The sequence below is a fragment of the Hemitrygon akajei genome, chromosome 4 (genome assembly GCF_048418815.1).
Source record: "Hemitrygon akajei chromosome 4, sHemAka1.3, whole genome shotgun sequence".
Classification (NCBI taxonomy): domain Eukaryota; kingdom Metazoa; phylum Chordata; class Chondrichthyes; order Myliobatiformes; family Dasyatidae; genus Hemitrygon; species Hemitrygon akajei.
The window spans coordinates 8,509,875-8,581,963 of NC_133127.1; the positions used below are offsets into that span (position 1 = coordinate 8,509,875).

Below are 72,089 nucleotides of genomic sequence, written 5' to 3' on the forward strand. Positions count from 1 at the left end.
GTGGGTGTGTGACAGACAGACAGACTTTATTGATCCTGAGGGAAATTGGGTTTCGTTACAGCCGCGCCAACTAAGAATAGTGAAGAAATATAGCAATATAAAACCATATATAATTAAATAATAATAAGTTAATCATGCCCGGTGGAAATAAGTCCAGGACCAGCCTATTGGCTCAGGGTGTCTGACACTCTGAGGGAAGAGTTGTAAAGTTTGATGGCCACAGGCAGGAATGACTTCCTATGACGCTCAGTGTTGCATCTCGGTGGAATGAGTCTTTGGCTGAATGTACTCCTGTGCCTAACCAGTACATTATGGAGTGGATGGGAGACATTGTCCAAGATGGCCTGCAACTTGGACAGCATCCTCTTTTCAGACACCACCATCAGAGATTCCAGTTTCACCCCACAACATTACTGGCCTTACAAATGAGTTTGTTGATTCTATTGGTGTCTGCTACCCTCAGCCTGCTGCCCCAGCACACAACAGCAAACATGATAGCACTGGCCACCACAGCCTCGTAGAACATCCTTAGCATCATCTGGCAGATGTTAAAAGGACCTCAGTCTCTTCAGGAAATAGAGACGGCTCTGACCCTTCTTGTAGACAGCCTCAGTGGTCTTTGACCAGTCCAGTTTATTGTCAATTCGTATCCCCAGGTATTTGTAATCCTCCACCATGTCCACACTGACCCCTTGGATGGAAACATGGGTCACCGGTGCCTTAGCCCTCCTCAGGTCCACCACCAGCTCCTTAGTCTTTTTCACTTTAAGCTGCAGATGATTCTGCTCACACCATATGACAAAGTTTCCCACTGTAGCCCTGTTCTCAGCCTCATCTCCCTTGCTGATGCATCCAACTATGGCAGAGTCATCAGAAAACTTCTGAAGATGGCAAGACTCTGTGCAGTAGTTGAAGTCCGAGGTGTAGATGGTGAAGAGAAAGGGAGACAGGACAGTCCCTTGTAGAGCCCCAGTGTTGCTGACCACTCTGTCTGACACACAGTGTTGTAAGCGCACGTACTGTGGTCTGCCAGTCAGGTAATCAATAATCCATCACACCAAGGAAGCATCCACCTGCATCACTGTCAGCTTCTCACCCAGCAGAGCAGGGCGGATGTTGTTGAATGCACTGGAGAAGTCAAAAAACATGACACAGTGCTCGCCGGCTTGTCCAGGTAGACGATGGCATCCTCAACTCCTAGTTGGGGCTGGTAGGTGAACTGGAGGGGGTCTAAGTGTGGCCTAACCATAGGCTGTAGCTGCTCTAGAACAAGTCTCTCCAGGGTCTTCATGATGTGGGAGGTCAATGCCACCGGTCTGTAGTCATTGGAGCCACTGGGGCGCGGCGTCTTCGGTACAGGAACGAGGCAGGACGTCTTCCACAGCACAGGAACCCTCTGGAGACTCAGGCTCAGGTTGAAGACAGTGAAGTACTCCACATAGCTGGGGGGCTCAGGCTTTGAGCACCCTGGGGATGACACCAGACACTTCCGGGACTGCTGGTAGTGACAGATACATTATGGACATTGAAGAAATTCTTAGAAATGCAAATGCATGATAGAAAAAGTAGAGGGGTAAATGAGAGGGAAAGGTTAGATTGATCTCAGAGTAGGTTAAAAGGTCGGTACTGTTACATATGCGTGGAGCAGAATGACAAGAGAGTTGTATGATTAAACATTTTTATTGAGTCATGTTGGCCATGGTACACACTGAAGAACTTTGTGAGGGAGTGATGAACTGGCCCCACTGAGATGAAAATCATGCACGCTTGAAATTCCACGCGAGAGGGGCCTTTTGTGCATAGGAGGCCCAGTTGATTAACTGTGTGATCAATTGGCCACATACAGCATTGTTCTGAGATGGTTCAGGCACAACATGGTGGCCAAAGGGCTTGTACTGTTGTGTACCATATCATCGATCGTCGCCTGCTTTAGACTCTCCTCTGGTCTACTGGTGGCTTCAGGAGAAACCTTCCAACCCAGTCTGGGCTAGATGTAGAACTAGGCCATTCAGCCCACCAAGTCTGCTATCCCATTCCATCATGGCTGATTTATTTTCCCTCTCAACCTCATTCTCCTGCCTTCTCCCAGTAATCAAGAACATCACTCTCTGCTTTAAATATACTCAGTGACTTGGCCTTCACTGTCGCCTGTGGTATTGAGTTCCAGATTCACCACCCTCTAGCTACAGAAATTCCTCATCTCAATGCTAAACAGGCACCCCTCCCCTCTGGTCCTAGACTCCCCCCAAAAGGAAATATCCTCTCCACACTCAATCTATCTAGGCCTTTCAATATGCAAGTCTTGGATCACCCCCTACCCCCATTCTTGTAAACTTCAGTGATAGGAAGAGTATGGGGGTAAGAGAGAGAGAGTGCATGTGCAGGGGGGGGGGAGGAGGGTGGGAGGTGTGCGTGTGGGGGCAGGGAGGAGAGAGGGAGAGAACCCTTTATCGAGTGAACTAGGTGCACATCACTAGTTTGGGACAATGATTGATATCGTCTGCTGCTTTATCACTAACCTAGTGATGGTCCAACTAATCAACGCTATGTCTGTCGTAAGAAAAGTGTTTATATAGAGTCTCTTTCTCTCCACTTTATGTAACATAAAAATACTCAATTTTCCCTTGGTGTCCTCTCGAGCCTCATTGTCTCCTGTGGGTGTGGGACTTTCAGAACCTCGGCAGCTCCAAAGATAATCTTCTCCAAGGATTGTGGAGAGGCTTGTGAGTTCATCAGGTTCTGACAGCAATGCCATCTGCTAGGGTCAGGGAGAGAGTGCCAGACAAAGAGCGATCCAACCAGGACCTCAGCAGTGGTGCTGGCAGATGATGACACAGCAGAATGGCGTGAAGAGTCACTTGCATTCCGTGCCACCGGACGCTGACCCTGACCCTGGTCCGTCAAGGACTGGGCATCAGCCTCTCCCTGTTAGGCAATGTCACACAGGCATTCTTCATGAAGAGAATCCACCCCAACATCCCGATCAGCCTCTACAGCTACCTGAGGACACACCACAGACAACCCCTTCGGACATCATACTTGACCCGAGTGATCACACTACAAGGGTAAAGTCACACAAAACAACCTTGCCCTAGAGTCCCCACCCTGCACCTTTTCCTACAGCCCGGTCTGCTGCCCCAAGCCGTTTCCATCTCACTCTATACCTTCTCCCTGACAAGCACCCTTTTTACGGGGAGGGAGTCGTGTGGGAACAGACACCCGAGTCAGTAGTGAACTCCCTGCTGGGCAGTAACATCCTGTGTGTAAACCAGCGCACGGGTTGGCTCCATACTTGGTGATGATCATCGCTCAGTGGAAGGAGGGGCCAGCTGGCCACCAATGGCCACAGGCCACTGCCCTTCAGCACAGGGTCCAGTACCTCTGGGACTCCCGGTGGGAGACAACCCTTCAGACAGCTACGAGCTCCCCTGAAACATTGAAGTACCTTCTGCACAACACAGATGCTATGATATTGTGCACTCTTTTGTTCATACAGACACACTCACAGTCCACCTGGGGCACCACCACAGCAATAGTGGATAGTGCAACACTATTACAGCCCAGGACACTGGAGTTTAGAGTCAAACCCCGACAGTAAGGAGTTTGTATGTTCTCCCTGTAATGGTATGAGTTTCCTCCAGGTGCACCGGTTTCCCCCCACAGTCCAAAGACATACCGGTTGCTAGGTTAATTGGTCATTGTAAATTTGTCCTGTGATTAGACTAGATGGGTTGTTGGAGGATGTGATGTGTTGAGCTGGAAGGGCTTGTTCCACGCTCTATCTCCAAATAAATAAATCACATATCGACCTCTTGCATGTGCGCGCGCACACACGATCACACATTCCTCTCTTCAACAAACACATGCACATTGTGGGTTGAAACGATTTTTAAACATAATTTTTGAGCAGTTTGATAATGAATGGAAGTTCTGCCAAAAGCCAGTACCTTTCCCACAGTAGACCCAGTCTGATCCTCCACGGCTGAAGGAGACAGACCTCACTGTAACCCCAGCACCCTCCCTCCTTCCCTTCCTGCAAGTGTGAACCCCAGGCCATCCCTTCCCAGTGGGTCCTCCCAACACTGGGTGCAGCCCATTGGCACAGACTGCAGCAAGACCTGCCTGCTTCATCCACTGCCAGGAGCAGATACCCAGGGTGGGCACAGCCCCCTCCTCAACCTGGCCTACCCAAACCAGCAAAGTCCAGAGACCAGAGAGCAGACCGGTAAGTTGGCCGGTGTGAGGCGGAGCAAGTACATTGTACAGAGACTGGTTGATGTGTGATGAATAGTTGGGTGTGGTTATTGCATTACTGATACAAAGCTTGCTCATCCACTCTCTTTGCTGGACTCCTGCTGCTGGTGCATGTTTAAACGTCTGTCATCTCGTCCTCCAGCTCAGCGCCCTCCGCCTCACCCTCCACCTCTTCCTCCTCCTCCTCTTCTGATGTCAAGTCCGGGTCACCTGCCTGAGCCACGCACTTCGGACAGGAGCAGACGAACAGATAGTTCTCCCTTTGAGAGATAACATGGATTTTAGACACAGAGTGAAGCTCCCTCTACACCATCCCATCACACACCCCCGACCCGGGGTCAGATTTAGAGTGAAGCTCCCTCTACACTGTCCCATCACACACCCTCAGGGTCAGACACAGAGTGAATCTCCCTCCACACTGTCCCATCACACACTCCCGGGGTCAGACACAGAGTGAAGCTCCCTCTACACTGTCCCATCACACACTCCCGGGGTCAGACACAGAGTGAAGCTCCCTCCCCACTGTCCCATCACACACTCCCGGGGTCAGACACAGAGTGAATCTCCCTCCACACTGTCCCATCACACACTCCCGGGGTCAGACACAGAGTGAAGCTCCCTCTACGCTGTCCCATCACACACTCCCAGGATTTAATAAGAACTTGAGCAGCAACTTTTCCTTTATACATACAGAGGGTGGTAGCTGTATGGAGCCCGCTGACAGAGGAAGTGGTGGAGGCAGGTACACTAGATATATTGGCCAGGTTTGTGACTGACATGACAAAGGGTCAAGATAAGGGAAAAACTGAATTAGTGTGAAGATATAAACAAAAGAGATTCTACAGATAATCAGAGAACACTACAGCACAGAAACAGGCCCTTCAGCCCATCTAGTCCATTCTGTCCATTCCCACTGACCTGCACCCAGACCACAGCCCTCCATTCCTCTGGCACTTTGTTCCACATTCTCACCACCCTCCAAGTGACAAAGTTTCCTTAAGTATTTCACTTTTCACCTTTAACCTATGACCTCTGGTTCTAGTCTCACCCAACCTCAGTGGAAATAGCCTGCTTACATTCAGCCTATTATCTTCGTCATCAGGTGCTGTGGGCGATTATGGTCTATTTATACCCTCATAATTTTGTATTCCTTTATCAAATCTCCAATCATTTTTCAATGCTTTAGAAAATAAAGTCCAAACCTATTCAACCTTTCCATAAAACTCTGGTTCTCAAGTCCCGACAACATACTTGTAAATTTCCTCTCTACTTTTTCAAACTTACTGAGATCTGTCCTATAGGTCGGTGTCTAGAACTGCACACAATACTCCAAATTAGTCCTCACCAGCACTTACACACCTTCAACATAACATCCCATCTCCTGTATTGATGATGGATGCGGGAAATATTCAGCAACGCACAAAATGCTGCAGGAACTCAGCAGGAAAAGTGTCAACATTTTGGGCCAAGATGCTTCATGAGGACTGGATAGAAGGGGGCAGAAGCCAGGATAAGGTGTGAAAGAGGGAAAACGATACAAGCTGACAGGTGACAGCTGAGATCAGGTGAGGGGGAAGGTGGGTGGGGGTGGTGAAATGAAAAGCTGGGAGGTGATTGGTGGAAGAGGTGAAGGGCTGAAGGAGAAGGAATCTGATAGGAGGGACTGTGGGAGAAAGGGAAAGAGGAGGGGAACCAGAGGGAGGTGATGGGCAGGTGAGAGAGGAACCAGAGGAAAAAAAGAGAAGGGGGGGGTAAAATTATTAGAGATTAGAGAAATTGATGTTAATGCTGTCAGGTTGGAGGCGACCCAGAATATGAGGTGACCTCCAACCCAAGAGGGGAAGTGTGGCTCCCTGTGCCGGGGGAGGTGAGGGGGAGGCGAGGGAACCTGCGTCGGGGGCAAGGGGGAGGTGAGGGTAACTCTACCTGAGGATTTTGTTCCGTGAGTGTCTACCTCGCTCGCGCTGGCAGCAGTCCAGGTACGTGATGCAGATCTCCTGTAGAAACATGAAAGTTATCAAAATTCAGGTGGATCTGCATGGTCACAAGAGATTCTGCAGATACCAGAAATCTGCAGAATAGGATAGTATGGTAACGTAGTGGCTTGCATAATGCGTCACTGTGCCAGCAATCACGGTTCAATACCTGCCTCTGTCTGTAAAGAGTTTATACATTCTGCCCCTGAAAGATTCCTCCAGGTGCTCTGGTTTCCCTCCATATTTCAAAGATGTACAATTACTTGCAATGAACTGTTGGCATGCTACAATAGTAAGGTGGCATACAGGGAAGAAGTCATCTCTCTGAGAATGGTGTCAAGAAAACAATCTCTCCCTCAACATCGCAAAAATAAAGGAGCTGGTTGTGGACTACAGGAGGAATGGGGACGGGTTAACCCCTATTGACATCAATGGATCTGGGGTTGAGAGAGCTTTAAGTTCCTCAGCATCCACATCACCGAGGACCTCATATGGTCTGTACACACCAGTGTGTGTGAAAAAAGGGCCCAAAGGATCATTGGGGACCTCAGTCACCCCAACCACAACCTATTCCAGATGCTACCATCTGAGAAATGGTACCGCAGCGTAAAAGCCAGGACCAACAGGTTCATCCACCAGACCATCAGACTGATTAACTCACACTGAGCTGAGTGTATTTCTATGTCGCATTGACTGTTCTATTTATTATAACTTATTATCAATTACTATGATTGCACATTTAGATAGAGATATAATGTAAAGATTTTTACTTCTCATATATGTGAAGGATTTAAGAAATAAAAGTCGATTCAGTTCAATCCTAGGACTGTGTTGGTCATTGATTCAAATGTTGCATTTCACTGAATATTTCAATATATATGTGACAAATAAAAATAATCTCTAAATTAACCCACTGATCTTGTTGAAGAGCGACACACACAAAATGCTGGAGGAACTCAGCAGGTCAGGCAGATCTATGGAGGGGAATAAACAGTCAATGTTTTGGGTTCAAATGTACTGAGTTCCTCCAGCATTTTGTGTGTGTTGCTCTGCATTTCCAGCATCTGCTTACTAATACTTGTGGAAGGGCGAGTTGATTTGGAGGGCGAGGTGTCTGCCTGCTGGTGTTATACTCAGGTGTTGAGACGAATGGACACGGTGACAGGACCTCACCTCCCCAGCCGCAATATCCTGTAGTGCCGTCAGGTGAAGGAGGAAATTGTTTTCTGGGAAAGACGTTTCAGCATTGGGGATACAGCTGTGGTTACCTGTAGCAGAGGTCAAAGGTTACACACATGTTCACACCACCTCACCCCACCCTTCACTGGCCCCTGCACCCCACCCCTCAGCTGACCGGATGTGATTCCATCGGCACTGTACTCCAGCAACAAATTGACCAATCCAGTGACTTTAGAACAATACCACATTAGAGTAACAAACACTTGGCGACCAGCATTGTGCCTCAATGTCACGTAGTGAGATAACTGACAGCATCCCCACTAACATTGCTAGCTCCCTCACACTGTCCCTCAGTGACCCCTCTCTCCCAGCACCCTGAATCACTGACGGTATCCCCACTGACGTTAATCCAGCTCCCTCACACTGTCCCTGTGACCCCTCTCCCCCAGCACCGTCACTGACGGTATCCCCACTGATGTTAATTCAGCTCCCCCACATTGTCCCTCAGTGACCCCTCTCCCTCACCACCCTGAATCACTGACGGTATCCCCACTGATATTAATTCGGCTCCCTCACACTGTCCCTCAGTGACCCCTCTTTCCCAGCACCCTGTATCACTGATGGTATCCCCACTGACGTTAATTCAGCTCCCCCACACCAAACCTCAGTGACCCCTCTCTCCCAGCACCCTGTATCACTGACGGTATCCCCACTGACATTAATTCAGCTCCCCCACACTGTCCCTCAGTAACCTCTCCCCCAGCACCCTGAATCACTGACGGTATCCCCACTGACGTTAATCCAGCTCCCTCATACCAAACCTCAGTGACCCCTCTCCCCCAGCACCCTGAATCACTGACGGTATCCCCACTGATATTAATTCAGCTCCCTCACACTGTCCCTCAGTAACCTCTCCCCCAGCACCCTGTATCACTGACAGTATCCCCACTGACGTTAATTCAGCTCCCCCACACTGTCCCTCAGTAACCTCTCCCCCAGCACCCTGTATCACTGACGGTATCCCCACTGACGTTAATTCAGCTCCCCCACACTGTCCCTCAGTAACCTCTCCCCCAGCACCCTGTATCACTGACAGTATCCCCACTGACGTTAATCCAGCTCCCTCATACCAAACCTCAGTGACCCCTCTCCCCCAGCACCCTGTATCACTGACGGTATCCCCACTGATATTAATCCAGCTCCCTCACACAGTTCTTCAGTCATATGGGACAAATTCATTGCCCTATGGGGAGAATGGTAAGCTTGCTTTGACAGCGAGGGTGATATTATCTGTGGTAGAATCTACACATCACCTTAGTTACTTACAGCAGCTTTGCAGAAGGTACAGTCCAGATCCCTCACAGTTCAGAAACTCTCCACTCTCTGTGGGAACACCAAACCATCAGTGCATCAGTTTACACACCACTCCAGCATATCACTCACCTTCTTCCACCGGAGACACAAGAACCGCATGGTTACCTTTAAACTTCCCAGAGATTCAGTCATGGAGTAATCACAACACAGAAACAGGACCCTTGGCCATAAAACCATAGGAGCAGAATTATGCCATTCAGCCCATCTAGTCTGATCTACCATCCAATCATTGCTGATTTATTAACCCTCTCAACCCCAATGTCCTGCCTTCTCCCTGTAACCTTTGACACCCCGATTAATCAGGAATCTACCAACCTCTGCCTTAAGTAAACCCAATGACTTGGCCTCCATAGTATCTGTGGCAATGAATTCCACAGATTCACTAGTCTCTGGTTGAAAAAACATTCTCATCTCTGTTCTAAATGGACATCCCTTAATTCTGAGACTGGCCCCCCTGGTCTTACACTCCACATCCAGTTTATCCAGATCTTTCAGTGTTCGATAGGTTGCAATGAGACCTTCCCTCATTCTTCCGAGCAGCCATCAGGCCCACAGTGAGTACAGGCCCACAGCCATCAAATGCTCCTCGTGGGCTCAAGCCGCATCTCCAGGTTCTTGGCCTCCAGTCCACAAGGCCACACACTCTGCTCAAAACCTCACAAAACTCCCTCAGAGAGAGCAAAGTGCCAGGTCACTCAATCGGCCCAAAAACACACTATCAGAATATAAACCCCAGGTTCCAATAGAACAGGATCATATTTGCATGAAGAAGTAAAAATCGTTTTGTGAACTGTTTGAAGGACGTCACCTCTGGTTGTGTTGTTCACTGGCGCCATCTTCTTCATTGCTCATCATTCTTAGATAAGGGGTCCAAAACCGTTCACAATATTCCAAGCGCAATCTGGCCAACACGTTACAAAGTCTCAGCATTACATACTTGCTTTTTATTTTCTAGTCCTCTTGAAATGAATGCTAACATTGCATTTCCCTTCCTTACCACTGACTCAAACTGCAAGTTAACCTTTAGGGAATCCTTCACAAGGGCTCCCAAGCCCTTTTGCAGCCCTGATTTAGAAAATAGCCTTTATTTCTTCGACCTAAGCGTATGACCATGCTCTTCCCTACATTATATTCCATCTCCCACTACTTTGCCCATTCTCCTAATCTGTCAAAGTCTTTCTGCAGACGCCCTGCTTTGTCAACACTACCCGACCTATCTTTGTAACGTCCACAAACTTTGCAACAAACCCTCATCTAAATAATTGACATATAACGTAAAAAGAATCAGTGCCAACACAGACCCTTGTGGAACACCACTAGCCACTGGCAGCCAACCAGAAAAGGGCCCCTTTCTTTCCAGTCTTTGCCTCCTGCCAGTCAACTAATCTACTATCAATGCTCCACACACAAAAAGCTGGTGGAACGCAGCAGGCCAGGCAGCATCTATAGGAAGAAGTACAGTCGACGTTTCGGGCCGAGACCCTTCGTCAGGACTATCAATGCTAGTATCTTTCCTGTAATACCATGGGTTCTTATCGTGGTAAGCAGCATCATGTGTGGCAATTTGTCAAGGACCTTCTGAAAATCCAAGTAAACAACATTCACTGACTCTCCTTTGTCTATCCTGCCTGCTATTTCCTCAAAGAATTCTAACGGATTTGTCAGGCAACATTTCCTCTTTAGAAAACCATGCTGACTTTGGCCTATTTTATCATGTGCCTCCAAGTACCCTAAAATCTCATTCTTAATAATCGACTCCAACATCTTCCCAACCACTAAGGTCAAACCAACTGGCCAATAATTTCTGTTCTTCTGCCTCTCTCCCTTCTTGAAGAGTGAAGTGACATCTGCAATTTTCTGGTCTTCTGAAACCATTCCAGAATCTACTGTTTCTTGAAAGCTCACTTCTAATGCCGCACAATTTTTATGGCTATGTCTTTCAGAACCCTGGGGTGTACGCCATTTGGTCCAGATAGCTTATCTACCTTCAGGCTTTTCAGCTTCCCAAGCACCTTCTCCTTACTAAGAACAACTACACTCACTTCTGCCCTGACACACTCAAATTTCAGGCATAGTGTTGGTGTCTTCCACAATGAAGATGGATACAAAATACTTAAGTTCATCTGCCATTTCTTTCTCCCCCATTACTACCTCTCCAGTGGTCTGCTATCCACTCTCACCACTCTTTTACTCTTTCTATATCTGAAAATTATTTGGCACCTTCTTTTATATTATTGGCTAACTCACCTCCATATTTCAGCTTTTCTCTCTTATGGCTCTTTTAGTTGGCTTCTGTTAATTTTTTTTTAAAGCTTCTGAATCCTCTAACTTCCCATTCATTTTTGTCTATTATATGCCCTCTCTTTTGCTCTTAAGTTGTCATTGACTTCCCTTGTCAATCATGGTTGCCTCACCCTCCCTTTAGAATACTACTTCTTCTTTGGGATGCATTTATCCAGTGCCTTCCAAATTTCCCCCCAGAAACACCAGGCATTGCTGCTCTGCCATCATCCCTGATAGTGTCCCCTTCCAATTAACTTTAGCCAGCTCCTTGTCATGGCTCTGTCAATTCCCATTACTCCACTGTAATACTGATAGTTGTTTTTATTTTCTCCCCTATCAAACTGCAGGGTGAATTCTATCATATTATGATTTCTGCCTCCTAAGGGTTCCTTTATCTTAAGCTTCCTAATCAAACCTGGATCTGAGGGGGACCAATGTTCTTGCAGGCAGATTTACTAGAGATGTTGGGAGTGGTTTAAACTAATATGGCAGGGGGATGGGAACCAGTATGACAGAGCTGAGGATGAGCCAGCAGGTTTACAATAGATGATGGGTGTAACATGAATGTAAGGAAGGACAAGCCAGTGATTGGGTACAAATGCAGACAGAGCAAAGGGTTAATTTGTACCACAGAGGCAAAATTCAAAAGGGCGAAGAGTGCAGGACTTAAGGTGCTGTATTTAAATGTGCATAGAATTTGGAATAAGGTGGATGTACTCGTAGCACAACTAGAGATTGGTTGGTATGACATCGTGGGCATCACTTGGTCGTGGATGAACGAAGGCCAAAGTTGGGAGCTTAACATCAAATGATATACTTTGTATCGAAAGAACAGGCAGGAAGGCGTAGGTGGTGGTGTGGCATTGTTGGTAAGAGATGGAATTACATCTTTAGAAAGAGGTGACATATGATCAGAGAATGTTGAATCTTTGTGGGTGGAGTTAAGAAATTGCAAAGGAATCATATATAGGCCGCCAAATAGTAGCCAAGATGTGGGGTTAAAATTGCAAACAGAGCTGGAAAAGGCATGAAATAAGGGTAATGACACAATTGTAATAGGGACTTCAATATGCAAGGCGATTGGGAAAATCAGGTTGGTGTTGGATCACAGAAAGGGAACTTGTTCAATGCTTACAAGATGGCTTTTTAGAGCAGCTTGTGCTTGAGCCTACTCGAGGAAAGGCCATCTTAGATTGGCTGTTCTGTAATAACCCAGATTTTATTAGGCAGTTTATTGTATTAATATTGTAATTTGAGAGAGAGAAGCATAGCTCACACGTATCAGTATTGCAATGGAATAAAGGGAATTACAGAGGCATGAGAGAGGAGCTTGCCCAGGTGGATTGATGAGGGGAAGACAGCAGAGCAGAGATGGCTGAAGTTTCTGGGAATAGTTCACAAGGCGCAGGATAGATACGTCCCACAGAGGAAGTCGTCAAATGGCAGGGGTAGGCAACCATGGTTGACAAGGGAATTTAGAGACTGTATAAAAGCCAAGGAAAGGGCATATAAGGTAGCAAAGGTGAGTGGGAAGTCGGACGATTGGGAAGCTTTTAAAATCCAACAAAAGGCAACTAAAAAAGCTATAAGAAGAGAAAAGATGAAATATGAAGGCAGACTAGACAATAATATAAAGCAGGATACCAAAGGTATTTTCAGATATATAAAGAGTAAAAGGGAGGTAAGAGTTGATATTGAACCACTGGAAAATGATGCTAGTGAGGAAGTAATGGGAGATAAAGAAATGGCAGATGAACTTGATGGGTACTTTGCATCAGTTTTCACCATGGAAGACACTCGAAGTGTGTCTTCTCTCCAATTAGATAATACTCACTGCCTCCTGCCTGTCAGCCATTCCGATATCCACGCCAGTATCTTTCCTTTAATGCCAAAGGATTTTATTTTGTTAAGCAGCCTCATGTGTGGCACCTTATCAAACGCCTTCTGAAAATCCAAGTGAATGACACCCACTGCCTCTCCTTTGTCCATCCTGCTTGTTACTTCCTCAAAGAACTCTAACAGATTTGTCAGGCAAGATTTCCCTTTACAGAAATCATGCTGACTTTGACTTATTTTATCATTAGTCTCCAAGTACCTCGAAACCTCAACCTTATAAGAATCCAACACTTTTCCAGCCACTGAGGTTTGGCTAACTGGCCTATAATTTCCTTTCTTTTCCCTCCCTCCCTTCTTCAAGAGTGGAGTGACTTTTCTAATCCTCCAGTCCTCCGGGACCATGCCAGAATCAAGTGATTCTTGAAAGTTCATCACTAACGCATCCGTTATCTCTTCAGCAACCTGGATGTAGTCCAGCTGACTTATCCACCTTAAGACCGCTGAGTTTGCCGAGCACTTTTTCCTTTGTAATAGCAATAATAGCCGTAATATTTCACATAATTTTAAATGCTTCTATAATGTCAGTCCTCAATCTCAGATTCCAAGGAATAAGGACCTAACCTGGCCAACCTCTCCCTGTAACTCAGGCTGGCAACGTCCTTGTAAATATTTTCTGCGGTCTTTCCAGTTGAACCACGGCTTTAATTTAAGATGAATTAAATTAATAAACCTTAAGTAAAAGTTGCTTCACATGCAGCGTGAGGCTGTATGAGTAAACAACTGCAATGTAATGTCCAAGTTCCTGTACTCAGTTCCCTGATTGATGAAAACCAACGTACTAAACACATTCTTCTCCACCCTCTCTACCTGGTGAGTACCTATATACTTCTATGCCTAGGTACCTTAGCTACCTAAGCCCATCACCCCTCTGTGGCAAGAAAGTATGTGCCGGCATTGGAGAGGGTCCAGAGGAGGTTCATAAGAATAATCTTGGTAATGATAGGCTTAACACAAGGAGCGTTCGATGGCTCTGGGCCTGTACTTGCTGAAGTTTAGAAGAATTGTGGGGAGATCTCATTGAAACCTATCAAACATTGAAAGACCTAGAGAGACGTGCAGTGGATGTTTCCAATATTGGGGAAGTCTAAGACCAGAAACTAAATTCCACAGCCTCGAAGTATAACAGGGTTCCCAACCTTTGTAATGCCATGGACCCCTACCATTAACCGAGTGGTCCTTAGACAAGTTGGGAACCCCTGGAATAGAACAGCACCCCTTCAGAAGGCAGATGTGGAGGAATTTCTTTAGCCAGTGGGTGGTGAATCTGTGGAATTCATTGTCACAGACACTGTGGAGACCAAGTCATTGGGTATGTTTAAAGCAGAGGTTGATAGGTTCTTCACTAGAACATAGAATAGTACAGCACAGTACAGGCCCTTCGGCCCACAATGTTGTGCTGACCCTTAAACCCTGCCTCCCATATAACCCCTCACCTTAAATTCCTCCATATACCTGTCTAATAGTCTCTTAAATTTCACTAGTGTATCTGCCTCCACCACTGACTCAGGCAGTGCATTCCACACACCAACAACTCTCTGAGTGAAAAACCTTCCTCTAATATCCCCCTTGAACTTCCCACCCCTTACCTTAAAGCCATGTCCTCTTTTACTGAGCAGTGGTGTCCTGGGAAAGAGCCGCTGGCTGTCCACTCTACCTATTCCTCTTAATTAGACTCCTCTTACTAGTCAGGGCATCAAGGGTCATATGGAGAAGGCAGGAGAATGGAGATGAGAGAGAAAATAAATCAGACGTGATGGAATGGCAGACAAGACTCAAATGGGCTGAATGGCCTAATTCTGGTCCTATGTCTTATGGCTTAACAAAGCTGGAGGTTATACAGAAGCAGGCTCCTACCTCTCTCGATATCTTTGTACAGCTGGTCGATGAAGCCATCCAGCTCTTCTCGAAGCAGTGCAGGAAGCTCGAGGGCGTCACAACCGTGGACCCACTGACTCAGTGAACTGTCGGAACAAGAGCAGGAACAACCCACTCAGCAAACAAGTTCACCATTCAGCCCTTTGAGACAGTAACAGGAGTTTGTTGGCAGCAACAAACGGCTGTCCACACCTGTCATTTGTTTATTTATTTTAAATATAGTGCAGAACAGACCCTTTGAGCTGCATGGCCAGCAACACCGAATTTAACCTCAGCCTCGTCATGGGACAATTTACAATTAACCTACCGACCAGTATGTTTTTGGACTGTGGGAGGAGACCACAGCACCGGAGGTAATAAGAGATTCTGCAGATGCTGGAAATCCAGAGCAACACACACAAAATGCTGGAGGAACTCAGCAGGTTAGGTGGCACTTAAGGAAATGAATACGGGGAGAATGGGGTTGAGACAAAAAATAAATCAATTTAAAATGGTGGAGCAGACTCGATGCAACAATGATCCTAATTCTGCTCCTATGTCTTACGGACTGTAGACCCCTGCCCTTGTGGTTCTGGTGAGTTTGAGAGATGGCTATCTCTGTCGTCCGGCTGGAATTCACCCACATTGACGACCGATGGCTTATTTCCTCTTGATGCTTGACATCAATACAGAGAATTATGGACAGAGGGTGTGTTCTGTGCAGGAGACAAGAAGCTAAGAAGGTCTGTGAGGGTGGGAAGTGGGGTAAGAGAAATTGTTGATATTGGCAGGAGTCAATCAGCCTGGCCTGGAGCTGTACCAGGAACACAACTAAAAAGAAACAACTTACAACTTGCAATACTCATTGTTCATACAACGGAGAAACATTCCTTTCTGAGAAAGCCCGCTAGTATCTAAATTCCAGAAATCCCTCTTTTCTAGGATTTTAATCATTAAATTTGATTTTTGTGAGAGTGCAGCTCTGACATAAACCATTTATTAGGTCCATAGTTCATTAAATGTGGCAGCACAGGTAGATAGGGTCGCAAAGCTTTTTGGCACATTCGCCCTCATAATTCGAATTATTGAGTACAGGGGATGCGATGTTATGGTTAAGTTGTACAAGACATTGGAGAGTTCTCATTTGGAGTATTGTGTGCAGTTTTGGTCACCTACCTACAGGAAAGACGTAAACAAGGTTGACAGAGTACAGAGAAAATTTACAAGGACGTTGCCGGGTCTGGAAGACCTGAGTTATAAGGAAAGATTAAATAGGTTAGGGCTTCATTTCTCGGAACATAGAAAATTGTGGTGAGATTTGATAGAGGTGTACAAAATTATGAGGGATATAGATTGCATAAATGCAAATAAGCCTTTTCCACTGAGATTGGGTGGAACTCCAACTAGAGGTCATGGGTTAGGGGTGAAAGGTGATAAGTTTAAGGGGAATACGAGGGGAAACTTCTTCACTCAGGGAGTCATGAGAGTGTGGAATGAGCTGTCAGCACAAGTGGTGCACATGAGCTCGATTTCAAAGTTTAGGAGAAGTTTGCCTAGGTACACGGGTGGTAGGGGTACGGAGGGCTATGGACCTGGTGCAGGTCGATGGGAGTAGGCAGTTTAAATGGTTCGCCATGGAGTAGATGGGCTGAAGGACCTTTTTCTGAGTCTATGTCAGACAGTATTTACGGAAATTAATAAACAGTCAACATTTTGGGCCTAGACCCTTCTTCAGGACTAGAAAGGAAGGGGGAAGATGCTAGAATAAAAAGGTGGGGGGGGGGGAGGGGAATGAGGATAACTAAAAGGTGATGGGTGAAGCCATGTTGTTGGGAAAGGTAAAGGGCTGGAGAAGAAGGAATCTGATAGCAGAGGTGAGTGGACCATAGGAGAAACGGAAGGAGGGGCAACAGGGGAAGGCGAGGGGAATAAGTATGAGGTCAGAGTTACTGAATCAGCAAGACACCACCTTGTCTGAGAGAAGCCAGTAGCTTGAAATAGAACACACACAAAATGCTGGAGAAACGTGGCAGGTCAAGCAGCATCAATGGAATTAAGTAAACAGCCAACGTTTTGGGTCAAGACCACCATTCCAATGAAGCTTTAAGTACTGGGAGGATGGAAGGGAGTATCACTGGGAGAAGGAAGCATGTGGAGAGAGTGCGGAAAAGCTACCTGGATCGATTGGTTGGTTTATTGCTGTCACAAGTAGTTGTAGAGCACCACAGCACAGAAACAGGCCCTTTGGCCCATCTAGACCATGCCGAACTATTACTCTGCCTAGTCCCATCCACTTATACCATAGCCCTCCATACCCCTTCTCTTAAATGTTGGAATCAAACCTATGGTCTGTGTTAACAGCTGACCCCTAGTTCCCAATTCTCCAACAAGAGGAAGGATGAGGAGTTTCTGGGCTCTCCCCAACACCAGTGGTTACTGGGTCACAGCTCACCTGGTGCCAATCCCTTGTCCATTAGTTCCAACCAAAGCAAACAATGAGCGGAAACCATCCGGGGAAAACCACTGCAGGAGAGCGAGAGAGCTTGTGAGAGTGAGGCTCGCAGAGGGAGGGAGAAAGACATACAAAAGTTCAAAGTTAATTTATTATCAAAGTGCATATACATTGAGTACTCATACTTGAAATGTGTGGGGCTGGAAATGTTTTGGATTTGTTTTTGGAGGTTATGGGGAGGAGGAGGAGGAGGAGGGGTGTGGGCAGAGGGAGCTTCGTGAAAGGGGGAGGTACGGAATGAGGAGGAATGGGAAGAAAAGCGGGGAGTGGGACTAAGGGAGGGTTTGAACAAGGTGAGGGGAGGACAGGAGAAGGGATGGGGTGGTAAAGCATGAAATCACGATGAAGAACATAGCTGGAAGGTGTCGTTTCTATCTGGAACCTCACTAACCCAGTTCAGTCTTTAGTTTAGCCCTCGGTCAGAGAGTTTACCTGGCTGATGCTGTCCTCGTATAGCGCATCGGTGAAGAGCTGCCGTAGCGTTTCCAACTGACCCTGGTTGAAAGCAGCAAGATATTAGACCACATGAGGGAAGAATTTATTTTTATCAGAGATACATCACGGTATCAGGCCCTCCCGGCCCAAAGAGCCTGCACCACACAATTACACCCACATGACCAATTAACCCGTACATTTTTGGAATGGAATGTGGGAGGAAACTGGAGCATCCGGAGGAAATGGGGAAAACAGACCAGCTCCTTACAGACGGTGATGGGAACTGAACCCTGATCACCAATTTCTGTCGCTATAAAGTGTTGTGCTAACCACTACGTTACTGGGCCACTGCTCATTTAGACTTGACCGAGTTAAATTTCATCTGCCACCTTTTTGCTCACATTCCTAGTTCATCTAGATTCTAGACAAAACTCTTCACCCACCTCACAAGAACCCTGTTGTCATCTTTACCTTTCCCACCCACCCACCTGGTTTCACCTATCACCTTCCTGCAAATCCTCCTTTCTCTGCCCCCATTTTTTTAGTCTGGTGTCTTCCCCCTTCCTTCCTAGTCCTGGAGGAGGATCTTAGCCTGAAATAGTGACTGCCCGTTCATTTTCATGGACTCTGATGAGTTCCTGCAGCATTTCGTGTGTGTAACCTTGTCATCTGCACATTCACTAATCATGTCACCTACACCTTGCCCAAAGCATTAAAATAGATGAGAAACAGTGGACCCAGAACTGACCCCTAGGACCCACCTCTGGTCACAGGACTCTGATCTGAAAGACAATTCTCAACTACAGTTGTCCTGCTACAGGAAAGCTGGCATTCAGCTGGAAAGAGCACAGAGGAGGTTTATGAGAATGTGGCCAGAGCAGTTGAAGGAGTGAGTTATGGAGAGTGTCTGAGCTACAGTTTAGCAGAACAGGTTGGGGTGGGACCTTACAGAGGTGTATAAGGTCATGAGGGAGGCACACTGATATGGTGAGTGAGCAGTCTTGTTCCCCAGGGCTAGGGAATTAAGAACTAGGATTATGGTGAGAGGGGAGAGATTTATTAGGAACCTGAGGGGCTACGTTTTCATCCCGAGGATGATTGATATATGGCAGGGAGTGATATATGTCTGGGGAAGTGGTTAGGCAGGAACATTAACAACATACGTGGGCAGGTAGCTGGACAGGAAAGGTTTAGAGGTATTTGGGCCAAACAGAAGCAAATAGGACTGTCTGAGCGAAGGGCGCTGAGTAGGCTACGATCAATTATGGAAAACTCTGAACATCCTCTACATAGCACCATCCAGAGACAGAGAAGCAGTTTCAGCGACAGGTTACTATCGATGCAATGCTCCTCAGACAGGATGAAGAGGTCAATACTCCCCAATGCCATTAGGCTTTACAATTCTACCGCCAGGACTTAAGAACTTTTTTTTTTAAAAGCTATTATTAATGCTTTTTGAGATAGTGATTTAGATGCATATTATATTTTTTTACTGAGTTAAGTATTGTATGTAATTAGTTTTGCTACAACAAGTGTATGGGACATTGGAAAAAAGTTGAATTTCCCCATGGGGATGAATAAAGTATCTATCTATCTATCTATCTATCTATCTAGATGCAAATCCTGGTCAGCATGCACCAGCTTGGCTGAGGGGCCTGTATCTGTGCTGTATGACTCTAAATCCTGTTCATTAGAATCATTTCCAGTAACTTTCCCACCACTGTAGCTCCCTGGTTTGTCCATGCAGCCCATCTTAAATAAAGGCACAACAGCAGCCATCCTCCGCCTTCCGATAACTCACCTATGAATAACAAAGGTACAAGACTCTGCCACAACTCCAACTATCTCCTGTCTTTCTTCCAAGATCCTAGGACATGTCTAGTCAGGATCACACCTTCAAATATATAAACCTCTTCATCCAGATTTCTCTCAAAGTTGCCTCACAAGTTGTTAGGGTGGTTAAGAAGGCTTATGGTGTGTTGGCCTTCATGAGTTGGGGGTCGGGGTGGGATTGAGTTCAAAAGGGAATGTTGTAATTCTATAAAACCCTGGTTAGACCACCCTTGGTACTGTGTTCATTTCTGGTCCCTCATTATAGGAAGGGAGTGGAAGCTTAAGAGATGGTAGAGAGGAGATTCACCAGGATGTTGCCTGGATTAGAGAGCAAGTCTTATGAGGACAGGACTACTGAGCTAGGGCTTTTGTCTTGGGAGGATGAGAGGTGTCTTGATAGAGATGTACAAGATGATAAGAGGAATAGATTGAGTGGACAGCCAGAGACTTTTTCCCTAGGGTAGAAATGGCTAACGAGGGGGCAAAATTTTAAGGTGATTGGAGAAAAACATTTGGGGGGTGGGGGTGGAGTGTCAGAGGCAAGTGTGTTTTTAAAAACACAGAGAGTGGCGAGTGTGTGGAACACACTGTCGCGGTGGTGATAGAGGCAGATACATCAGGGACATTTAAGAAACACTCGTTGATATGGCTCAGGATATCAGCAATCCCTCCCCCGAATTCACTGGCTTCCATGTCCATCTCCACAGTAAATACAAAGAGTGGTATTAATGTAGTGAATGTGGCAACATCGGTGAAGTACACACCTTGAACTTGTCTCCAATCAGTTTATGAACTATCTCCTCCTCCTCATTGGCTGTTCGACTGCAGAACTGAGAGAAGAGCCTTATCCAGCGACTTTTGTCTTTTGCCTTTAGGGAGAAAGTGACATAGGTATATGTTGAGTTACACCTGCCCTGATATCGCTCAACCACCAACCCCACCCCATGTCCCCATCCATAGTCAGAGTCATAGAACAGGAACAGGAAATGGGCCTTTGGCCACTGGGTTCAGCTTCAGCAACGGCGTGATAAAGTAGGATTAGCATTAGTGACTAATAAAGTAGACTCTCACATGGTGGATTGGATAGTGGACTACTTGACAGATAGACCTCAGTATGTGCGGTTGGGAGACTGTAGGTCTGACACGGTGGTAAGCAGCACAGGGGCGCCGCAGGGAACCGTACTCTCTCCGGTCCTGTTCACCCTGTACACATCAGACTTCCAATATAACTCGGAGTCCTGCCATGTGCAAAAGTTCGCTGATGACACGGCCATAGTGGGGTGTGTCAGGAATGGACAGGAGGAGGAGTATAGGAAACTGATACAGGACTTTGTGATATGGTGCAACTCAAACTACCTGCGTCTCAATATCACCAAGACCAAGGAGATGGTGGTGGACTTTAGGAGATCTAGGCCTCATATGGAGCCAGTGATCATTAATGGAGAATGTGTGGAGCAGGTTAAGACCTACAAGTATCTGGGAGTACAGTTAGACGAGAAGCTAGACTGGACTGCCAACACAGATGCCTTGTGCAGGAAGGCACAGAGTCGACTGTACTTCCTAAGAAGGTTGGAGTCATTCAATGTCTGTAGTGAGATGCTGAAGATATTCTATAGGTCAGTTGTGGAGAGTGCCCTCTTCTTTGTGGTGGCGTGTTGGGGAGGAAGCATTAAGAAGAGGGACGCCTCACGTCTTAATAAGCTGGTAAGGAAGGCGGGCTCTGTCGTGGGCAAAGTACTGGAGAGTTTAACATCGGTAGCTGAGCGAAGGGCGCTGAGTAGGCTACGGTCAATTATGGAAAACTCTGAACATCCTCTACATAGCACCATCCCGAGACAGAGAAGCAGTTTCAGCGACAGGTTACTATCGATGCAATGCTCCTCAGACAGGATGAAGAGGTCAATACTCCCCAATGCCATTAGGCTTTACAATTCTACCGCCAGGACTTAAGAAGCTATTATTAAAAGCTATTATTAATGCTTTTTGAGATAGTGATTTAGATGCATATCATATTTTTTTACTGAGTTAAGTATTGTATGTAATTAGTTTTGCTACAACAAGTGTATGGGACATTGGAAAAAAAGTTGAATTTCCCCATGGGGATGAATAAAGTATCTATCTATCTATCTATCTAATCTTTAATCTTTTACATCATAAAAACAAGAGAATCTGCAGATACTGGAAATCCAGAGCTACACACACAAAATGCTGCAAGAACTCAACAGGTCAGGCAGCATCTATGGAGAGGAATAATCAGTCAATCGCTACAGGGCTGAGTCCTGTCGAAGGGTCTCGATCCAAAACATTGACTGTTTATTCCTCTCCACAGATGCTGCCTAACCTGCTGAGTTGCTCCTGCAGTTTCTATGTGTTGCCCTTACAATCTTTTAAATCTCTTTCTAGAATGGTGAGATTCTCTTTTAAATCTTCATTCTAGAATGGTCAGAAAGTTCTCTAAAATCTATTTGCACCATAATATCCCTGTAGCTGTAACACTACATTTTGAATTCTGTTTTCTTTATGGTAGTGCAGTAGTTAGCATAACGCTGTACAGCGCCAGTTCAATTCCCGCCACGGTCTGTAAGGAATTTGTACGTTCTCCCCATGACCACTTGGGTTTCCTCCCACATCCTAAAGGTTAGAAGGCTAACTTGTTCGCTTGTTATGTGCCATGTCGTATGACGTAGGTGATCATGGTCTTACCATGACCATGATTGTTCTTGGCAAATGTTTCTGCAGAAGTGGTTTGCCATTGCCTTCTGGGCAGTGTCTTTACAAGATGGGCGACCCCAGCCATTATCAATACTCTGCAGAAATTGTCTGCCTGATGTCAGTGGTGGCAGAGCTTCCTGTAGAAGTAGTAGAGGCCAGTTCAGTTGTGTCATTTAAGGTAAAATTGGATAGGTATATGGACAGGAAAGGAGTGGAGGGTTATGGGCTGAGTGCGGGTAGGTGAGATTAAGAGTTCGGCACGGACTAGGAGGGCCGAGATGGCCTGTTTCCGTGCTGTGATTGTTATATGGTTATAACCAGGGCTTGTGATCTGCACCAGTTGCTCATACGACCATTCACCACCTGCCCCCATGGCTTCACGTGACCCTGATCGGGGGGGCGGGGAAGGTGGGGCTCCCACTGCTAAACAAATGCTCTTCATGGCGTGCATTTCAAACAGCCTCTGACAACCCGGTCCAACTCCTGGCCTTCACTTGTGGCATAGTTCTTATGCCCAGTGGAGCTGTTCTCACTGACAGAAGGGGCAAAGGCAGACCACTGGCACCTTATAACCAGTTGCTCTGGGCAGATGGGGCTTGTTAACCACGGATCTAGGAGAGGGAAAACTCCGATTTCAAGCCTCTGCTGCCTTGCGGCTATACCCACTCATGGGAAAGGCTTTGGTAGTAAATCCTGAGGAAGAACCCGGAGTCGGAGTTCCGAAGGCGGCTGACTGCTGTACCCAGCACTGGCACGGCAACTCCTGCGATGCTGCTGGCACCAAACTGTACCGACTTTCGTCGTTCCTTTGGACCTGTCATCAGCACGGGGGGGGGGGGGTCCCACTGCATGGGCAACAGACAGATCTCCATATCAATTCTGCCCTGGAGAAGCCACTTCTGGTGACTACCAGAGGCACAGTACCCATGGTCGACCACGACCGACGGAGGCCACACACACTTTAGTGTTGCATCTATACATAAAAAATAAACTAAATGAGCAAAGTCAGATGAGCTACCAGTCACCTACCACTTGCTGATTTTCCCCATGTTTGAATAACTTTGGTGGAAATAATTCACACCGCATATTGCATCTGACTGGAACCCACCAAATACAGCCTGTGCCCGAATCACCATCTCTGGTCCAAAGTCCAGGAGTCTCTATTTACCTGTTTCACTATGGCCACCATTCTGGCCAGTAGCATAATACTAGCCGTCTCTGGAGGGTAATGCATGCTCCTGAAACAGAGGGAGAATATTCACCATTAAACCTCACTCATTGACATGCAGATATCGACTCAGTGGCCACTTTATTAGGTACAGGAGTGGAACCCAGTGTGGTCTTCTGTTGCTGTTGCCCGTCCACTTTACGGTTTGAAACGTTGTGTGTTCAGAGAATCCTTTCTGCATATCACTGTCGTAACATGTGGCTACTGTCACCTTTCTATTGGCTCAAAAGAGTCTGGCCAGTCCCCTCTGACCTCCCTCATTAACAAGGCGTTTTCACCCACAGCACTACCGCTGATTGGATTTGTTTTTGTTTTTCTGCATCATTTTCTGTAAACTCTCGAGATTGTTGTGCATGAAAATCAACCCAACCCATTGGCACCAACAGCTTCACTAGGAGTCTGAAGAGATTGAAAATCCCAGGAGATCAGCAGCTTCTGAGATACTCAAACCACCCCGTCTGGCACCAGCAATCATTCCGCGGTCAAAGTCTCTTAGATCACGTTTCTTCCTCAGTCTGATGTTTAGTCTGAACAACTAAACCTCTTGACCATGCCTGCATGTTTTCATGCGTTTAATTGCTGCCACATGATTGGCTGATTAGATACCTGCATTAATGAGGTGTACTAAATAAAGTGGCCACTGAATGCACATACACACACACACACACACACACACACACACACACACACACACACACACACACACACACACACACACACACACACACACACACACACACACACACACACACACACACACACACACACTCTCTCTCTCTCTCTCTCTCTCTCCTGAAAAGTGGGATCAGAAAACAAGAGCAACGGAACCCACTCGGAACACTGAGTAAGTGCCACTTGGAGCACTGTAGATGACACCTTACAACTTCAGAAGGCCCATGGAGTGTTCGTTAGGTGTTTCTGGACATCCCGTTTGTTTATGAGCCATCCTGTGCATTAGGTTTGTCTTGTCGCTGATCACTCTAACAAACTTCTGCAGATGTACTGCAAAAACGAAGGATGTAATGCTGAGGCTTTATAAAGCATTGGTCAGACTGCAGTTGGAACATTGTGAGCAGTTTTGGGTCCCTCATCTAAGATGTGCTGACACTGGAGATGGCCCAGAGGAGGTTCATGAGAATGATCCTGGGGATGAAAGGGTTGACATATGAGAAGCGTTTGATGGCTCTGTGCCTGAACTTGCTGGAGTTCAGAAGAATGGGGAGGGGAAATCTCATGGAAACCTATTGAAAATTGAAAGGCCTAGAAGGAGTAGACGTGGAGATGAAGAGATGGATGTTTTCTATAGCGGGTGAGTTTAGGACCTCATAATACAGGGATGTCCATTTAGAACAGAGATGAGGAGGAATTTCTTCAGCCAGAGGGTAGTGAATATGTGGAATTTATTGCTATAGATGGCTGTAGCGGCCAAGTCATTGGACCATGTCTAAAACAGAGGTTGATAGGTTTGTAATAGGTAAAGCTGTAAGGGTTACAGGGAGAAGGGAGGAGAATGGGATTGAAAGGGAGAATAAATCAGTCATAATCAAATGGCAGCACAGACATGATGGGTTGAATGGCTTAATTCTGCTCCCTTGTCTTATGGTGTTATCCTGACTGACTGTATCATGATCTGGACCGGCAGTCTGAATAAACAGGAACGCAAGAAGTTTCAGAGAGTAGTGCATCCACCACGGTCACATCCCTCCCCACCATCGGGTAGCATCATTAAATAAAATTATTAACACAAGAGTTTCTGCAGAAGCTGGAAATCCAAAGCGACACACACAAAATGCTGGAGGAATTCAGCAGGTCAGGCAGCATCTATTGGTGGGAATAAACAGTTGACGTTTTGGGCCGAGACCCTTCATCAGGATTGGAAGAATTAGAAGCCAGAATTAGAAGCTGGGGGGTGGAGGAAGGAGAGGAGGAGTACAAGCCGGCAAATTGAATCAGGATCAGACGTACATTAGGTTTAGCTTGTGAACAAGGACGTAACACTGTCACTAACCTCCATCCTTCCTCTAGCTTGTTCAGAGGGTGCTGTGGGTCATCCTTCGAGGGACCAAGGCACAGAGGCTGATGATACTGCCGCAGTGCAGCCTGCTTACAGTCGGCACTACAGTAAAGTACCTGGGGAGCAAGATCAACAGCGAGTCAGCAATGAAACAGGACATCCTGCTCAGTGAGGCAGCCCGCATTCCTCCAGACAGCACCCCACCGAGAGAGCAACACACACAACGCTCGGGGGAGGTAGTTGGTCAGAGGTACTGCCTGAGCAGCTGAGTTTCTCCAGCATTTTGTGTAGTTGCTGCAGAATCTCTGGTGTTTGTGATTTGACAGACTAGGACTCTGTTTCCTAGAGTGTAGCTGACTGAGGGACAATCATATTGAAGGATACAATCACGAGGAGCAGAACTGGGGGGAATCCACTCAGTCTTTATCTAGAATTCGGGAATGAAGAATCAGATAGCAGGTTTCAGGAGGTTTCAGGAGAGAGAAAGATTTAATAGAAAATCATAACACAAGAGACTCCGCAGATGCTGGACATCCAGAGCAACACACACAAAATGCTGGGGGATCTCAGCAGGTCAGGCAGCATCTATGGAGGGGAGTAAACAGTCGACTTTTCGGGCTGAGACTGACTCAGTCTGAAACGTCAACTGTTTATTCCTCTCCACAGATACTAAGCCCCACTACAGGAGGTGACTACAGAGACAGCTGATGCATTGACTGACACCTTCCAAACCTCAACACGTTCTACAAGACCATAAGATAGGGATCAGAATCATGCTATTTGGCTAATCAAGTCTGCTCCATTAGATCATATAGGACACTAGAGTAGAAGTAAGTTGTTTGGTCTATCAACTCTGCTCAGCTATTCCATCACGACTGATTTATTATCCCTCTCCACCCCATTCTCCTGACTTCTCCCCATAACCTTTGACACCCTGACTAAAATGATAATGTACAGTAATACATTTTGGTAAAAGGAAGAATTGTGTGGACCATTATCTAAATGGGAAGAAGTTCAAATATCAGAGGTGCAGAGGGAGTTAGGAGTCCTTGTACAAGACTCCCAGAAGGATAATTTACAGGTTGAATCTGTGGTAAAGGAGGCAAATGCAATGTTGGCATTTATTTCAAAGAGAATAGAATAAAATAGAATGGAGGTGTTGTGGGTAGTGTGGAGGGCTGTCAGAGGTTACAGTGGGACAATGATTGGATGCAAAACTGGGCTGAGAAGTGGCAGATGGAGTTCAACCCAGATAAGTGTGAGGTGGGTCATTTTGGTAGGTCAAATATAATGGCAGAATATAGTATTCATGGTAAGACTCTTGGCAGTGTGGAGGATCAGAGGGATATTGGGGTCCAAGTCCATAGGACGCACAAAGCTGCTGCACAGGTTGACTCTGTGGTTAAGAAGGCGTACGGTGTATTGGCCTTCATCAATCGTGGAATTGAATTTAGGAGCCGAGAGATAATGTTGCAGCTATATAGGACCCTGGTCAGACCCCTCTTGGAGTACTGTGCTCAGTTCTGGTCACCTCACTACAAGAAGGATGTGGAAACCATAGAAAGGGTGCAGAGGCGATTTACAAGGATGTTGTCTGGATTGGGGAGCATGTCTTATGAGAATAGGTTGAGTGAACTCGGCCTTTTCTCCTTGGAGCAACGGAGGATGAGAGGTGACCTGATAGAGGTGTATAAGATGATGAGAGGCATTGATCGTGTGGATAGTCAGAGGCTTTTTCCCAGGGCTGAAATGGTTGCCACAAGAGGACACAGGTTTAAGGTGCTGGGGAGTAGGTACAGAGGAGATGTCAGGGGTAAGTTTATTACTCAGAGAGTGGTGAGTGCGTGGAATGGTCTGAAGGGGTTGACATATAAGGAGCGTTTGGCAGCTTTGGGCCTGTACTCACTGGAATTGAGAAAAATGTTATGGGATCTCATTGAAATCTACTGAATGTTGAAAGGACTAGATAGGGTGGATGTGCAGAGGATCCAGAATGAGAGGGCACAGCCTCAAAATTAAGGGGCAACCTTTTAGAACAGAGGTAAGGAGGAATTTTCTTAACCAGTGAGTAGTGACTCTATGGACTGTGGTGGATGCCACATCCATGGGTATATTTAAGGTGGATCATTTCCTGATTGGTCAAGGCATTAAATGATATGGCAAGAAGTCAGGTGTTTGGGGTTGAGTGGGATTCAGGATCAGCCATGATGGAATGATGGAGCAGACTCGATGGGCTGAATGGCCTAATTCTGCTCCTATGTTTTATGGTCTTAACTTATCAACTTCCCCTTGAAATATATCCAATGATTTGGCCAATACAGCTGTCTGTGACAATGAATTCCAGATTTAACCACCTCTGGCTAAAGAAAGTCCTTCTCATTTCTGTTCTATGGGAAAGATCCTCTCCACATCCACTCTATCCAGGCCTTTCAATATTCAATAGGTTTCAGTGAAATTCCCCCTCATTCTTCTACCTCTAGCAAGTACAGGCCCATTAAACGCTCCTCATACGTTAACCCCTTCATTGCTGTGAACCTCCTCTGAATTCTCCATAACAGTTCTTACAGATCAGAGGGCAGCATACACATCTCTGCTACTTTGGAGAGATAGGACACAGGATAAAATAAACCAGCTGGCTGGACATCAAAAATATACAAATACAACAATCTATTAATACATACTAAATGGTAAAAAAAAGTACTTGGAAGTAGGATACACTGCTGAGTCTTATAAGACGACGGTCAGACTGCATGTGGAACACTGTGAGCAATTTTGGGTCTGTGTATAAGAACGGATATGCTGGCACTGGAGAGAATCCAGAGAAGGTTCATGAGAATGATCACAGGAATGAAAGGGTTAACATATGAGCAGTGTTTGATGGCTCCATGCCTGTACTTGCTAGGCTTCAGAAGGATGAGGGGGGATGAAAGACCTAGAACGAGTGAACGTGGAGAGGATGTTTCCTATGGTGGATGAGTGAAGGACCAGAGGCCACAGCCTCAGACTAGAAGGACATGCCTTTAGAACAGAGAGGAGGAAGAATTCCTTTAGGCAGGGGGTAGTGAATTGCCACACATGGCTGTGGAGGTGAAGTTTTTGGGTACATTTAAGACAGTGCTTAATATGCTCTTAATTGGTAAGGGGATTAATAGTTCTGGGAAGAAGTTGGGAGAATGGGGTTGACAAAAAGTCAGTCATAATTGAACGGTGAGGCAAACAGAAGGAGCCGAATGGCCCAATCCTGTTCCTGCATCTTACGGTGTTGGGCAGAGTCAACATAAACACGAAATGTCGTTTGACAAATCTATTTCCTTCAGGTCGTAACTAGTGTAACGTACTAGACCAATTATATGACACAATGAGTATTTTACATAACAACCACCTCACAGTCAACATCAGTAACCAAGGAATTGATTGTGGACTTCAGGAAGGGGAAGTGAGGGAACACACACCAGTCCTCAGTGAGGGATCAGCAGTGGAAAGGGTGAGCAGTTTCAAGATCCTGGATGTCAGAGGATCTACCCTTGGCTCAGCATATTAATGCAATCACAGAAAAGGCACAACAGCAGCTATACTCTTGAGGCATTTTGGTTTTTTTTGTTTTTCGCACCATTCTCTGTAATGTCTCTAGACTATTGTGCATGAAAATCAACCCAGCCCTTCGGCACCAACAGTTTCATTAGGAGTTTGAGGAGATTTGGTATGTCACCAAAGACACTAGGAAATTTCTACAGATGTATTCTGAGAATATTCTGACTGATGGCCCCAACACTTGGGCTCAGAAAAAGCTTTAGAAGGCTGTGGACTCAACCAGCTCCGTCATGGGCATACCCTCCCCACCATCGAAGACACTTTCAAGTTTCCAAGAAGCAGTGCTTCAGCAAAGTGGCATGCATCACCGAGTACCGTCACCATCCTCTTCTGATCACTACCATCAGTGAGGAGGCACAGGAGCCTAAAGACCCACACTCAATCATTCAGGAACATCTGATTTCTGAATGGTCCATGAACACTACCATGTTATTCCTTTTGCACTCTTTAGTTTGGTAATTGTATGCTTCTGCACTGCTGATGCTAAACAACACATTTCCTATCACATACACTCAGTGGCCACTTTATTAGACACACCCGTACACATGCTTATGAATGTAAACAACTCATCAGCTAATTCAGGCAGCAACTCAATGCATTAAAGCATGCAGACATGGTGAAGAGGATCAGTTGTTCAGACCGAACATCAGAATGGGGAAGAAATGTGATCCAAGTGACTTTGACCGTGGAATAATTATTGGTGCCTGACGGGGTGGTTTGACTGTCACAGAAACTGTTAATCTCCCGGGATTTTCACACACAATCGTCTCTGGAGTTTACAGAAAATGGTGCACTAATCAAAAACTATTTAGCGAGCATTAGCCCTGTGGGTGAAAATGTCTTGTTAATGAGAGGTCAAAGGAGAATGGCCAGACTGGTTCAAGCCTACAGGAAGGTGACAGTAACTTAAATAACCATGTTTTATGACAATGGTGTGCTGAAGAGCATTTCTGAACACACATGTCGAACCTTGAACTGGGTGGTGTACAACAACAAAAGACCACAAACATACACTCAGTAGCTACTTTATTATGTTCAGCGGCCACTGAGTACAAGTCCACAATAACAAACCCGATTCAAGTTTGCAGATGATACGAAGAGTGGTGGAGGGGCAGGTAGTGTTGAGGAAACAGGTAGGATGCAGAAGGACAGACAGATTAGGAGAAGGGGCAAGAAAGTGGCAAATGAAATACAATGTTGGAAAATGAATGGCCATGCACTTTGGTGGTAGAAATAAATGTGCAGACTATTTTCTAAACGGGGAGAGAATCCAAAACTCTGCGATACAAAGGGACTTTTGGGTCCTCATGCAGAACACCCTAAAGCTTAACTTGCAGGTTGAGTCAGTGGTGAGGAAGGCAAATGCCAAGTTAGCAATCATTTCAAGAGGTCTAGAATACAAGAGCAGGGATGTGATGCTGAGGCTTTATAAGGCACTGGTGAGACCTCACCTTGAGTATGTGAACAGCTTTGGGCTCCTCATCTTAGAAAAGATGTGCTGGCAATGGAGAGGATCCAGAGGAGGTTCACAAGGAATGAAAGGGTTATCATACCAGGAACATTTGATAACTCTGGGTCTGTACTCGCTAGAATTCAGAAGGATGGGGGGGGGGGGGGGGGGGTCTCATCAAAACCTTTTGAATGTTGAAAGGCCCAGACAGAGTAGATGTGGAAAGGATGTTTCCCATGGTGGGGGAGTCTAGACAATATGGCACAACTTCAGGATACAGCGGCGCCCTTTCAAAACAGAGATTCGGAGAAATTTCTTTAGCCAGAGTGGTGAATTTGTTGCCACATGCAACTGTGGAGGCTGGGTCATTGGGTGTGTTTAAGGGAGAGATTGATAGGTTCTTGATTAGACATGGCATCAAAGGTTACGGGGAGAAGGCCAGGAAGGCCTTCGACAAGATGCTGCACATGAGGCTGCTTAGCAAGTTAAGAGCCCATGGAATTACAGGGAAGTTACCAGCATGGGTGGAGCATTGGCTGGTCGGCAGAAAACAGAGTGGGAATAAAGGGATCCTATTCTGGCTGGCTGCCAGTTACCAGTGGAGTTCCACAGGGGTCGGCATTGGGACCTCTGCTTTTTACGGTGTATGTCAATGATTTGACTACGGGATTAATGGATTTGTGGCTAAATTTGCCAATGATACAAAAATAGGTGAAGGAGCGGGTGATGTTGAGGAAACAGAGAGACTTAGATAGTTTAAGGAAATGAGCAAAGAAATGGCAAATGAAATACAATGTTGGAAAGTGTATGGTCATGCACTTTGGTGGAAGAAATAAACGGGTAGACTATTATTTAGATAGGGAGAGAATTCAAAATGCAGAGGTGCAAAGGGACTTGGGAGTCCTTGTGCAAGATACCTCCACGTTGAGTCGGTTGTGAAGAAGGCGAATGCAATGTTGGCATTCATTTCTAGAGATACAGAATATAAGAGCAGGGATGTGATGTTGAGGCTCTATAGGGCACTCGTGAGACCACACTTGGAATATTGTGTGCAGTTTTGGGCTCCTTATTTTATAAAGGATTTACTGACATTGGAGAGAGTTCAGAGAAGATTCACAAGAATGATTCCAGGAATGAAAGGGTTACCGTACGAGGAACATCTGGCAGCTCTTGGGCTGTATTCCCTGGAGTTAAGGAGAATGAGGGGGGATCTCATAGAAACATTCCGAATGTTAAAAGGCCTGAACAGATTAAATATGGCAAAGTTATTTCCCATGATAGGGGATTCTAGGACAAGAGGGCACGACTTCAGGATCGAAGGACATCCTTTCAGAACTGAGATGCAGAGAAATTACTTTAGTCAGAGGGTGGTAAATCTGTAAAATTTGTTGCCACGAGTGGCTGTGGAGGCCAAGTCATTGGGTGCATTTAAGGCAGAGATAGATAGGTTCTTGATTGGACATGGCATCAAAGGGTATGGGGTGAAAGCAGGGGAGTGGGGATGACTGGAAGAATTGGATCAGTCCATGATTGAATGGCAGAGCAGATTCGATGGGTTAGATGGCCTACTTCTGCTCCTATATCTTATGGTTCTGATTCTGAGCCTTACCAGGCACATGGGACAAGTGTCAAAGAGCTCCTTCTGGACGGTGCACTGCTCTGGGTGGGGAAGAATCAGGCTGGGATTTCCTGACAATCTTCGACTGTTCTCCTCGGCCGTCTCCAGAGACCTCATACAGTGATCACAGGCTGCAGAGAAATTCAAACAGATGAAGATGTAGTGAAGCTCCCTCTACACTGTCCCATCACACACTCACAGGGTCAGACACAGAGTGTAACTCCCTCTACACTGTCCAATCACACACTCCCAGGGTCAGACACAGAGTGAAGCTCTCTTCACACTGTCCCATCACACACTCCTAGGGTCAGACACAGAGTGAAGCTCCCTCTACACTGTCCCATCACACACTCCCGGGATCAGACACAGAGTGAAGCTCCCTCTACACTGTCCCATCACACACTCCCGGGGTGAGACACAGAGTGAAGCTCCCTCCACACTGTCCCATCACACACTCCCGGGGTCAGACACAGAGTGAAACTCCCTCCACACTGTCCCATCACACACTCCCGGGGTCAGACACAGAGTGAAGCTGTTCTGAATGAGATGGGGGAAATCAAGGAAAAACTGCTGCATAAAGTTTGTGAGACACTTTGGAGGGGATTCGAAGGGTCTCTTGGAAATTTTAGTGAGTGGCTGTTTTAGTCTGGAGACTTCGGAGTTTATCTGCCAGTTTGGACTGGGTTTGTTGGTGGCTGCTAATTGTGTAGCTCCCAGCTGCGGCCGTTGGCAACTCGCCAGGAAGCTATTTCGCTCCGAAAACAGGGAGACAAACGCCATTGTTCCCCCACTAAGATCGGGACAACGCCCCTCCTCCTTTGTTGTTGTGATTCTCGTTCGGTGTAGGAGCCGGAGCATTTTTTGAGATGTCTCAAACTCTCACGGCCTGTGAGTTCTTCAGGACTGACAGGGCCTTTCCTGGTATTGGAATTTCTGGTGCCGAGCCAGCAAGGTACTGTCAAGTACAAACTTTTCTGTCCAGTTACTCTACTTGCTCCAGGACTTTATAAACAGGTACTGCTGTATATTTCTCGATTTGGACATAGTGCCAGCATGCTGTACCTGTCTCCAGGGAGTCGCAGGCCTCCAGGGAGATGTGCAAAGGCGGTTGCCTCTCCAGCCTCGGACAATGCCGATTCAGTTGGTAGAAGATGAACGTGGGGTGCAATATGCAATGCGTCCTGGAATAACTCTGGAACAACGTGTGGAGGCCACGGAGGACTTGGTTGGGGAAGGTGGTACTTTGGCCACTGAGAAGGAGTTCTGTCTGGGGAATGATGAGTTAGTTCACCGGGCTCTCAGTAGGCTGTTCACAGTGGAAGACATCTTTTTACAAATGGAGCTGGTGACAGCTCCCATGCAACGAATCATCCTCGGTCACATCGAGCTTTTCATTCCCAACAAGGTCCAGCTTCCCAATCTAACCCGCTTGGGACAAGTAAGGTTAGAGATAACTGCCATAAGACACAGATTTAAGAGAGGCACCCTCTGTACCGTAATCTCTTTCTGGCATCAGGTACTCATGCAGCTGGAAATGGAGGACGACGCTGAGGGCCGGTTTACTGTCTGGCTCGAGGGGGCAGACTATCAGGTGTATTGGAGCTCTGAGCGCCCATGGTGCTACGCACGCAGGGAGGTGGGGCACTTTTGGAGGGACTGTCCCAACACCCGAAACCCTAGGGAGTTCACATTTGGCACCAGTCTCTTGCCCGTGTTCCGATTCCTGCACCTGCCACTACCCCTACTCCTGTCCTCATTCCTGCACCTGTTTCAGCCCCTGCTCCTGCCCGTGGTTCGAGTGGGAGATCTTGAAGCTACGTGCTGGGAGATTCCAGCTGGGGATGAGGTGGAGCCTGCATGGGGCAAGAAAGTGAAGAAGAAATCCAAAGATGTTGGCGCCCGAGAATGCAGAGCTCACGCACACTTTCTCCAAAGTGGAGCAGGAGGGTCGGGGAAGTGCGCAGGTACCTCACTACCTGGAGGATGGAAGCAGAGAATGCTGCCGCATCGGTGAATCCTGTGTGCCCCTACGGCTTGAAGAGAAAAAAGGGATCTTCCCCAAAGAGGGCAGGGAATGTAGATGCGGGGGAGTCCCCAGAAGGAGTGGGAATCCGGGTGGAGGTTGGTTCTAAACCTGAATCCCCAAATGTGGCCACCAGTCCTGTGGTAGGTGGAGTGTTTGTGTAGAAAGGTGGTGCTGGCCCTGTTTGCACAACTGAGACAGCCCTAGAGCCCTACATCCAGGACTTAGTAGCTAGTGCCTCGCTGGAGGCAAGTGTATCAAATAATGTCGGCAGAGCAGAGCCCTGCCTCTCTCACTCTCAGCATCAGGCTGCCAATGGACCCCTAGAACCAGAGTTGCTGGGGTCCGCCTCATACCTGTCTCCTGGGGAGGGTGATGTACTCTGCATGGCCTGCAGGGAGTCCCTGGGGATTATCCCTCCATTGTTGTAACTGTGGATAAGGTTGATACGACAGTGGAGCAGGAAGGTATGAGTGAGGTACCTGCTGCGCAGTGTGGGTTACAAGTACAGCCATCCATTAGAACACACAGGGAGGAAGATGGGGGATATACTTGTAGCGAGGGGATGGAGGGAGACTCCTTTGATAGTGAGACAATGGACATCCTCGCCCCTCCTGAGAAATTCCCATTGATACCTGTGGAGGAAATTAGAGATTTCCTTCTCACCTCTGAGGGTGCAAAGCATCAGCCTAAACAAGCCTCCCTTCGCTGGTCTAGCATGCCAAGGCTGGTTAAGTCCTTGCGTGTCATCCTCAGACGGAAGGGGAATGCTGTGTCTGGGAACGATGAGGGGGACAGCTGAAACCCTTCCTGGATGACCTGGTGAGGGACATCAGACTGGGAAGCAGCCTCACTCCTTTGGGAGACGGTGGCCAACGCCACCACTTCAGCCCGGAAAGCAAAGAACATCCTTGCTTTTTCAGGAAAGTGCGGTTGAGGGCGCCTCTGCTCCCATTGGGAAAGTTACTGGTGCTGAGGCCTAGTGTACTCCTGACATGAAGCTCACCGTAGCTAGTCTAAATGTAAATGGTAGCAGGGGTTCTCTTTGCAGATTTAACAATCTCTCAGTCCTCAGAGATGGGAGATATGCGGCGCGTTTCCTTCAGGAGACCCATACCATTCCGAGGGACGAGACCGCTTCGCTCCTGGAGTGGCAGGGAGGGGAATACATGAGCCACCTCAGCTCCAACTCTAGTGGGGTGGTGATCCTGTTGGCCCCAACCTTCCAGCTGAAAATCGTAAGAGGCCAAGACGTTGTGCCCGGCTGTGCACCTGGATGGTGTACCTCTGCATTTTATCGACGTGTATGCTCCGAGGCGCGGGGTGACGCAGACGCGCCTGTTCTGTCAGTTGTCCACTCTGCTGAGTTCCATCGATCCTGGGGACTGCATCATCCTGGTGGGAGACTTCAACTGTACCCTCGAGGTGGAGGACCGCTTGGGCCTCCAACGTGACCCAGCATCGGCAAAAAAGTTAAAGGAGTTCGTTGGGTCCTTTGACCTGGTGGACTCCTGGCGGAATCTTCACCCCATCTCTAGCACCTTCTCAAGAAGTCCTGAGGGGCAGGTTCCCGCATGGACTGCCTGTATATCTCTTGGGCTTACATCTCCCATGTGTCAGCATCCTCCATACAGCCAGTGTCATGCTCGGACTACCACCTTGTGTGGATGGAGGTCACTCCTCTGCACCCTCGGGTGGGATCCGGGTATTGGCACTTTAACCACTGGCTGCTGGAGGACAGCCGATTCTGGGATTCGTTTCAAGCATTCTGGGACACCTGGAGAGAAAGACAGGGAGATTTCTGCTCCCTCTGGCTATACTAGGACGTGGGCAAAGCCCAATCCAGTTTTTATGTCGGGAGTACACTGGGGGGACGACAAAGAGGTGGGGCTCTGAGATTGAGCAGCTTGACCTAGAGTCTCATCTAGATCTGACCGCTGGGGATCAACAGCTATGGCAGGAATGCCAGGAGAAGGAGGACGCACGAGGGAATCTGCAGCTCCAGCAGTCGTGAGGTGCATACGTGCCAACCCCTGCCCTACCTCAACGGATATTGGTGCGGCTCAGGTGTGTGGAACAATTCCGGCTGGTCTCACCTCTGCACCGCTGGAACTGCGTGTCGGGCCCAGCCCCGCAATATTATCCAAGAGCCGAGCACACACAACTTGAGCCGTCTCTCCTCGACACCCACAATCCCATTCAGGGATGCAGGTGGGAGGTACCTCTATGGGCTCCTGCTCCACACCCTTCCCTTCCTAGCCCTTGTCCACTGTCCCAACATGCCATGCAGGGCTGTCTTTCCACCTGGAGGTGAGGGAGGTCCCCAATGGAAGTCCCTTTACGAGGGGGTTCTTCCCATGCACCTTGGAATAAATTATTTAGTTTCTACACGGATCTCCCAGACGCATGCCACTTCTGTGGGCTGAAGGAGACCATGCACCATGTACATGGAGAGTGTGAGGCTGCAGCCCCTTTTTGCGTGTCTGCGTGGGCTGCTTCTCGCCTTCTGGTTGGACTTCAGCCCTACCCTATTTATATATGGTCATCCATTAAGGAGGGGGACAGTGAGGGATGAGGAGGTCCTTGTCAACTTGCTCTTGAGGCTGGCAAAATCAGCCATCTGTGGGTCTGGGAAACGGGTGGCGGAGAGATCTGCCCAAGCAGACTGCCTGGCAATGTTTAAGAGGCATGTTCATGCCCAGGTAAAGTAGCATGTGCTGTCCACGGTGACCATAGAGGCATTCTGGGACCACTGGGCTCCTCAGGGGTTTAGTGCCATCATTGACAACGATGGAAACATTTTAGTTTAATGTGCATTGTCTATTTGTTGTTAGTCACTGGTTTGTATATATTGTAGCACTGAATTTGTAATAAAGATATTTTATTTTAAAAAAAGTCAGACATAAGAGTGAAGCTTCCTCTACACTGTCCCATCACACGCTCCCAGGGACAGACACAGAGTGAAGCTCCCTCTACACTGTCCCATCACACACACCCAGGGTCAGACAGAGTGAAGCTCTCTCCACACTGTCCCATCACACACTCCCAGGGTCAGACACAGAGTGAAGCTCCCTCTACACTGTCCCATCACACACTCCCAGGGTCAGACAGAGTGAAGCTCTCTCCACAAATCAAGGATTATACTCAGGCAGCCTATAAGTTGTTGCCATGCTTTTGGCAATAACATTGCATTTGCAAAATTTACTAACCCTAACCCATAAGTCTTTGGAACGTAGGAGGAAATTCACACGTTTATGGGGAAAAGCCCTTACTGACAGTGGTGGGAATTGAACCCTCGTCATTTCTACGCGACTATAACTCCCAAGATTGTCAGCTCAAGAGACAACCAAGGTATCAGCCAGTCCAGACTTGTTTCCTTACCTTTGTATTTGTACAAGGCATTCCAGAGAAACTGGGCGGAAACCAAGGGCTGCTCCACAAAGATTGTCTCCCCTTTCCTGATAACCTTAGTGGCAAAGAGTCCCTTTCCCTTAGACACAAGAAAGTGCAAAAATGGATCAGTCTTATCAAAAACATAAACTGAGTACCTGTAAAAGCCTGATCAACATGCCCAGTAGACCCCTGATGCACAACAATGCAGGTTAAATGTGTGGAACTAGTACAGTCAGTAACACAATAACCTCTGCTAGGATGCTTTACATCATGCACCTCAATTAAATTCAGCACATTTTTTCTTTGAGTAATTTGTCAAAGATGCCCTCCCCCAACCACCCTCCCCATTCACAACCTTCTCTAGTTACTTTCCCAGCCACATACTCTCCTCAGTTTTCATTCTCCACATACATTCCCGTGTTTCCCTGACTTTATCTGTAACCACCAACTGTCTCTTCTCACCTACAGCACCCCCACCTTTCCTGACACCCCATTCTCTTTCTCACCTTTGACCCACCCAAATACATGCTAACACTCACTCCTGACCCTATCTTCCTCCTCCTGACCCCTTCCCTCTCCCATCTGACTTTCTTCCTTACCTCCCTCTCCTCCTTTAACCAGTCCTTCCACACCTCTCTCTCTCTCTCCCTTTGACTCTACTCACCCTTTCACTCTCTAATATCTCTGAATGCCCGCTCTTCTCCTTGAATCACTACTTGTCTTTTTAACCTTACTGCCCTTCTTCCCCAGAAACCACTGACTTACCCTGCATTCCTCCTCCTCTTTCAGCCCCTTTCTCCTACCTCCTCCACCACTTCCCCGAAACCACAACTTCCCTCCTGGTTCCACAAACGCCCAGTCTCCCCAAGACCCCCTACTCTCATCCCCCACCCTCTCTCCCCCATCTCTACATTCACCTTCATTTCCACTTAACCATCCCGTCACCTAACTCTTCCCTCTCTCCCAATCTCGCCTCACTTTTTCCTGTCTCCGCCCATTGACCTCGACCATAACGTTTTTCTCCCCTCTCCTCTTCCCCACTAAAATTCTCCCACCCTTTCCCATCTCCCTGGATCCCTCCTCCCAATCACTTTACCTCACCCCCTCCCCTCCTCCTTCACCCCAACAACTTCACCCAGCCCCCGACTCCTCACCGTCCCTCTCTTCGTCTCCCTGACCCCTCGCCTACCTTCCCTTCCTCCTTCCCTCCCTCGACTCCTCACCTTCGCCCCCACCTCCCGAACCTCCAGCCGGGACTCCGCCGCTTTGGGATCGGTGCACAACGAGAACACCTCGCTCATGGGAGCCGCCATCTTCCTCTCCTCTCCACTCCGACCCCTGACCCATGCCCGTCGTGGCCAATCAGCGCGCAGCCACGTGACACAAGGGCTCAGCGCGACAGTGTCACCTGTCCAGCACCCTCCGTGCGACGCGAACAGCAATCTGGCATCCGCCTGTACTGTTTAGGTGCTGTCATAATTATTACTTCTGATTCTGCATAGATTGTTTTGGTGGTGGTTTATTTTGAGGTGGCGTGTTTGCTGCTAGTGTACGATCGGGCAGAGTAGCACAAGGGAGGCGTGGAGAGGCATGAAGAACATCACTGGCTTCAGGCGGCCTTGCTGTAGAGCCTGGAAATGCTGCCGTGAATGGGCTAATGAATTAAACCAATTCTTTAATAGGTTTGACAATTGCCCTCCTTTTCACACATCCTCAGCACACCAATCCAGGTGCCCAGGCACCCAATGGCCCCTCCCTCTACCCCTCCCCCTCCAGTTCAACACATGGAGGGACAACGCAGGCTACTACCCTTCCTTGCCCTGCACCTACCACTCACACCTCCACATACCAACTGCTATCGTTCCGATCTTCACTGCCCCCAGCCCCATCTTCCACCAAGTCCCCAGTCATCACGGACTCACCTTCATCACTGAGCAGGTGAGAGGGGCTCTGGGGAAACTCAGACACAGCAGAGCATCGGGACCGGATGGTGTGAACCCCAGGGCCCTGAAGGAGTGTGCTGAGCAGCTGTGTGGAGTTCTCCAGCGCACTTTCAATTTGAGTCTCAGCCTGGAAAAGGTTCTGACTGTGTGGAAAACATCATGTGTGGTCCCAGTAACCAAGAAGGGCCCAAAAAAAGTCTTGAATGACTACCCTCCAGTGGCCCTGACTTCACACATGAAGACCCTAGAGAAGCTGGTCCTGGCTTACCTCTGATCCTGGTCAGATCAGCCCTCGATCCCCTTCAGTTTGCCCATCAGGAGTACATTGCAGTTGACGACGCTGTCATCTGCCTTCTGAAAAGAACCCACTCCCATTGGATAAGCAGGGCAGCACCGTGACGGCCATGTTCTTTGATTTCTCAAGAGTCTTCAATACCATACAGCCCACATTGCTGGGGGAGAAGCTCCATTCAATACACGTTGGCACTTCCATTGTATCCTGGATAACGGACTACCTGACTGGCAGACCACAGTTTGTGCAGCTTCAGAGCTGTGTGTCAGACATGACTATAAGCAGCCTGGGGGCCCACAGGGGACTGTATTGGCTCCCTTCCCCTGTTTACCCTGTATATCTTGAACTTTAGATACAACACTGAGTCATGTCATCTGCAGAAATTCCCTGATGACTCAGCAATAGTTGGGTGTGTAAAGGGAGGACGGGAGGATGAATACAGGGCCCTGGTGGAGGACTTTGTCAAACGGTGAAAGGTGAATCATCCAGAGACAGAGAAGCAGTTTCAGCGACAGGTTACTATCGATGCAATGCTCCTCAGACAGGATGAAGAGGTCAATACTCCCCAATGCCATTAGGCTTTACAATTCAACCGCCAGGACTTAAGAACTTTTTAAAAGCTATTATTAATGCTTTTTGAGATAGTGATTTAGATGCATATCATATTTTTTACTGAGTTAAGTATTGTATGTAATTAGTTTTGCTACAAGAAGTGTATGGGACATTGGAAAAAAAAGTTGAATTTCCCCATGGGGATGAATAAAGTATCTATCTATCTATCTATCTATCTATCTATCTATCTATCTATCTATCTATCTATCAGTAAGACAAAGGAGATGGTGATGGACTTTAGGAAGACTAAGCCTGCACTGCTCCCTGTTACTATTGATGGTGAGGACCTACAAGTCCGTGAGCGTGCACTTGGATAACAGACGAGTGGAGTACCAACACAGAGGCTGTGTACAAGAAGGGCCAGAGTCGCCACTCCTTCCTGAGGAGACAGGTCTTTGGAGTAAGCAGGCCTCTCCTTTACATGTTCTACCAGTCTGTTGTCATCAGTACAATCTTCTATGCTGTGGTGAGCTGGGGCAATGGCATAAACATGAGTGATGCCAACAGGCTCAATAAACTGATTAGAAAGTCTGGCTCTGTTATAGGAGTCAAACTGGACACACTGGAGGCTGTGGTAGAACAAAGGACCCTATGGTAAATCCGGGCAATTCTGGACAATGTTTCTCACCCTCTGCATGCCACCTTGGCTGAACAGAGGAGCAATTTTAGTCATAGACTAAGACAACTGCGCTGCTCCAAAGAGCGCTACATGAAGTCACTCTTATCCTCGGCCATTAGGCTCTATAATGAGTCAACTTATAGCCAGGGAAGTGATGACCCCCTCCCCCCCCATTAGACTGTTTGAGGTAATATGTTTATTCTTTCTTACTTCTAATATTTGTATATCTGTGCACTTGTAATGGTACTGTGACACTGTAATTTCCTTTGGGATCAATAAAATATCTATCTGTCTCAAGGACATATATGCAGAAGATGCTGGAAAAGAGGCAGTAACATCATGAAGGATCCCACACACCCTGCTCATGGACTATTTGTCCCACTCCCATCAGGAAGGAGGCTACGTAGCATCCGCACCAGGACCATCAGACTCAGCAACAGAGCAGTACACAGAAAATGCTGGAAGAACTCAGCGGGTCAAGCAGCATCTATGGAAATGAATAAACAGTCGACGTTTCAGGCTAAGACCCTTCTTCTGGACTGAGAAGGAAGGGGGGAAGATGCTAGAATAAAAAGGTTGGGGAAGGAGAAAGAGGCTAGCTGGAGGGTGTGAGGTGGGTGGGAAAGGTCAAAGGGTGGAGAGGAAGGAATCTGATAGGAGAGGAAAGGAGACCGTTGGAGAAAAGGAAAGAGGAGGGGTATAAGGGGGAGGTGGTGGACAGATAAGGAGAGGTTAGAATGGAGAATGAAGTTGTGGTGAATTTGTTTACTGGAAGGAGAAATCGATATTCATGCCAGCAGGTTAGAGGCTACCCAGATGGAATACAAGGTGTTGCTCCTTCACCCTGAGGGCGGTCTCATCTTGGCACTAGAGAAGGCCATGTTCCGAAACATCGGAACGGGAATGGGAATAGGAATTAAAATGTTTGGCCACTGGGAAACCCTGTTTGTGGCGGATGAAGCAGAAGTTATTGACAAAGTGGTCCCCCAGTACACGACAGGTCTCACCAACGTAGAGGAGGCCGCATCAGGAGCACTGGACACGATAGAAGAACCAGCAGATAAATTGCCTCACCTGGAAGGACTGTTTGGGGTCCTCAATGGAGGTGAGGGAGGAGGTGTGTGAGCAGGTGTAGCACTTAAGGTTACTAGCAGGGATAGGTGCTGGGAGGGGGATTAGTGGGGAGGGATGAATGGACAAGGGAATTGCAGTGGGGGCAATCCCCATGGAAAGCAGGGAGGGGTGGGGAGGTAAAGATATGTTCAGTGGTGGGATCCCTTTGGAGATGGTGGAGGTTGCAGAGGATGATTGGGATGTGGAGGCTGATGGGCTGGTTGGTAGGGACAAGAGGGACTCCATCACTATTAAGGTGGGAGCACGAATGTTCGGGAAATGGAGGAGATGTGGGTGAGGGCTGTATCAATAGTGGAGGGAGGGAAAGCCTGTTCTTTAAAGAAGGAGGACATCTCTGATGTCTCGGAATGGAAAACCATGTCCTAGGAACAGATGCAACAGAGTTGAAGAGACTGAGAGAGGGAATAGGACTTTTGCTGGAGATAGGGAGGGGAGAGATATAGTCGAGATTATCATGGAAATCAATAGGTTTATAAAAGATGTTGGTTAACAGTTTGTCTCCAGAGAGATCGAGAAAGGAGAGGGAGGTGTCAGAGATGGTCCAAGTGAACACGGGCAGGGTAGAAGTTCGGGGCAAAGTTGATAAAATTGGCGAGCTCAGCATGAAGCAACGACAATACAGTTGCCAGTGTAGCGGAGGAAGAGTTGGAGAGTCTAACCATGGAAGGCTTGGAACATAGACTGTTCTGCATAGCCAGTAAAGAGGCAGGCAAAGCTGGGGTCCATGTGCGTGCCCATGGCTACCCTCAAATTTGGATAAACTGGGAAGAAAAATTGTTCAGGGTGAGAACCAGTTCTGCCAGATGGGGGACAGTGGTGGTGGAGTGGGATTGGTTGTCAAGAACGAAGGGGAGAGCTTTGAGGCCTTCTTGATGGGGGATAGAGGAGTGTAGGGACTGACATCCATGGTGACGATGAGGTGGTCAGGGCCAGGGAATTGAAAGTTACTGAGGAGGTCGAGGGCATGAGAAGTGTCAGGAATGTAGGGGGGGAAGGGACTGAACCAAGGGGGATAGAATGGAATCGAGATATGAGGGCGTGAGTTCAGTAGAGCAAGGAGCAGGCAGAGACAATAGGCCAATGTGGACAGACTGGTTTGTGGATCTTGGATAGGAGATAAAAACGAGCAGTGTGGGGTAAGGGAACTGTAGGTTTGGTGGCAATGGTTCGAAGTTCTCCAGAGTGGATGAGGTCAGTGATGGTGTTGGAGACAGTTTTCCGATGGTGTGGGGTGGGGTCCTCCTCAAGGAGTAGGTATGAGGGGGTCATACCTCAATACAACAACACCCCCTTTGCAGGTTTGATAGTACGGTTGTGATTGTTGCAGAGAGAGTGGAGGGCAGTGTGTTCAGGGGGGTAGGGTTTGAGAAGGAGAGAGGAGTGCTGAAGTCAAGGGGGTTGATGTCTCATCAACAATTTGAGATAAAAACATCCAGAGCAGGCAGAGAATCAACGTGGGGTGTCCAAGAAGAGGACAAGGGTTGAAAACGGGAGAAGGGGGTCATCAGAGCAGGGTGTGGAATCCTTACCAAAGAGGTGATGGAGGAAGAGCTTGACGTCGTGGTGGGTGGGGAACTCAGGAGAAGGGGACAAAGGTGAGGCCCTTACAGAGGTCAGAACATTCTTCCTCAGAGAGGAGAAGGTCAGAGGGAATTGCGAAGACATGGCAGAGATGAGAGCTGGGATCAGAGGGGGTAAGAGACTAAAAAACAGTTACTTTCCCCAAGCAGTGAGGCTGATCAACACCTCCACTCACTAACCCACCCACCACACCCCCAACCACCACTACTTTATCATTTCATGTCAGTCACCTTAAGTATAGCCACTCTTGTGCCTAGAGTCACTTTATGGAGATGCGATCAATACATAAGTTATCTTAAGTATTTATATTTTTTTATTGTGTTCTCTATTTTATTGTGTTTTTTGTGCTGGATCACATCCAGAGTAACAATTATTTCATTCTCCTTTACATTTGTGTACTGGAAATGACATTAAACAATCTTGAATCTTGTTCTTGAATCCAAAGTCGAATTCGGGTTTATTGTCACCTGCACAGGTGCAATGAGAAACTTAACCTGCAGCAGCATCACAGGCACAGAGCGTCAGGTAAACAGTATCACAGGCACAGAGCGTCAGGTAAACAGTATCACAGGCACAGAGCGTCAGGTAAACAGTATCACAGGCACAGAGCGTCAGGTAAACAGCATCACAGGCACAGAGCATCAGGTAAACAGCATCACAGGCACAGAGCGTCAGGTAAACAGTATCACAGGCACAGAGCGTCAGGTAAACAGTATCACAGGCACAGAGCGTCAGGTAAACAGTATCACAGGCACAGAGCGTCAGGTAAACAGCATCACAGGCACAGAGCGTCAGGTAAACAGCATCACAGGCACAGAGCGTCAGGTAAACAGTATCACAGGCACAGAGTGTCAGACAAACAGCATCACAGGCACAGAGCGTCAGACAAACAGCATCACAGGCACAGAGCGTCAGGTAAACAGCATCACAGGCACAGAGCGTCAGGTAAACAGTATCACAGGCACAGAGCGTCAGGTAAACAGCATCACAGGCACAGAGCGTCAGGTAAACAGCATCACAGGCACAGTGTGTCAGGTAAACAGCATCACAGGCACAGAGCGTCAGGTAAACAGTATCACAGGCACAGTGTGTCAGGTAAACAGCATCACAGGCACAGTGTGTCAGGTAAACAGCATCACAGGCACAGTGTGTCAGGTAAACAGCATCACAGGCACAGAGCGTCAGGTAAACAGTATCACAGGCACAGTGTGTCAGGTAAACAGCATCACAGGCACAGTGTGTCAGGTAAACAGCATCACAGGCACAGTGTGTCAGGTAAACAGCATCACAGGCACAGTGTGTCAGGTAAACAGCATCACAGGCACAGAGCGTCAGGTAAACAGCATCACAGGCACAGTGTGTCAGGTAAACAGCATCACAGGCACAGAGCGTCAGGTAAACAGCATCACAGGCACAGTGTGTCAGGTAAACAGCATCACAGGCACAGTGTGTCAGGTAAACAGCATCACAGGCACAGAGCGTCAGGTAAACAGCATCACAGGCACAGTGTGTCAGGTAAACAGCATCACAGGCACAGAGCGTCAGGTAAACAGCATCACAGGCACAGTGTGTCAGGTAAACAGCATCACAGGCACAGTGTGTCAGGTAAACAGTATCACAGGCACAGTGTCAGGTACAGCATCACAGGCACAGAGCATCAGGTAAACAGCATCACAGGCACAGAGTGTCAGACAAACAGCATCACAGGCACAGTGTCAGGTACAGCATCACAGGCACAGAGCATCAGGTAAACAGCATCACAGGCACAGAGTGTCAGACAAACAGCATCACAGGCACAGTGTCAGGTAAACAGCATCACAGGCACAGAGCATCAGGTAAACAGCATCACAGGCACAGAGTGTCAGACAAACAGCATCACAGGCACAGTGTCAGGTACAGCATCACAGGCACAGAGCATCAGGTAAACAGCATCACAGGCACAGAGTGTCAGACAAACAGCATCACAGGCACAGTGTCAGATACAGCATCACAGGCACAGAGCATCAGGTAAACAGCATCACAGGCACAGAGTGTCAGACAAACAGTATCACAGGCACAGTGTCAGGTAAACAGCATCACAGGCACAGAGTGTCAGACAAACAGCATCACAGGCACAGTGTCAGGTAAACAGCATCACAGGCACAGAGCGTCAGGTAAACAGCATCACAGGCACAGTGTGTCAGACAAACAGCATCACAGGCACAGAGTGTCAGACAAACAGCATCACAGGCACAGAGCATCAGGTAAACAGCATTCACAAGGAAACATAAAAAATTAGACACAAAAGTACAATTAGAACATAAAAGAGTGATCAGACTGTTGCTAAAATGTTAGTTTAGTTAGTTAAGGCCATTACCCTTACTGGGTTTTATAGTAGGGGACCATTCAATAGTCTTTTAGCAGCAGGATAGAAGCTGTCCTTGAGCCTGGTGGGACGTTCTTTCAGGCTTTTGTATCTTCTGTCCAATGGGGCGACAGGAAGAGAGAACGTCCAGGATGGGTGGGCCTAAAGGTCAAGAAGACACGGGAGATTGCAGATACTGCGATGAGGAGCAACACACAATCTGCAGGAGGAGCTCAGTGGGTCAAGTTCTAAACATTTCACAGATTAGCTTTATTTGTCATAATAACAGTGAGATACACCTGCACATCACTTCCATCAACAACCAACACTGCAAAGATGTGCCAGATTGGTTGGTTAGTTAAGGTCATCACCCATACTGGGGCATAGGCCACTGACAGCAGCTCAGCAGAGGCCTCTGTCCTGGGCCAGTCTTTCAAGCTGTCCCCAGGTGTAGCTCATCATCTTGGTGTCAGCCTCAAAGGCGTGTTGCCAATTGATTAATTAATTTATTTAGTGATACAGTGCAGAGTAGGCTCTTCTTGCCCTTCAAGCCTCATTGCCCCAGCAACCCCACAACTCTGATTAACCCTAACCTAACCATTTACAATGACCAGCTAACCTACCCCATGCATCCTACGTCTGTAGAAGGAAGCTAGAACAGACGGGGAAAACACACGCATTCCACTGGGAGGACGTGCAGACTCCTCACGGGTTGGCGCCAGAATGGAACTCCAAACTCCGTAACGTCCCACGCTGTAATAGCGTCGCGCTAACTGCTATGCTATTGTGGCACCCCTGCTTTTGACAGCCTCTCTTCACTTTCTCTTGATATTCCACGTTAACGCTTACCTGCTGATGTTTCACTGTTGTTGTTCTGGATGAGCGGCCCTGTGGCTTTCACCACACGATTTCACAAGTCTTTGAGGCGAAGACCCTTCCTCTCCCAGGAGCTTCTGTTGGCATTTCTGTCGCTCTGGGTTTTTACGGGATGGGATTGCTCACCCCAAGCCCAACCCTCTTCCTTTCACAACCATCTGGAAGAAGGTACAGTAGCCTTAAGAACTCGCCAGCAGGTTCAGGAACAATTATCACTGCTCAACCATCAGGAAGATTGTCAGGAGCCTCAGGACCCACACATCCAGAATCAGGAACAGTTATTACCCCTCAACCATCAGGAAGATGGTACAGGAGACTCAGGACTCACACGACCAGAATCAGGAACAGTTATTACCCCTCAACCATCAGGAAGATTGCACAGGGGCCTCATGACCTACACCACCAGGTTTGGGAACAATTATTACCCCTCAGTCATCCGACTCTTGAACTGTTCCCACAACCTATGGACTCACTTTCAACGACTCTTCTTCTCTCATGTTCTTGACATTTATTGCTTATTTATTTATTATTATTTATTTTCTCTTTTTGTATTTGTACAGTTTGTTGTTCTTTGTTTGCACTTTGGTTGTTTGACCATCCTGTTGTGTGCCGTCTTTTATTGATTTTATTGCGTTTCTTTGTATTTACTATGAATGCCCGCAAGAAAATGAATCTCAGGCTTGTATATGGTGATATATTTGTACTCTGAGAATAAATTTTACTTTGAACTTTGACATTGGTAAAGGGTGAGGCAGTGAAATTCCATTCCAGCAGGGGGAACCAACAGCCTGTGTTTCAAACTTTCATTCTAAGGTTGTAGATTGAGTCATGGAGCCATGGAGTAACACTGCACAAAAACAAAGTTAATGTCGGGTTTACTGTCATCTGCACAAGTCCATGTCGCACAGGTGCAATGAAAAACTTACGTGCAGCAACACCACAGGCACAGGAGGAATTTCTTTAGGCAGAGAGTGGTGAATGTGTGGAATTCTTTGCCACAAGGCAGCAATGAAGGCCAAATCTTTATGTATATTTAAGGCAGAAGGTAATAGATTCTTGATTAGTTACAGAGAATGAAGGGATACGGGGAGAAGGCAGGAGATTGGGGCTGAGAGGGAAAGTCAATCAGCCATGATGAAATGGCAGAGCAGACGCAATGGGCCAAATGGCCTAATTCTGCTCCTATATCTTATGGTCTTATGGCACAGAGCATCAGATACACAGTATTCACAAGGAAAAAATAAATTATACACAATTTTTACAAGAAAGAACATAGTTAGAACAAAAAGAAACCCGAAGTCTGTATTATTGGCTCATGTAGTGATTAGGGTTTTGCCGGTGATATATGAAGTTAATTCTTGTTTGACTGGTTGAATGGTGTCATAACAGTGACCTTGTGCTCAATGTCAGTAAGACCAAGGGACTCATTGTGGACTTCAGGAAGGGGAAATCGAGGGAACATACACCAGTCCTCATTATGGGGTCAGAAGTGGAAAGGGTGAGCAGTTCTGACTGGTTGCATCACTGTCTGGTATGGAGGCTCCAATGCACAGGATCAGAAAACGCTGTGGAGGGTTGTAAACTCAGCCAGCTCCATTATGGGCACTAGCCTCTCCACTATCAAGTCACCTCAAGGAAGTAGCATCTATTGTGAAGGACCCTCACCATCTGGGACTTGATCTCTTCTCATTGATACCATCAGGAAGGAAGTAGAGGAGCCTGAACACACACAAAGTTCAAAGTACAAAATTCAAGTTTATTATCAGAGTACATACACATCACCACATACAACCCGGAGATTCTTTTTCTGCAGGCATTCTTAGCAAATCTATAGAAAAATAACAGTAAACAGCAGGAACTGTAAACTGTGCAAATGCAGATATAAATACATAACAATAAACAACAAACATGAAATAACAATATAACATCCATAAATATAATAGAGTCATTAAATGAGTTTAGCTCTTCCCTTTTGTTCAAGAGCCTGATGGTTGAGGGGTAATAACTGTACTTGAACCTGCTGTTGTGAGTCCCGAGGCACTTGTACCTTCTACCTGATGGCAGCAGCGAGAAAAGACCATGTCCTGGGTGTTGAGGATCTTTAATGATGGATGCTGCTTTTCTACAGCAATGTTTCATGTAGATCTGCTCAATTTATTCAGAGATTTTTACCTGTGAAATACTGGGCCGAATCCGCTACCTTTTGGAAGATTTTCCTCTCAAAGGCATTTGTGTTCCCATACCAGGCTGTAATGCAGCCAGTCAGTACACTTTCCACCAAAGTTTGCCAAAGTTTTTGGTGACATGTCAAACTTCAGCATTTATATGATGGGTTGGGACACTCTGAGATAGCGACACCCAGGAATTTAAAGTTGCTGACCCTCCCTTCCACTGATCCTCCAACGATTATTGGCTCATTGACCTATGGTTTCCGCTCCTGAAGTCTGCAATCTTTTCCTTGGTCTTTTTGACATTTAGTGAGAGGTTGCAAACTCAGTGTTTCAGGAACAGCTTCTTCCCCTCTACCATCAGATTTCTGAAAGGACACTGAACCCATGAACACTATCTCACTACTTTTGCTCTCTATTTTCAATACTTATTTATTTATATTTCTTATTGTAATTTATGGACTTTTTAATGCACCACACTGTACTGCTGTTTCAAAACAACATATGTGAGTGATAATAAACCTGAGAAGCAGGATTTATGAGCATTTGGAGAGACATAATCTGTCAAGGGCAGCTCATACCTTATGAGTCTAATTGAATTCTTTGAGGAGGTTACAAAATACATTGATGAAGGTAGAGTAGTGGATACATAGAACATAGAACAAAGAAATCTACAGCACGTTACAGGCCCTTCGGCCCACAATGTTGTGCCGACCATGTAACCTACTCTAGAAACTGCCTAGAATTTCCCTACCACATAGCCCTCTATTTTTCTAAGCTCCATGTACCTATCTAAGAGTCTCTTAAAAGACCCTATTGTATCCGCCTCCACCACCGCCACTGGCAGTGCATTCCACACACCCACTACTCTCTGTGTGAAAACTGTACCTCTGCCATCCCCCCAAGCACCTCAAAACTACGCCCTCTCATGCCAGCCATCTCAGCCCTGGGAAAAAGCCTCTGACTATCCACATGATCAATGCCTGTCATCATCTTGTACACCTCTATCAGGTCACTTCTCATCCTCCGTCACTCCAAGGAGAAAAGGCCGAGTTCACTCAACCTATAAGGCACACTCCCCAATCCAGGCAACATCCTTGTAAATCTCCTCTGCACTCTCTCTATAGTATCCACATCCATCTTGTAATGAGGTGACCAGAACTGAACACAGTACTCCAAGTGGGGTCTAACTAAGGCCTTATATAGCTGTAATATTACCTCATGGCTCTTGAACTCAATCTCACAAACAAACGGTATGCCTGCTTAACAACACTGTTAACCTGCGCATCAGATTTGAGTGTCCTATGGACATGGACTCCAAGATCTTGCTGATCCTCCACACTGCCAAGAGTCTTACCATTAATAATATATTCTGTCTTCAAATTTGACCTACCAAAATGAACCACATCACACTTATCTGAGTTAAACTCCATCTGCCACTTCTCATCCCAGTTCTGCATCCTATCAATGTCTCGCTGTAACAAAATATAGTATTAATAGTAAGTCTCATGGCAGTGTGGAGGATCAGAGGGATATTGGGGTCCGAGTCCATAGGACACTCAAAGCAGCTGCACAGGTTGACTCGGTGGTTAAGAAAGCATAGGGTGGATTGGCCTTCATCAATCGTGGGATTGAGTTTAGGTGCTGAGAGATAATGTTGCAACTATATAGGATCCTGGTCAGACCCCACTTGGAGTACTGTGCTCAGTTCTGGTCGCCTCACTACAGGAAGGATGTGGAAACCATAGAAAGGGTGCAGAGGAGATTTACAAGGAAGTTGCCTGGATTGGGGAGCATGCCTTATGAGAATAGGTTGAGTGAACTCGGCCTTTTTTCCTTGGAGTGACGGAGGATGAGAGGTAACCTGATAGAGGTGTATAAGACGATGAGAGGCATTGATCATGTGGATAGTCAGAGGCTTTTTCCCAGGGCTGAAATGGTTAACATGAGGGGGCATAGTTTTAAGGTGCTTGGAAGTAGGGGATGTCAGAGGTAAGTTTTTCACACAGAGAGTGGTGGGTGCTTGAGATGTACTGCCAGCGAAGGTGGTAGGGATGGGAACAATAGAGTCTTACATAGATACATGGATCTTATAAAAATAGGGGGCAGGGTAGGGAAATTCTATGCAGTTTCTAGAGTAGGTTACATGGTCAGCACAACATTATGGGCCGAAGGGCCTGTAATGTGCAGTCGATTTTTCCCATATGGAGAATAAGGTGTTGCACCTGCAGCAGACACATCTTCTCCATACGGTTGAAGAATGCAAAGGAACAGCAAAGACCGATGGAGTTTGCAGGAGTTGCCAATCAATGTAACTCTCAGCATGGGACTGCCTTAGAGACTCCAGCTCCAGCTTTTTCCCTCAGGGTTTATCCCCTCAGCCTTTCCCGTGAGTGGTATAGCCGCAAGGCGGTGGAGTTTTGAGATCAGAGTTTTTCTTTTAGATGAGCTGCCAGGAACAGCTGACGAGCACCGTCTGCCCGGTGACTGGTTTTAAGGTGCCAGTAACTCATCTTTTCCACTGCTCCTGTCAGTAGAAATGGTTCCACCATGCTTAGTAGCTAAGCCACACGTGAAGGCCAGGAGCTGGACTTGGTTGTCAGGGACTATTTGAGATACACGTCATTGGGAATATTTAATAGGCAGTGGGAGTTTATCCTCAATATATTCCCTCCCTCATTATGACAATTTTAAGGAACCATAAACTATTCCCTTGCTGTAAAGAAGAAGGCTGATATTTGAAAACATCAACGGTTCCTTCCCCTGCATCTACATTTACAAGGAGCACTGCCACAAGAAAGCAGCGTCCATCATCGAGGACCCCAGCACCCAGGCCGTGCTCTCTCCTCACTGCTACCGTTGTGCAGGAGGTACAGAAGCCTTCAGTCCCATACCACCAAGTTCAGGAACAGTTGTTGCCCTACAATAATCAAACTCCTGAACCAGTGTGGATAACTTCACTCACCTCAACTCCGAACTGGTTCCACAACCTACAGACTCACTTTCAAAGACTCTACAACTCATGTTCTCAGTATTTTTTTTTATTTGCACAGCTCATCTTCTTTTTCACGTTGGTTTGTCAATCTTTGTTTATGTCTAGTTTTCATAAATTCTATTGTATTTGTTTACTTACTTACTTGCTGCCCGTTATGCCACTGGTGTTTAGGGCCGCAATGAAGATCCTCCACCTCTGGCAGTGATCGGGGCTTCCTTCATCATGCTGGTAGATTTCGGTTTTCACTAATCAGTCTCGAGTGGAGACTCAGGAATAATGCTGCACTCAGATGTAGAAGGGGTCTTCATTGCTGTAACAATTGCTGTTTCTGTAACAGTTTTGTTCTACCATTCAGGGTTGTTGGCCCTCAGCTGAACCCCCAAACCTGGGGGGCGGGTGAACCACTCTTAGTCTGGCCTCTACCCTTGATCTGTTTAGCGTGGGTGACCCGTCCAAGAATCAAAGCATAAAGCCGTGACTCCAGCCAACAGAGCTCACAGGGACATTGAGACACAGAGGCCTCCAAACCACAAGGTTATGGTCCTCTTGGAGGATTGCATTTCTTTCTTTTTTTTAAATTTTCCTGTAAATGCCTGCTAGAAAATGAATCTCAAGTATATGGTGACGCAGCAACACTCACACAAAATGTTGGAGGAACCCAGCAGGCCAGGCAGCGTCTATGGAGAAGAGTAAACAGTGGAAGTTTCGGGCCGCGACCCCAACAAGCATGTACTTTGATAGCAAAGTTTACTTTGGCATTGCTGCCCTCTGAGTCCCTCTCGCAGATCGTGTGCTGCTCCAGATTTTCGCTGCTCTGTGACTCAACATGAACATCCAAACAGGATAAGCATCAGGAAATTGGCTAATTGTGCATGGTCAGTATTCAACCTGTGCTGGCTTTACAATGACTATTCACTTTTCAATCAGGCCCACATGCTGATAACTGTCTTTGGAATGTCACTAATTAATTTTCTTGATGGACTTTTGACGCTTCAGTTCCCAAGGAAGCAAACAACCCCGAGGTTCCCTCAGCCTCTCTGGCATAAGCAGTGCAGCAGTCTGGAGGGCGCTGTTTTACATAAATTAGCCAGCAGTTAAGGCCACATTATGTCTCTCATTAGTACCGTGATACCTGTCAATGTTAAAACCTTTAAAACTTTCACTTTCTGCTAACGAGCTGGGAACTGTCACACCCTCCGCTCTGTATCTCAAGTGGAATGGAGGTGCGAGAATCCGCTGGCCCCCCACATGGAGATCCACACATTGGTCAGTGCAGACTGGTTCCACCCCCACCCCTGCTCTCACATCTGCAGGACGGCACACCTGGGCCTGAGTCAGAGGCACAGGGGAGGGAGATGCAAACACCAGAGATCCTGCAGGAACTGAAACTTCAAAATCAGCATCAGGTTTATAATCAAGGATATATGTTGTGAAATTTGTGGTTTTGTGGCCAACTGTACATTGTAATATATATATATATATAAAAGACTATAAGTTTCAATCAGAAATGTGTGTGTGTGTGTTTATTTATTTAGCAATACAGAGAGTAGGCCCTTCCAGCCCTTTAAACTGCAACGCCCAGCAACCCCCGACAACCCCAATTTAACCCATACTTCATCGTAGGGCAATATATCATGACCGATTAACCTACCCAGTACATCTTTGGGTTGTGGGAGGAAACCGGCTCATCCAGGGAAAACCCATGCATTCCATGGGAAGGATGTACAGAGGACGGTGGGATTGAACTCTGAACTCTGATGCCCCGAGCTGTAATTGTCACTACGGGACTGTGGCACCCGGTAGCAAAGGATTTGAGGAATGGTAAGGGTGATGCACTGCAGAAAGGTGTGGGACAGGTGGCAGGGAAGGAGAGCCAGGGACGGTTGGGGGGGTGGTGGTGGCAGGGGTGACCCACCCAGCCCTGACACACCAGGAAAATCATTTGATTTCAAACAATTGGCTTATTGATCATTACGGAACACAACATCTCTCTGGTGCTTCCCTCTCCCACTCTCAGTCCACAATAGAGACCCATATCAGAATCAGGTTTATCACCTCTCACATATGTCATGAAATTTGTTTTATATACATATACACACAATAATTAAATAAATAGTAATAATTAGTGCAAAAAGGAAGCAAAAGATGGTTCATCGTCCACCCAAAAATCCGATGGCGGTGAGGAAAAAGGTGTGTCTAAAATGTTGAGAGAGTGTCTTCAGGCTCTTGACGGATGTGATGCCATCAGTTAGAATGCTCTCCACAGTACATCTGCAGAAACTTGGACACATACCAGATCTCCTAGAACTCCTAATGAAACATTACTGCTGTTGTGCCTTCTTTTGGGTGGTAGGGTGCAGAGAAATCTCTACCAAAGGAGATGTAAGGCACTCCTTCTTTCCTTTAGCCTGTAGGTTACCCTTGGGCAGGGCGCAGTACCTGCTTAGCCCCTCCCCACCCCCAATCAAGGTCAATTGAAGCCATGGGAGCAGGTGGTGGACGGTCGTACGAGCAGCTGGTGCAGATCACAAGTCCTGGGTATGTGACCACTGACACCAGGCAGACAATGTCTGAATTGATAATTTCTGGGGTCATGTACCAAAGGACGTGCAAGGAGATCCTTCCCTCTACTAACCAGCAGGTCACCGTTGGGCAAGGTGTAGCACCTGCTTAGTCCCCCGATCAGATCATGTGAAGCCATGGGAGCAGGTGGTGGGTGGTCGTATGAGCAGCCGGTGCGGATCACAGTCGACTTTTCAGTCTGAGACCCTTCACTGACAGTTCTTGATTCTACAGCTGTATAAACTGGCAAATTGGTTTATTATTGCCATATGCATTGAGGTTAGGGTTTGTGGGTTGTGGTAAGCCTATCTTGGTGCCAGAAGTGTCATGACACTTGCAGGCTGCCCCCAGCACATCCTCGTACTGGGTTGGTCGTTGACGCAGAATGACTTGTTCCACTGTATGTTTTGATGTTTAGAGGTACCTGTGACAAATAGATTTTAATTTTATTTAGAGATACAGCACGGTAACAGGACCTTCCAGCCCAAACAACCCGTGCTGACCAATTACACCCAATTAAGCTACCAACGGTTATGTCTTTGGACCGTGGGAGGAAACTGGAGCACCCACATGCTCACCGGGAGAATGTACCAAATCCTTACTGACAGCAGCAGTAGAAGCTAGTCTCTCTCTTTTACACACTCCGGGGAGCGTAGGTGAGTGTGGGGAATGTAGCTGGGAGAGCACCTGTCGTGTTGAAGGAGATTTGCTACTTGCTGGAGATTCGCAGAGATGGGCGGTCCGTTTGCAGGTTACCCTTTAACCCTGTCACCTGAACAAATTACTGCCACTAAAAGTGTGTTTACTTTCACTTAATTAAAGAGAAAATGTAACACTGCTGTGCTGAGGGGAAGTTGGTGAAGGACACAGGATGCAAAAGATTAGCAGTTGTTAATGAAGGAGCGGGTGACTGAAAGAATGTTCAAGCAGCCAGTAGAAAGCTGATTGATCCTGGGTGGGGGATGGGGCTTGGTTAATATATTGAGCCTTCAGCTTCAGAATCAGAATCAGGCTTATTATCACTGGCATATGTCGTGAAATTTGTTGTTTTGCAGCAGCACTACAGTGCAATACAGAATTTAAAAGTAGAAATTACGATTAGAAATATACAGAGAAACATACACAAAACTCAGCAAGTCAGGCAGCATCCAGGGAAATGAATAAACAGTTGAAATTTTGGTCTGAGGCCCTTCTTCAGACATCTCACTTCGAGGGATGCCGAAGCTGAAGATATTTAAATCTTCTCTTCTCTTTGAAAGAGATATACAGTACGGAGCAAAAGTCTTTTGCACACGGTATTTTTTATATGGTTTCAGATGGCATGACCTCCACAGATCCCTGATCTCAATTAAGTATGAGCTTAGAGTGTGGATCAGTACTTGGAGCTATGATGCTGTGGCCATTACAGAGACTTGAATGGCTCAGGGGCAGGAATGGTTACTTCGAGTGACAGGCTTTAGATGTTTCGGAAAGGACAGGGAGGGAGGCAAAAGAGGTGGGGGCGTGGCACTGTTGATAAGGGATAGTGTCACAGCTGCAGAAAAGGAGGAAGACATGGAGGGATTGTCTATGGAGTCTCTGTGGGTGGAAGTTAGGAACAGGAAGGGATCAATAACTCTACTGGGTGTTTTTTATAGACCACCCGATAGTATCAGGGACATCGAGGAGCAGATAGGGAGACAGATTCTGGAAAGGTGTAATAATAACAGGGTTGTTGTGGTGGGAGATTTCAATTTCCCAAATATTGATTGGCATGTCCCTTGATGGGGTGGAGTTCATTAGGTGTGTTCAGGAAGATTTCTTGACACAATATGTAGATAAGCCTACAAGAGGAGAGGCTGTACTTGATCTGGTATTGGGAAATGAACCTGGTCAGGTCAGGTGTCAGGTCTCTCAGTGGGAGAGCATTTCAGAGATAGTGATCACAATTCTATCTCCTTTACCATAGTATTGGAGAGGGATAGGAACAGACAAGTTAGGAAAACATTTAATTGGAGTAAGGGGAAATATGAGGCTATCAAGCAGGAACTTGGAAGCATAAATTGGGAACAGATGTACTCAGGGAAATGTACAGAAGAAATGTGGCAAATGTTCAGGGGATATTTGCGTGGAGTTTTGCATAGGTATGTTCCAATGAGACAGGGAAAAGATGGTAGGGTACAGGAACCGTGGTGTACAAAGGCTGTTGTAAATCTAGTCAAGAAGAAAAGAAGAGCTTACAAAAGGTTTAAAAAACTAGGTATTGATAGATATCTAGAAGATTATAAGGCTAGCAGGGGAGGAGCTTAAGAAAGAAATTAGGAGAGCCAGAAGGGGCCATGAGAAAGCCTTGGCAGACAGAATTAAGGAAAACCCCAAAAGGCATTCTACAAGTATGTGAAGAGCAAGAGGATAAGATGTGAGAGAATAGGATCAATCAAGTGTGACAGTGGACAAGTGTGTTTGGAACCGGAGGAGATAGCAGAGGTACTTAATGAGTACTTTGCTTCAGTATTCACTATTGAAAAGGAAAAGTATTCACTATTGAAAAGTGATTGTAGGGATAACTCACAGCAGACTGAACAGCTTGAGTATGTAGATATAAGAAAGAGAATGTACTGGAGCTTTTGGAAAGCATCAAGTTGGATCAAGTTGGATAAATCACTGGGACCAGACAAGATGTACCCTAGGTTGCTGTGGGAGGCGAGGGAGGAGATTGCTGAGCCTCTTGCGATGATCTTTGCATCATCAATGGGGACGGGAGAGATTCTGGAGGATCGGAGGGTTGCGGATGTTGTTCCTTTATTCAAAAAAGGGAGTAGAGATAGTCCAGGAAATTATGGACCAGTGAGTCTTATTTCAGAGGTTGGTAAGTTGATGGAGGAGATCCTGAGAGGCAGGATTTATAAACATTTGGAGAGGCATGATATGATCAGGAATAGTCAGCATGGCTTTGTCAAGGACAGGTCATGCCTTACGAGCCTGATTGAATTTTTTGAGGATGTGACTAAACACATTGAAGAAGGTAGAACAGTAGGTATAGTGGAAATGGATTTCATCAAAGCATTTGACAAGGTACAATAGGGTCTTTTAAGAGACTCCTGGATAGGTACATGGAGCTTAAAAAAATACAAGGCTATGGGTAACCGTAGGTAATTTCTAAAGTAAGTAGACGTTCGACACAGCATTGTGGGCCGAAGGGCCTGCATTGTGCTGTAGGTTTTCTATGTTTCTATGTTTCTAGGTGTATAAAGCGGTCTGTTTATTTATTTATTTATCTATCAGTCAATTGATTGATTGAGATACAGCGTAGTACCTTCAAGCTGTACCGCCAGTGACTCCTGTGGTAACCCTAGCCTATAATGGGAAAGTTTACATTGACCAATTAACCTTCCAACCGGTACATATTTGGACTGTGGGAGGAAACCAGAACACCTGGAGGAAACCCGCATGGTCGTGGGGAGAACGTACAAACTCCTTACAGACAGTGGCAGATATTGACACTGGTGCTGTAAAGTGTTGTGATAACCACTATGCTACCATGCCAAATCATGAGGTAAAAGATTTTGTAGGAATATTTACGCAAATGCTGGTGTATATGTGGAATGTGCTGCTGGAGGAAGTGGTTGAGGCAGACCTTTGAAAGACATTTGGACAGGTATATGGATTGGAAAGTTTTAGGTTATGGGAGAAATGCTGGTCAGTGGGACTAGCTTAGATGGAACGTCTTGGTTGACATAAGACTGATGGGCCAAAGGACCTGTTTAAAGATTAGTTTTATTTGTCATATGCACATCAAAACATACAGTGAATTGTGTCTTTTTCATCAATGACCAACACAATCCAAGGATGTGCTGGGGTCAGCCTACAAGTGTCATCATGTTTCCGTACATAGCATGTCCACAACTTACTAAACCTAACCTGCATGACTTCGGAATGTGGGCGGAAACTGGAGCACCTGGAGGAAACCCACACATTCATGGGGAGAACGTACACAATCCTGACAGACAACAGTGAGAAATGAACTCGGGTCAGTGGAGCTGTAATAGAGTTTTGCTAAGCAGTACCTAGTTCTGCCTTAATGCACTGTTGTAACGAATTGAACAGTAACAAACAGTAGGCAAGAAAACATTTCACTGTACAAGTTTGAATTTTAATTCAAACGAGAGGACATGATTTGAGAGTTAGGGGGCAAAAGTTTAAGGGAAACACGAGGGGGTATTTCTTTACTCAGAGAGTGATAGCTGTTTGGAATGAGCTTCCTGTAGAAGTAGTAGAGGCCAGTTCAGTTGTGTCATTTAAGGTAAAATTGGATAGGTATATGGACAGGAAAGGAGTGGAGGGTTATGGGCTGAGTGCGGGTAGGTGGGACTAGGTGAGATTAAGAGTTTGGCATGGACTAGGAAGGCCAGAATGGTCTGTTTCCGTGCTGTGATTGTTATATGGTTATATATATGGTTATACCTCCGTGTCTGTGACAATTCCATTTCACCTGAATAACTCTGGGAGAGACGGAGATAGGGAGAAGCAGCGAGAGGAAGGGAAGGGAAGGGATGTTGAAAAGTGTGGGATAATGCGGGATGTTACACGCCCTGTGAGATGACAAGCAGCGGTGCATGTAATGCCTCAGCTGAATAGATGACTGTTGTCTCCAGCGACCTGACCCCAGCAGCAGCACAAATTGATGGGCTTTTGGCTATAAAGGAGCAATGTGGAGACAGCAGACTAATCCCATCAGAGCTGGTCATGGGGAACCCAGGGATTACCACTTCACATTGCCTCTGACAACTTCATCAGCACCACGGTGAATTCAGTAAACAAAGGGCTGGAGAAGAGACTTAAATCTCCACCCTCCCCCTACCTCCACCTCCACCTCCCCCACCTCCAGCCACGCCACACAATCACCACTGCACGTCCAGTGACTGCCGTTTCATTCCTCATTCCCTGCCCAAAATAAAGAGAAACCATAAATATTGAACGTGTTCCAAAAAGTTTAATTTGCCGTCAGCCTAAAGTGCTGATTCATCGATCTAAATCTCTATTTGCCTATATATCTCTTTATCTATCTGTCTATCTAATTCTCTCTATTTATCTATCTCTATCTGTCTAATATTCTCTCTATTTATCTATCTCCCTATTTAACTCTCTATTTGCTCATCTATTTATTTATCTATCTATCTATCTATCTATCTATCTACCTGTGTATGTGTCTGTTTATCTATTGATCTCTCCCTGTCATTACTCAACCTTTCTCTGTCTGTACCTGTCCACTGATCTCTCTATCTGTCCATCTGTTTTTCTTTCAGTCTTTCTCCAACAATCTAACATTTAGTGCTTATTATGTGAATCTGCCCATGTCTCCCTCTCCCACACTGAGAGTGTTTGTTCTTGGTCATCTACCTGTTCAACTTATTTAATCTCTCCCCCTCCCTCTCTTTCTCTCTATCTCTTACTTTTTCTCCTCATTTCTCTTTCCCCTGTCTCTCCCTCTCTCTACCCACCTCTCCTTCTTCTCATCTCTCTCTCCCTTTGCTTCTTTCCCTTTTCTCTATTTCCTTCTCTCTCCCCCTTTCTCTCCCTACATATTCCCCCCATCTCTCTGTCTCTTCCTCCCCCCTCTCTTGCCCCTTACTGTCTATATACAGAATATTCATTCTTTCACTCTTCGCCCTCTTTTTCTTTCTTCCCCCCTCTCCCTCTCTCCCCTCTCTATACATATCCCCCTGTCACACCCTCCCCTTTCTATCTCGCTTTCCCACTCCCTATATACTGAGTATCCCTCTCTCGCTGTCTCACCTTCTCTCTCCTTTCCCCCTCTTTCTCCCTTCCCAACCATCCATCCCCCCCTCTCTCTCTCACTCTCTCACACACACTCACTCTCTCTCTCTCTCTCTCACCCTCGCCACCCCACCTCCAGTCTCTGGAGCATTCGGATAAGCGACTGCACATCCCAAGCCTGTTATGTGGATCCAAGCTTACTGGCAGAAAGCCTGGCTTGCTCTCCCTTTTCGGTGGGAGTGAAGTGAAGTGGTGGGGTGGGGGTGGGGAGGAGAGTGACACGGATTTGACTGGACGTTGTCGGATCTGAAGGAGCGCTGGGTGACTGACTCCAGTCACCGGTCTGTTTCACAAGGTGCAGTCGGACCAGTTGTTGGATCAGTGGATCTCCGGTCCATGTGTCCATGTAATCACATTAAAACCCAGCACCAACCCAAAACATCCCCACTCTGAGCATTTAGTTCACAGTTTGACTGAGGACAGTTTTTTTGGAACATAGAAGATAGAACAGCACAGTAAAGGCCATTTAGACCACAGTGTTGGACCTACTCTTCCCTCCCACATAACCATCCATTTTTCTATCATCCATGTGCCTATCTAAGAGTCCTTTAATTGCTCTTAATAAATCTGCCTTTACCACCAGCCGTAGCATCAGTCTCCGCACACCTACCACTCTGTGTAAAAAGCCTACCTCTGGTAAACCCCTTATAATTTCTTCAAATCACAGTAAAATTTATGCCCCTTTTGTATTAGCCATTTCTGCCCCTGGGGAAAAGTCTCTGGCTGTCCATTCTATCTATGCCTCTTATCATCTTAAAAATTAGCTTTATTTGTCACATGTATATCGAAACATCAGAACACCCAGTGAAATGCGTAACTTGCATCAATGCCCAGTAGAGTATATTCTCTAGTGTATATGTTCAATGTAGAAATTTGCATGCTCCTTCATTAATTCTATTATGGATTTATTGAGTATGCCCACAAGAAAATGAATCTCAGGGTTCTGTATGGTGACATATGTACGTTGATAATACTTTGAACTTTGAACTATATTTTTAGCTCCTCTTGTCCAAATTGTCTCCTTCCCTGGTTAACACAAAATGTTGATAACTAGAAGCAGGAGTCTCGCACTCTACATCTGGCACACAGTGGGTGGTATGTACAGAATGACGCTGCTTTCCCAGGCTACTCTGTTGTCCAATAGAGAATCTTGGGTTGGAGAATGGTGCAGTGGGTAGTCTCGCTGCTTTTGCCTCCAGAAACCCCGGTTTGATCTGACCTCTGGCATCACATGTGCAGAGGTTACATGTCCTCTGTGTAACCATTCACTCCCACTGTCCACACTCCCAATGGACCCAACCCCTTCCCATTCACTCCCATGTACACACTCCCAGTGGACTCAACCCCTTCCCATTCACTCCCATGTACACACTCCCAGTGGACTCAACCCCTTCCCATTCACTCCCACTGTCCACACTCCCAATGGACCCAACCCCTTCCCATTCACTCCCACTGTCCACACTCCCAGTGGACCCAACCCCTTCCCATTCACTCCCATGTACACACTCCCAATGGACCCAACCCCTTCCCATTCACTCCCATGTACACACTCCCAATGGACCCAACCCCTTCCCATTCACTCCCATGTACACACTCCCAATGGACCCAACCCCTTCCCATTCACTCCCACTGTCCACACTCCCAATGGACCCAACCCCTTCCCATTCACTCCCACTGTCCACACTCCCAATGGACCCAACCCCTTCCCATTCACTCCCATGTACACACTCCCAATGGACCCAACCCCTTCCCATTCACTCCCACTGTCCACACTCCCAATGGACCCAACCCCTTCCCATTCACTCCCACTGTCCATACTCCCAATGGACCCAACCCCTTCCCATTCACTCCCATGTACACACTCCCAATGGACCCAACCCCTTCCCATTCACTCCCATGTACACACTCTCAGTGGACTCAACCCCTTCCCATTCACTCCCATGTACACACTCCCAGTGGACCCAACCCCTTCCCATTCACTCCCACTGTCCACACTCCCAATGGACCCAACCCCTTCCCATTCACTCCCATGTACACACTCCCAGTGGACCCAACCCCTTCCCATTCACTTCCACTGTCCACACTCCTAATGGACCCAACCCCTTCCCATTCACTCCCATGTACACACTCCCAGTGGACCCAACCCCTTCCCATTCACTCCCATGTACACACTCCCAGTGGACCCAACCCCTTCCCATTCACTCCCATGTACACACTCCCAGTGGACCCAACCCCTTCCCATTCACTCCCATGTACACACTCCCAGTGGACCCAACCCCTTCCCATTCACTCCCACTGTCCACACTCCCAATGGACCCAACCCCTTCCCATTCACTCCCATGTACACACTCCCAGTGGACCCAACCCCTTCCCATTCACTCCCACTGTCCACACTCCTAATGGACCCAACCCCTTCCCATTCACTCCCATGTACACACTCCCAGTGGACCCAACCCCTTCCCATTCACTCCCACTGTCCACACTCCCAATGGACCCAACCCCTTCCCACTCACTCCCACTGTCCACACTCCCAATGGACCCAACCCCTTCCCATTCACTCCCATGTACACACTCCCAGTGGACCCAACCCCTTCCCATTCACTCCCACTGTCCACACTCCCAATGGACCCAACCCCTTCCCATTCACTCCCACTGTCCACAATCCCAATGGACCCAACCCCTTCCCATTCACTCCCATGTACACATTCCCAGTGGACCCAACCCCTTCCCATTAACTCCCATGTACACACTCCCAATGGACCCAACACCTTCCCATTCACTCCCATGTACACACTCCCAGTGGACCCAACCCCTTCCCATTCACTCCCATGTACACACTCCCAATGGACCCAACCCCTTCCCATTCACTCCCATGTACACACTCCCAGTGGACCCAACCCCTTCCCATTCACTCCCACTGTCCACACTCCCAATGGACCCAACCCCTTCCCATTCACTCCCACTGTCCACACACCCAATGGACCCAACCCCTTCCCATTCACTCCCACTGTCCACACTCCCAATGGACCCAACCCCTTCCCATTCACTCCCATGTACACACTCCCAATGGACCCAACCCCTTCCCATTCACACCCACTGTCCACACTCCCAATGGACCCAACCCCTTCCCATTCACTCCCATGTACACACTCCCAATGGACCCAACCCCTTCCCATTCACTCCCATGTACACACTCCCAATGGACCCAACCCCTTCCCATTCAGTCCCATGTACACACTCCCAATGGACCCAACCCCTTCCCATTCAGTCCCATGTCCACACTCCCAATGGACCCAACCCCTTCCCATTCACTCCCACTGTCCACACTCCCAATGGACCCAACCCCTTCCCATTCACTCCCACTGTCCACACACCCAATGGACCCAACCCCTTCCCATTCACTCCCACTGTCCACACTCCCAATGGACCCAACCCCTTCCCATTCACTCCCATGTACACACTCCCAATGGACCCAACCCCTTCCCATTCACTCCCACTGTCCACACTCCCAATGGACCCAACCCCTTCCCATTCACTCCCACTGTCCACACTCCCAATGGACCCAACCCCTTCCCATTCACTCCCATGTACACACTCCCAATGGACCCAACCCCTTCACATTCAGTCCCATGTACACACTCCCAATGGACCTAATCCCTTCCCATTCACTTCCACTGTCCACACTCCCAATGGACCCAACCCCTTCCCATTCACTCCCACTGTCCACACACCCAATGGACCCAACCCCTTCCCATTCACTCCCACTGTCCACACTCCCAATGGACCCAACCCCTTCCCATTCACTCCCATGTACACACTCCCAATGGACCCAACCCCTTCCCATTCAGTCCCATGTACACACTCCCAATGGACCTAATCCCTTCCCATTCACTTCCACTGTCCACACTCCCAATGGACCCAACCCCTTCCCATTCACTCCTACTGTCCACACTCCCAATGGACCCAACCCCTTCCCATTCACTCCCACTGTCCACACTCCCAATGGACCCAACCCCTTCCCATTCACTCCCACTGTCCACACTCCCAATGGACCCAACCCCTTCCCATTCACTCCCACTGTCCACACTCCCAATGGACCCAACCCCTTCCCATTCACTCCCATGTACACACTCCCAATGACCTGGCAGAAAGAGCCAAATGCCCAAGGTGAATCTGGGTCAATCATGCGTAGTGACAATTGCATGCCAATTAGAGGGAATTTCTGATTCTGAGATAGCAGTGATTCTCAATTAGTTGGATGCTAATCCTCAACAATCTCTGACTAATCCTGTTTGTGCTGAGTGTGTCGGTGTGGTGACTTTGTGCTCAGTACTGGCTGGGGAGAGAGTCTGCGAAAAAGCATAAAAGGGAGAGCAGAAACATTTCCACCTGTGAACTGTGGCTTTCGTCAATATGTCTTTAAGGGAAAAGTGGGGCCAATGCAGCGGATTCAATCCATCCCTCATGCATAGAGGTGCAGGACCACTGCATTCGATAGTTTTCAAGTTTAAGTGTCATTCAAACATACGGCCAAATAAAACAGCATTCCTCTAAGGCCAAGGTATAAAACATAACCAGCAGCCACACAACACGCATATACTGTAGTTATGATGGCAGAAAGAGTTACAAAAACCGACCTAGCCCAAGTCTCTGAGTAGCATGGCCCGTAGATTGATGGTGCACGGGATGTTGTCCTGGTCCAGCTTGTCTTCGGAATGTGGGAGGAAACCGGAATTCCTGGAGGAAACTCGCATGTCACTGGGAGAAATTACAGACTCTTTACAATCAGCAGAACTGAAGCTGGGTTGCTGATGCTGTAAAATAGCATTACACTAAACATCATTCTACTGTGACACTGTAGAGCCAAATAGTTGGTGGGGTGGGGATGGGAAACGTGAACTGGTGAATCCCAGGAAGACAGGTATAATGGACAACCTGAATTGAATGCAATTCTTCAAATTAAGCTGAATCAAAGATTTATAAAGCTACAATGTAACTTCCTTACCTCAAAAAGGTGGCATCCATTGTTATGGACCCTCTCTTCATTGCTACTAACAATGGTCAGGTAGAGGAGCCTGAAGACACACACTCAACGTTTCAGGAACAGCTTCTTCCCGTCCACCATCAGATTTTTGAATGGACAGTGAACACTCTCTCACCCTTTTTTCCTTCCTTTTTGTACTTTGTTTAATTAAATTATATATATATTTCATATTGTAATTTATAGATTTTATTATGCTGCAGCATAACAACAAATTTCACAATCTTTGCCAGATTATTAAAACTGATTCTGTCTTGACCTTTGAACTCAGTATATAGACTGATAAAGGTCAGCTTGTCGTATGCCTTTTTGCCCTGTCAACCTGTGCAGCTACCTTCAGAGGGAAGCGTTTTTGCACCGTAAGTTCTTCACAACATCGAAAAAGACACTTCTGTTTGACAAAAATACTGATTATTTCCCAGATCCTCTCTGAGCTGGGTATGTTTCAGAACTGCCTTCAGACAGGAGGGAGCTTGGAAAATCCCAGGCTGTTTGCAGTCCAGACTAAATAATCCACTTTACAGAGAGGAGTCATAGCTCATCATCGCGGAACAAGTCAGGGGTGAGAAACAGTCAGCACACATTCAGGACAAGTCAGGTGGAAAGTAAGTGTGTGTGTGTGTGTGTGTGTGTGTGTGTGTGTGTGTGTGTGTGTGTGTGTGTGTGTGTGTGTGTGTGTGTGTGTGTGTGTGTGTGTGTGTGTGTGTGTGTTGGTGCGTGTGAGTGTGTGTATGTGTGTGTGTGCTGGATGGGTTTGAGGAGATTATTATCAAGGGCTTTATAATGAAACACTGACTCTCCAGTGTTATCTACCTTTTGTCCAATTTGCTTCTTTGAGGACTCTCCGCCTGGCTTTGTACACAGCCACCTCTCCTACACTACTCAGACAATTGTGGATTCGGAGTCCATGTAGAAGACATGGGACCCACACCTTACATTGAAGAACCCCACAGACAGTGTTGAGAAAGAGCTGCAGAGGGGTGAGACACTGAACCAAGGCCCAGCTAATTATTTACAAGGTAGACGTAAGAGGTCAATGCTACTAAGGGTTCTGCCATTAGCTGTGTGCAGTCCCTTTACATTTGATTACATGGATTACCATTCAGAGTCTGAAGCAGCAGCCAGAAAGGAGAGCCAACCCCATGGGTTCTGGTGCATGCAGGATGGACGAATGGCCTCGTGTAACAGAAGGCTCAGGTTTCTGTTGTTGTCTGTGCAGCCTCCAAGGCAGTGGGCCAGCTGCTGGTCTCCATGGAGAAATCGGCTCAGCAGGGGTTTATTGCACCCTTTGTAAAATACAAACTGGTCAGGTGAGGTGGGGGGTCGTTTGATGGTAGCCCGTCAGCAAGGGGCTGAGATGAATATTCACGATCTTTGTCTCCACTTCACTGACTCCGTAATGAACCAGCACCAAACTCAAATTGAAGATGCCCACCCCGCTCGTGGAGTCTACACAGCATCCACTCCAGGACCACAGACTCAAAACCAGTCATTTTCCCCAAGCAGCAAGGCTGATCGACACCCCCGCCCGCTAAGCCACCCCTCCACACCCAAGCACATCATCTAGCATCACTTTATGAATATCCAATCTGTCTCTAAAAATAAAAATCATGTATATAACATCGTGTTTCGTAGGATCGCTTTGATATTTCAAAATTCAAGATTCAAGATTGTTTGATGTCATTTCCAGGACACAGTGTAAAGGGGGACAAAATTATTGCTCTCCAATCAGATACAGAAAAACACACAACAATAATAAAAACACCATAAATATAAATCCATAGATAGCTTCTATACATAGATTGACTGTATGTCCATCAAATGATTTGAGACTGTACATAAGGTGACTGACAGGAAATGATAAAGTAGCGGTGAGGTGGGGGTGTTGATCAGCTTTACTGCTTGGGGAAAGTAACTGTTTTTTGAGTCTGGTGGACTGTGGCTGCTACGAAACCTCCTCCCTGATGGGAGTGGGACAACCAGTCCATGAGCAGGGTGGGTGGGATCCTTCAGGATGTTACTGGCTCTTTCCCGGCACCTTTCTCGATGTATGTCCTTGAGGGTGGGCTGGTGTCAGAGATGCACTGGGAGGTCTGACTACCCGTCATAGAGCCCTCCTGTCCGCCACAGTGCGGTTTCTGTACAGAGCTGTGATGCAGCTTGTCAGGAAGCTCTCTCTTTGCATGTCTGTTTGATGTGAGTTTCAACGTGCAAAGTCCAGCTTATCTTTAATGTGTTTCTTTCTGTTTTTATTGTGTTCTTTATGCTTGTGTTTTTTATTGGAAGAAACAATTAATTTTTTCTCCTTTACACTCATGAATTGAAGACTGACAATACACAACCTTGAAAGTTGCAGTAGCCAAAAAGGCTATTGCAGTTACTTGGAAATCGGATTCATACTTAAGTATAGATCGTTGGAAGAATGAAATTTCCAGCTGTATTCCACTTGAAAAAATTACTTATAATTTAAGAGATAAATATGAAACATTTCTGAAAATTTGGCGCCCTTATTTACAAAAGACAGGATTAAATATATAGGTGCTCCGAAGATAAAATAATTGGTTATTTGGGGAAATAAATAAATATATATACTAAAGTTATTATGAACTCCGTGGAGCATGTGGGGATCTTCCGATATCCAGGCATTCTTTCTTTCTTTCTTTCTTTCTTCTTCTCTTTCTTTTTCTTTTCTTCTATAGGGATATGTTAGAGGGGAGGGGTTAAGGGGAGGGGGGAAGGGTTGATAATTTTTTCTTCTTCTTCTGTAATCATTTGAAAACTGAATAATTTTTTTAAAAAAACCTTGAAAGTTTTATCTTGAAATCTTATGTCTTGAATAAAAGCCGTCAGGAGAGTCAGAGGGAGGACCATGGCAGGATCAAGCAGCAGGGACCACCAGAGGCATAGAGTCATGTAGTTATACAGCACAGAAACAGGCCTTTCAGCCCATCTGCTCTAGGCTGGCCAAGTTAAAGTCAGAGATAAAGTCAAAGTAAATTTATTCTGAAGGTCATCATAAACTACCCTGAGATTCTCCTACAGGTATACTGTCTTGCTACTACCATCAAGCAGGAGGTACAGGAGCCTTAGGTGCCACACTACCTGGAACCCTTCAACCATCAGGTTCCTGAATCAGCATGGATAACTTCAATCACCTCAACTCTGACCTGCTTCCACAATCTTCAGATTTAATTCAAGGAATCTACAACTCATGTTCTCAGTATTATAAGACCATAAGGTATAGGAGCAGAATTAGGCCATTTAACCAATTGGATCTGCTCCATCATTCCATCATGGCTGATCCATTTTCCTCTCATCCTCAGTCTCCTGCCTTCACCCCGTATCCCTTCATGCCCTGACTAATCAAGAATCTGTCAACCTCTGCCTGAAATATACCCAGTGACTTGGCCTCCACACCTGCCTGTGGCAATGAATTCCACAGGTTCACCACCCTCTGGCTAAATAAATACAGGTACTTCCTCTTCTCTGTTCGAAATAAATGTCCCTCTGTTCTGAGGCTGTGCTCTCTGGTCCTAGACTCCCTTACCATAGGAAATATCCTCTCCCCATCCACTCTGTTGAGGCTTTTCAACATTCAATATGTTTCAATGAGATCCCACCCCCCCTCCCCCATTCTTCTGATTTCCAGTGAGTACAGGCTCACAGCCATCAATCTGTTTTTATATGGTAACCCTTTCATTTCCAGAATCATTCTCATGAACCCTCTCCGATGTCGGCAGATCCTTTCTTAGACTCAATCTGCAAATTAACCTTTAGGGAATCCTGCACAAGGACTCACAAGTCCCTTTGCACCTCAGATTTTTGTATTTTCTCTCCATTTAGAAAATAGTCAACCCTTTTATTTGTTCTACCAAAGTGCATGACCATTTACTTCCCGTCACTGTATTCCATCAGGCACCTCTTTGCCCATTCTCCTAGTCTGTCTAAGTCCTTCTGTAGCCTCTCTACTTCCTCAAAACTACCTGCCCCTCCACCTATCTTCATATCGGCTACCAACTTTGCAACAAACCCATTAATTCTATTATCCAAATCATTAACATATAACGTAAAAAGAAGTGATCTCGATACAGAACCTCTGTATCTATCTATCTATCTGTTTATTTATTTATTTATTATCTGTTACTGCATTCAAAGTTCGTCTTCAAAGCAAGTTCTCAGTATTAGTTATTTACTTGTTTGCTTGTTGCCTACCTGAGCCAGTCCCTTTTATGAGCCTTTGGCCCATACCCCTCTAAACCTTTCCTATCCATCTACCTGTCCAAATGTCTTTAAAATGTTGTCAATATACCTGCCTCAACCACTTCTTCAAACAGCCTGTTCCACACACCCACCACACTCTGTATGGAAAAGTTGTTCTGCAGGATTTAGGACAAAGGGATCTGGGAATACAGGTCAAAATTCATTGCAAGGGCCATCACAGGTAGGTAGGTAGGGTCATAAAGGAAACTCCTGCTACATTGGCCTTCATAAATTAAAAGTATTGAGTACAGGTGATGGGATGTTATGTTGAAGTTGTATAAGACAATGGCGAGGCTTGATTTGGAGTATTGAGTACAGTTCTGGTCACCTGCCTAGAGGAAAGATACCAATAAGATTGAAAGAGTACAGAGAAAATTTACAAGGATGTTGCCTGGACTTGAGGACCTGAGTTATCAGGGAAAGGTTGAATAGACTAGGGCACAGCAGAGTGAGGAGTGATCTTTAGAGGTAACCAAAATTATGAGGGTTATGGATAGAGTAAATGCAAGCAGGCTTCCCTGGGGCTGGGTGAGACTAGAACTAGAGGTCATGTGTTAAGGATGAAAGGTGAAAAGTTTAAGCAGAATCAGAGGGGGATCTTATTCACCCAGAGGGTAGTACAAGTGTGGAGAGAGCTGCTGGCAGAAGTGGTAGGTGTGGGGTTGATTTCAACATTTAAGATAAGTTTGGACTAGTACATTGGTAGGAGGGGTTTGGATGTCTATGGTCCCGGTGTGTGTCTATGGGAGTATAAGACCAGCTAGGCAGAAGACCAGGTTAGCATGGACTAAATAGGCAGTTTCTGTGCTGAAGTGCTCTTTGACTTCCCTAGAAAAAAGATGTTGACCATGCACCTTATCTCTGGCCCTCATGATTTTATAAGCCTCTATAAGATCACCCCTCAGCCTCCTTCACTCCAGGGGAAACAGTCCTAGCCTATCCAGCCTCTCCTTAGCACTCAGACCTGCCAGTCCCGGAAACAACATCAGGTCTTTTCTGCACCTTCTAAGTAAGGACGTGTTCGGTACAGCATTGTGGGCCGAAGGGCCTGCATTGTGCTGTAGGGTTTCTACTTTCCGTTGCCAGATTAAGGACACCCTTCCAAACAAAGGGTGATCAGAACTGCACACCAAGTGTGGTCTCACCAACGTCTTGTACTGTGGTGATGTGACACCCTGTTGCCTGCACTCAGTATTCTGACTTATGCAGGCCATTGTGCCAACTGCATTCTTCACCACCCTGTCTACCTATGGTGCCACCTTCCATGTACCTTTACCCCCAGGTGCCTCTGTTCTATAGTTCCATATGAAGGTGCAACTGGGTCGGTGTGACTCCCTGACAGTGGAGGGTGCTGGGGAATGAATATCGACATCGTTGTGGTTTCAGCTGGAGGGCTGTCGTAGTTGTGGGTGAGGCACTTTAGGAAGATGTGCTGTCCTTGGGGAGGGAGCAATGGAGGTGTGAGAGGATGGTGTGGTCTATCACATGGGGAGGTTGGAAAAGGCAAGTTCCCTCTTCAGAGCAAACAAGATGAAGGTTTAAAGGGTTAAGATGATGAACATCACACACAATACTATTTGTGGAATTCTCTGCCCAAGAAGCAGTGGGGACTACTTCAGTAAATATATCTAAGACAAGGTTGGATAGATTTTTGCATAGTCGGGGAATTAAGGGTTAGGGGGAAAAGGCAGGTGGGTGGAGATGAGTCCATGGTTAGATCAGCCATGATCTTAATGAATGGACGAGCAGGGTCAACGGGCCAGATGGGCGACTCCTGCTCCTATTTTTTATGTTCTCACATTCTTAGATGCTGGAGGAACTCAGCAGGTCAGGCAGCCTCTATGGAAATGAGTAAACAGCTGACATTTCTTCAGGCCAACATGTCAGAATAAGAAGGTGGGGGGGGGGGGGGAGCAGTACAAGCTAGAAGGTGTTAGGCGAAGCCAGGTGGGTGGGAGAGGGGTGACAATTGAGAAACTGGGAGTTGATTGGTGGGAAAGGAAAGGTCTGGAGAAGAAGGAGAAGAGAGGAGAGTGGATGATGGAAGAAAGGAAAGAGTAGGGTCGGGGTGGTGATAGGCAGGTGAGGTGAGGAGAAAGGGTGAGAGAGGAACCAGAATGGGGAATGGAAAAAGAGAGAAGAGGGAGGGGGAAGAAATTAACAGAAATTAGAGAAATCTGCTGTATAAGATATCAGTGAGGCCTAGTTTGGAGTATTGTG

At 46.8% G+C, this 72,089-nt stretch overlaps 1 protein-coding gene across 2 annotated transcripts; it reads right to left on the reverse strand.

Annotated features, from left to right (window-relative positions):
• Positions 1-2,380: 2,380 nt before the first annotated feature.
• smyd5 (SMYD family member 5) lies at positions 2,381-38,962 on the reverse strand. Of its 2 annotated transcripts, XM_073042058.1 has the most exons (13): positions 38,849-38,962; positions 37,614-37,722; positions 32,201-32,340; positions 25,545-25,666; positions 23,477-23,546; positions 20,361-20,465; positions 17,761-17,823; positions 17,269-17,339; positions 14,817-14,923; positions 8,736-8,792; positions 7,404-7,498; positions 6,181-6,251; positions 2,381-4,514 (listed from the first exon to the last, which is right to left on the reverse strand). In XM_073042058.1, the coding sequence occupies exons 1-13, from the start codon at positions 38,936-38,938 to the stop codon at positions 4,370-4,372; spliced, it is 1,245 nt and encodes a 414-aa protein (XP_072898159.1). In that variant the 5' UTR covers positions 38,939-38,962; the 3' UTR covers positions 2,381-4,369. The 2 variants fall into 2 exon arrangements, with proteins under 2 accessions (XP_072898159.1, XP_072898160.1); XM_073042059.1 differs by lacking the exon at positions 37,614-37,722 and having other exon boundaries at positions 38,849-38,954.
• Positions 38,963-72,089: the final 33,127 nt, after the last annotated feature.

What these genes read in the sequence shown, in the direction of transcription:
- smyd5 (XM_073042058.1), bottom strand. Translation starts at nt 38,938, where the DNA reads ATGGCGGCTCCCATGAGCGAGGTGTTCTCGTTGTGCACCGATCCCAAA. An exon ending in ACGAGGACAGCATCAGCCAG is followed by an intron (nt 17,340 to 17,760) that starts GTAAACTCTCTG and finishes GCTCTCCTGCAG; the next exon opens with TGGTTTTCCCCGGATGGTTT. An exon ending in GGACAAGGGATTGGCACCAG is followed by an intron (nt 14,924 to 17,268) that starts GTGAGCTGTGAC and finishes TTGTTCCGACAG; the next exon opens with TTCACTGAGTCAGTGGGTCC.